The 52,500-nt window shown below is 44.7% G+C and overlaps 1 protein-coding gene across 2 annotated transcripts; it reads left to right on the forward strand.

Moving 5' to 3' along the window:
• Positions 1–4,790: 4,790 nt before the first annotated feature.
• ELL2 (elongation factor for RNA polymerase II 2) lies at positions 4,791–43,835 on the forward strand. 2 transcript variants are annotated; one of them, XM_030468916.1, is made up of 12 exons: positions 4,791–4,955; positions 15,451–15,498; positions 24,480–24,601; positions 28,096–28,259; positions 30,800–31,059; positions 33,659–33,783; positions 33,923–34,013; positions 35,371–35,884; positions 38,097–38,163; positions 40,459–40,630; positions 41,645–41,689; positions 41,830–43,835. In XM_030468916.1, exons 1-12 carry the CDS (start codon positions 4,827–4,829, stop codon positions 41,974–41,976), a joined length of 1,884 nt encoding a protein of 627 aa, XP_030324776.1. In that variant the 5' UTR covers positions 4,791–4,826; the 3' UTR covers positions 41,977–43,835. The 2 variants fall into 2 exon arrangements, with proteins under 2 accessions (XP_030324776.1, XP_030324777.1); XM_030468917.1 differs by lacking the exon at positions 28,096–28,259 and having other exon boundaries at positions 4,913–4,955.
• Positions 43,836–52,500: the final 8,665 nt, after the last annotated feature.

Consider the following 52,500-nt stretch of genomic DNA (forward strand, 5'->3'; position numbering starts at 1 on the left):
AGAGTATTTGGAAACTGCACAAATGCTAATGGTCGTCTGAGCGTGGAACTTGCACTCTAAAAAAAAATGAAAAACAAAAAAGAAAGGGGAAAAAAAAAAACAAACCCAAGCAAAACAAGACAAGCCTCTTCCCATTTCTACCTGTACTGGTGGAAGATACTGTTTCACTTATCACTTGCCACTGAAGAAGTTTGTGTCAATATTTCTTAATTCATTTCTGCAAGATAAGCTTAAGCAATTTCCAGTGAAAGAAACCTCTGTCACCAGCCTGAAGCTGTCCACTCATAAAGCATCACCAGCCTAAGTAGCTCAGCACGCAGTCACAGCTTTAATTAAAAAGGTGTAACCTCACACGTTGGCAACACCACGGGTCCTTCCCTTCATGTGCAAGGCCTAAAGACCCAAAAATCCACATCCAGGAGAAGGCAGGGCTGCTGCCTGCCCTGCAAAGCACACAGGGTTATCTTCTAGGGGCTGCTTTTGTGGCCTCACTCTGTAAAACCCAAGGCTGAGCTGCAACACCAGCACCAGCCTGGCCAGCAGCCCACTCGGGGGTTCTGGTGAGTTTGTATCCCTGCTCAACTTCCATCCTGCTCACACAAGAGCTGGACCAGATCCTAAGCCAGCTGAATGACCAGAAATGTTTCACTTCCTACTAAAGATCATTGACACTGCGTGTCCTGACACGGGGAGGCTGACAGCAGGCAGAAATCCTGCAGGTGGGTGAAGCCAGGGTGAACTTGGGCTTTGCTTTCTGCAGTTGCTGGAGGTGTTTGTTTTCCCACTACCAACCTTTGGCTTCTCTCCCTGGAGCTCCTGGCTGTGTCTCTTGGAGGAGGGGTTCTCACTGCTGTTCCTGGGGTGCTGGCATGGGGAAATTCTGCTGCCTTCCTCATGCAGTCTGTCTCTGGGAGCTTAAAGGCTTTGAGGCAAAAGCCTCGAAGTTGGGAGATGAAGGAGGCTGCTCTGCTCCCAGGGTTTTGTTTTCCTGACACCTGAAAACACAGGGGAAATTATGGTATACACCACACATCCCAGAAATAAATAAATGAATGAATAAATAAATAAATAAATAAATGAAAAAGCCAAACAGCAAAACAAACCCATAAACGGATGGAAAGCAAAGAAACTCCTTAAGGGCTGAGCAATGGCAGAATGTGTTAAGAAAACAGAGAGAGCTCAGAGGAGAATGGAAACATTGACTTACTAAAAGCACTTCAAGGCACTCATCAAAATGTTTTTTACCTTCTACTGCCTTTTTTTTTTATAATTTATTCTTTTTTTTTGTAACAGACCCTGTGTGACCACTTGCTGCAGATGCTGTGACCTGGTGAAACCTTCAAGACCCACGTGCTGAGGTGTAGTGGAGAAATCACTGATGTCTGCTCCCCACACTCTATTGATCACTGAGGTGCCTTTATTTATACAATAAAAGAAATGCACAGAGCTGAGGAGCACTCTTGCAAAGAAACACTCACAGGCAACCTCAACTGCACTACATAGACATATCCATTAATATAACATCTATAGGGTGGCCTAAGCCTTCCCTAAATAAGAAATGACAGAGTATGGGTAGAATTATGCATTATATGTCCAAGAGATTGTTACTATTAGCTTATTTCTTCTGAGATGGTTTAATGGGTTGGTTTGAGCAAGAAGAAAAAAAATCACATAAAAAGGGAAACCAAACAGGTAGATAACAAGAAATGACATGAGGAAAGGGCATTGTGTGAAACTGTGTATAAATATATATCTGTATCTATATGTATGCATACATAAGGGTGTGTGTATATGTATATGTTTATCAGTGTGTGTATCACAAAGATATCTTGGTCTAGGGCAGTGCAGATCAAAGAGCAACTACTAGGGGAGGAAAAGAACTAAACTGTTGGACTTTTACTGAAACAGTAAATTATAATCTGACTGTGGCAGCCAGGAGACCAGGGCATGGCAGATATGGACACGGTTTTGAACATAAAGGCAAGATTTTAATTCGTGGCACAAAAAAACATGCTTTTGGAGATAACAGTAAAGACATAATAAATAGCATGCTTTTATGCCCTGAAACTGAAGAAGTTTTTTTTGAATGTCAAATGACTGAGGTGAAGTGCAAGCAGGCACAAGACAGGGAAAATGAAAGTAGAGCTGGTTTTGAGCTGCCTATAACATATTTTCCATGTATGTAAGAAATCTGAATGGCCACTGGCAGCCAGCAGAACTATCAGCCTGTAATTGTGGTCAGTGTTAAACCAATCACTCCTTCATGTCAGCTCCCTCCTGCAGGACACGTGGGAACCTTGGGATGCTGCTGCCTTGCCTCTTTCTAGGAAATCATGGGGTGAGAAAAGGAGGATTTCATCAAGTAGATGAAATGTGAATGATCGTGCACCTGCACTAATCTCCTGGAGTTAGGAAGGCTGCAGGTTGCTGTTCTGGTTAGTGGACTAACCTGATGAGATGATAAGGAGGACAAGTTTTCTAGAGAAGCACTCAGTGTTCTGTGATTCACACTAAAAAAGCTGCTTCAGCAGCTGATTGCCCAGTGTATTCCTTTTTATCTAAAACAGCAATATGAATAATTTTTAAAAAGCAGAAATCAGTGATAGCAAGGCTGCAGGTCAAGCTACCAAAACCCCCATGAGCTACCAGCACCTCTGATTACAAACTGCTGTGTAGGAATCGTTCAGGGCAGTGTGTATGACTGTGAATTCTTCCAGTGCTGGGATAATTTTTTCAAGTTCCCTTGGCTCCTCCATTTCAGGCCCTGGGGATGCCTACACAGGCTCTGGAGTCCTCCAGGGCAGAATCCATCATCAAAATGACACCTCCTAAACTCCTGCAGACTTTGTCCAGAGGGACACAGATGGGCTGGAGGAGTCAGCTTGGGCAAACTGCATCAAGTTCAACAATGCCAAATGCACCTGGGTCAGGGCAATTCTAAAGACAAATCCCATCTGGGTGTGGAATGTCTGTAGAGACCCCTGAGGAGCAGGAGCTGGGGGTGTTGGGTGAGGAGAAGCTGAGCAGGAGCCATCAAACCCCCCCCTGTCCTGTGCTGCATCCCCAGAGTGTGAGCAGCAGGGCCAGGGAGGGGATTGTCCCCTCTGCTCTGCTCTGGGGAGACCCCCCTGGGGTAAAGCTGTGTCCAGCTCTGGGGTCCCCATCAGCAGAAGGACCCGGAGCTGTTGGAGCCAGTGCAGAGGAGGTGATGGAGGTGCTGGGAGGGCTGGAGCAGCTCTGCTCTGGAGCCAGGCTGAGAGAGTTGGGGGTGTTGAGGCTGGAGAAGAGAAGGAGAAGGGAGAAGGAAAAGGGAGAAGGGAGAAGGAGAAGGGGGAAGGGAGAAGGGGAAGGGAGAAGAGGGAAGGGAGAAGGGAGAAGGGAGAAGGGAGAAGGGAGAAGGGAGAAGGGAGAAGGGAGAAGGGAGAAGGAGAAGGAGAAGGAGAAGGAGAAGGAGAAGGAGAAGGAGAAGGAGAAGGGAGAAGGGAGAAGGGAGAAGGGAGAAGGGAGAAGGAGGAGAAGGGAGAAGGGAGAAGGGAGAAGGGAGAAGGAGAAGGGGAAGGGGAAGGGAGAAGGGGGAAGGGAGAAGGGAGAAGGGAGAAGGAGAAGGAGAAGGAGAAGGAGAAGGAGAAGGAGAAGGAGAAGGAGAAGGAGAAGGAGAAGGAGAAAGAAGGAGAAGGAGAAGGAGAAAGAAGGAGAAGGAGGAGAAGGAGAAGGAGAAGGAGAAGGAGAAGGAGAAGGAGAAGGAGAAGGAGAAGAGAAGGAGAAGGAGAAGGAGAAGGAGAAGGAGAAGGAGAAGGAGAAGGGAGAAGGAAAAGGGAAAAGGAGAAGGGGAAGGGAGAAGGGAGAAGGGGAAGGGAGAAGGAGAAGGGAGATGGAGAAGAAGGGAGAAGGTCTCATGTCACAATCAAATGACTGTAAGAGATGAACAGTGGCTTGATAACAAGACAGGGTAATGAGTGGTTACTGCATTAGCCTTTCACCTTTTAGAGATTTGAATTTACAGAATCCCAGGATGTTTAGGTTGGAAGAGACCTCCAAGCTCATCCAGCCCAACCTTTGACCAACACCATCACCAACCACCAAACCCTGTCCTTAGGGACTGGCTCCAAATGCCTTTTAAATGCCTCCAGGGATGGGGACTCCACCACTCTCCTGGGCCATTCCAATGCCTGACAACCCTCTCACTGACAAAATATTTCCTAACACCCATCCAAAGCTCCCCTGGCACAGCTCCCATCCATTCCCTCTGCTCCTATCCCATCCCTCAGGAGCAGAGGCTTTTTCCCTCCTCCCTCCACCCTCCCTTGAGGCAGTTGCAGAAAGCCATCAGGTCTCCTCTCACCTCCTCTGCTCCAGACCCCTCAGCCCCTCACAGGATTTCTGCTCCCTCATGCTCTTTACTGCCCTTCTCCGCACACTCCCGTGTGTGTGGGGATGGGTCTCACAGCACCCTGCTCTGCTGGGAGGTGTCCCTGCCCGTGCGAGGAGAGGTTTCGGGGTGCAATCCCCCCACATCCCCTCACCCCCATCCCTCCCCTCACCGACCCCGCACTGCCTCCCTCAGACTCCCCTGAAGCCACGCCCCCTCTAACCACGCCCCCTCTAACCACGCCCCCTCTAACCACGCCCCCTCAGACCCGCTCCCCTTCAGACCCGCTCCCCCTCTAGCCCTGCTCCCTTCAAGCCCCGCCCCCCGCCCTCAAGCCCCGCCCCCGTCCCCCCTCGGGCCAATGGGCGCGGGGCGGCGTCGCGCGGGGCGGTCGGCGGGATGGCGGCGGGAGGCGGCGGCGGCGGCGGCGGTGGCGGAGGCGGAGGGGGCGCGTAAGATGGCGGAGCTGCAGGAGGGTCGGCGGTACGGCCTGTCCTGCGGGGGACGGCCGCCCAACATCACCGCCATGCACGTCAAGCTGACCGAGACCGCCCTGCGGGCCATGGAGAGCTACCAGGAATACAAAGTGAGCGGCGGGGAGCGGCGGGCTTGGGCTGGGCGTCTCTTAGGTCCCCTTTACGCAGGGTGCGCGGGGCGCCGGGACCCCCTCAACACCCCATTCCTAGATCCTTCACCCCTCCGCTACCTTCCCCCTGGTCCCGGTCCGCAACTGACCCCCGGTTCTCTTTCCCGGGTGTAAGTTGAAGGTTGTTGCGCTTGCTTTCCCCTGCGCGGTGACACTCCGCAAACTTTCCGCGGGGTTTCGGCGAAGCCCTCGGCGGAAAGTCGCCAGTTTACCCTGTTCCGCGTGTTTTTTTTTGCGGTGGGGTGCGGTGTGCGGGGGGTCAGCCCCGTCGGCGGGTGGTGTCGGGGATCCCCCGCGGGGGTTGCGGGAGGCGGGGAACCGGCGCTGCCTCCCCAAAAGTGACTCAGGTATTTGATATCCGCAGCCGCGGTGCCGGCAGCCTTGACAGCTCATTTGGAGTCGTTAATTAATTCAGGACGAACGAGTTCTGCCCTCTCCTAGAACAGGGTTGTGTTCTTTTTGATGGGTTTTGTTCCGGTTCGTTCCGTTTCTCCCCGCAGCCGGTGGGATGCAGGGAGGGATGGGGAAGGCATCCCCTGGGGTGATAATGCCCTTCCAGGAGACTAAACTCCTTTATTTAAGTTTTTTTTCTTTTTTTTTTTTGAGGTGATGGGGGGTGTTTCGTGCTTGAAATTTCATAACGGGGAGCGGGGACCCCCCGGGGTTGCGTGGAGGGGGGTGATGGATGCTGTGGGGTTGCAGTGTTGGGATGCATGGCAAGTTGGAAATCGTGCTGACAGTTTTTATTAGTAATAAAACTGCTGTCTTCACTGCAGGTAAACACGTCTTGGCAGAGGCTTAATTATTTCTGATTTGTGAAACAACTCGGGTAAATGATTTACCTGTGTTGTGTTTTGTTTTTCTGAGCTAGGATCAATTCCTAAAGTTAATGTGATTTTACATGAAAAATAGTTAATACATGCCTAATGACTGACCTCAATATTGCAAACTGAGCAAAGAGCAATTTGTAATCATTCTGATCAGAAAAATAATTGAATTCTTTTCCCTGGTTTACTTTTTCTTCATCTCCCTAACTGTAAATGAGACTTGGACTCTTCCTGCAGGTCCTTCCACAGTCTGGTGCTGCCCGAGTTTGGGTGTGGAAGAATAATGGAATATAAAAGTTTCAAGCTCTGCTGTTCTAGTCTCTGGGGTTTCTGGGTTTGAAAAGGCTCAGCTTTTATACTTTTCAGCCTAATCAAACACCTCCAACTTTAACTCGGGTAGATGAGAACTCCATGGGCACTGATAAAGAAGTGGTCTTCTGACCTGTCCTTGGAGATGCTTTTTGTTTTCTTTTATTAATCTTTGGCAGAATATCAGCATCTGGGGGGGGAGGGAGGGAGAGAGAAGAAACTCCCTCCTGTTCTGTGGCCTCTGTTTTAAGTAACTCCAGCTGTGATCTGCTAGCATCTGTCCCGTGCTGCAGGTGGGCAGGGGTGATGTTCTGTAGCTCATGATTCCTTCCTTCCCTCTGCCTTAATGCACAGCTCCTCTGCTGACCCATTCCGGTTCTGGCTGTGCAGCTGAAAAATTTGCACTTAAAATTGTTTAAAAGGCTTAAAACTGTTAGTTGGGAAGACCTGGGTAAGGCAGTAAAGGGGATGGAAGGAAGGTAACCTGCAGTTCTGCTGCTGCCTCTCTCCTATGCTGGGGATCTTACCTGTTACGTGGCAGCAGTTACATGGCAGAAAGCATGCAGAGGTGAGAAATCAAGGATAACTCCCTGCTTACCCCATCACCTCTAGCACCTAGGCAGCAGGTAATCAGACTCTGTATCCTTAATTGCTTGATATTCACCTTTAAATAGCCTGCATAAAGAAGGAAGCTCTTGCTCCTTGTTGACTCTGCTAAGGATTTTCCTGGCTGGCATGACAATTAAGACTCAAAAGACTCTTGAACTCTTAAGGTAAAAAGATCTAATTCCATCTCCACCTTCAGAAATACAGAGCAGAGGCTGTTTCCCTTCAGTTAACTTCTGCATCTCGGTACTGTTAAGGGAAATCCTGATTGCACACAGTTTCCATGATGCTGGGAAAAGTGCCCTCCATCATCATGGTCTGGGGTCTGCTGGATTTAGATGGTGGAGGACATTCTTCTTGCCTAGATTTCCTTTGACAACATCAAGAGCATGCTTTAAGGTCCTTGAGCACCATTCATGGGAGTATTAATTTAAAGCATGGCTAATTGTTTTGTTGGGGTTTTTTTTTTATAATTTCTGTTTAGGAGGGAGTACTACTCAGGCTTTAGTTGCTTCAGTGCCCTGTGTTGTTCTCAGAGGTCAGAGTTGCAGGAGAGAGCAGCAAAAAGTGACAAGATGACTTCCCCTGGTGCAGCATCTGCATCCCATGGGTGGGCAGGGTGTCCCATGTCCTGATCCAAAAGCAAGGCTAAGCAGAGACATTCCTGCTGGTGGGATGCTGCTCCACGGATTCAGCTGCTCTGGGATCTGGCTGCTGCTGGACATGGCTTTGCTGACCCTGGTACATCACCTCCCTTTCCCTTCTGGAATTGCCCCCCTGGGACTTTTTTTGAACCCACTTACTTGGCTGAGGTGTTCTTGTGTTTCTTTTACAGTGGGATAGTGCTGGGTGGAGAAGCATAGGAGCTCAGGTGGAGGGAGGGCACTGGGGATAAGTGGTGGGAGCAGAACCTCCCTTTTTCAGTGGCACCTCACTGATAAGATTAGCTCAAGTTATAGCATGCAGCTCCACCCTCTGTGCAGAAAACAGCCCAGCAGAAAAAGAAAAAACACTTTTTTGATAGCTGAACCCATAACACTGCCATTCTATGTGGTCCTTGGAAGCCATATAAAGAGAACAGGGTAAGCAGAAGGGGAGTAATTTTACCTGGACCATGTAGACCTTCCCATCTGGCTTGGCTGCAGTATATAATTCCACTCTCTCTGGTGGTGGCCTGACCTAATCTGCTGACCACCCTGCAGCAGGTCAGGGGATATTGTATGGAAAAGTGTCTGCAGGGCTGCCTCCAACTGATCTGGTCTTTTTGCAGAATTAATGTCCATCTACAGCCACTTTTCAGCTGTGCTTCTCCAGGTAAAAGCAGCTGGAGGGGTGTATTTTATTTTGCATGCTGTTAAAGGTCCTGGCCTGCAAAGTCTGAGCTTTTCAAACCAAAGGGTAGCTGTGACTCTCAGGAATCTGTTTTGTATTTACAGTTTTACTCTTCAAACAGCCATTGGGGTGTTCCAGCTGAAGAGCTGCTGAGTCAGTAAGCTTCTGAAATGCAATCTTTGCCTGATGTTCCCCTCCTCTAAGCAACTAAAATGGAGCTGTAGGGTTCTGCAACATTTCATTTACCAGGGTCAGATTTTTCCATGGCTTCTGTCTGCCTCAGTTGGCCAGGATTTGGGCTGAGAGTTGGCAAACTCATTTGTTTTTAAGGTTTGTCCTTTTAGGGGAGCTCTGGTGATGTCTTGATGGAAGGAGGATGTGCTTCTGCTCACAGATGGGGCAAAAATCTGTAAGTTTTCTTTTTTTCTTTTTTTCTTTTTTTTCTTTTTTCTTTTTTTTTCTTTTTTTTTTTGCTTATGAGCTCTAAAGTGGACACCTTGCTAGGCTTTAAGCTTGCAAGGCACTACAGCTCTGCTGGATTTAGATTAAGTTGCACATGGGTGGGCACCTGTGGTGGGGAGATGCTCCGTGAGGTGAGCTGTTGGGGTGTTAATGTGAGTCTTGGCTGGAGGAGGGACTAAAGGTGATGACACAAAAAAGAGAAATGCAGGCTGGAGTTCACTGGGAGTGATGGAGAAGACTGGAAGTAAGAACTGGAGTTTTGGGTGGGCTGTGTTGGGTTGGGTATCACCCCAACCTGTCTCCAAGGGAAGGGAGTGGGGTGAGGTGAGAAAGCAGGGAGGAAAATCGTGGTTGGAAGTGGTGCAGGGAAGAGGCTGAAAATGATCCAAGGGCAGGAGGATGCAGGAGAGCCTGGTTCAGAGTGTGGTTCCTGCAGGGCACTTCCAGAGCCTGAGCAGAGCTGGGAGAGGCCAAGTCTTTCCCTCCTGCCTTTGGCAGAGAAATGAAAATCTGCCACTAGCCTGTTTGCCACCAATGTCAAGGCTGCAGGAGAGTGATTTTCAGCCTGTGACAAAGAAGGGATGTGCCTGTGTGACATCTTCCAGTCCAGGTACATGGAGGGAGAGCTGATGTTAAGCTGTGAGTGTATTTCAGTTTGGTTTCTTGAAAAATAAAGATTGCATGTATCCTTTATGTATGAAGTAGCTGATAATGCAGAGTTAAGCGATACAAGGAAGACAAGTATTCATTATAAATAAATTTTCCACAATGGCTGTTGATTGCAAGCTCTTTTTAAGCTCTTTCCCCATGGCACCAAGGCTTGGGTGATGTCACTCTGCTTGTTTTTCTGTTGTTGCTGACTTCTGGGTCTGATGTCAAACAGAACTGTTGGGGGGAGAAGGGGAGATGATAATCCCTGCAGTTTCTCTGGGGTGTCTGGGTGGCAGCTGTAGTGATGCCAGTGGCATTGATGCCTTCCCTTCCCACAGAATTCCTGGGTTGTCTAACACACAGGAGTGCCCTGGATAAATTAGAGGTCTGGTATGGTGTGAGTAAGATGTGCATCCTGTTTCAGGTGTCAAGAAGGTTGTGGCTGATGAGACATGGGACTGCAACAAAAGCTTAGGGCAGTTAAACCACTGTTAAAGGTGATGAACTGGTGCCATCCTGGATGGTCCAGGATGACTTAGAGGGTCCTTTGTCTGCTCCCTGCATGAGGGATCACTGGAGACACAACTGACTTGTATGTCCAGGGTGAAATTATTTTCAGATGGTTTCAACTGATCTGAGCTTTCACCACTTCTGAAGAGGAAAGTGCTATTCCACTTCTTGCCATTGGAGAGAGTAACCATTTAACTATTTGGGGGGGGAATGTCTTCTTCTAGGTAAGCAAATTGAATGAGGTTATGGAAGAAACCCACAAGTGCTGGAGGGAATCAGTAGGAAAGGAGCCAGACCTTCCTGATCCAGCCACCGTGGGCTGTTGAGCAGCTGATGGCTGTGCTTAGAACACAGCTTTGTTTCCCAGGAAAGCTAAGCAGATCAATGTGCCAGCACCTCCACCACTTCCTCTCTCCCAGATCTGCTGCAGTGTCAGTGCTGTAGCTCCAGGGGATGGGATGAGCTGATGGGATGCTCCAGGGAGGCTCATTTTCCTTCACATCTGCATGCTGCTTCTGACCAGCCATGCCCTGGTGCCTACCAGCAGTCTGGTTTTGGCACCAGGTGACAGGGTGCTCCTTTGGGCATCATTCCTCATGTAGGTGGCCACTGCTGTGTGCTGGTTGTGGGTACAGTCAGAGGTGAGAAGGCAAAGTGCAAAAGTGTAAAGGGTTTTGGGGAAAATCACAGCTTGGGACTTTTCACATCTGACATCCCAAAACTACAAGGTAATGCAGGTTATGGTCATCTCCTTCTTTGGTCTTCTATGGTCATCTCCTTTCACCAGTTCCTGCTGGTGAAATGGTACAAGTGCCTCCTGATGGTGAATAGGAGGATAAATACACTGGTCTTATTTGTGAAGGACAGAAATGCAGAATGCCAGGTTGGAAGGGACCTCAAAGATCATCTGGTCCAACCTCTCTAGGTGGGACTACAGTTTGAATGCAATGGCCCAACACCTTCTCAAGCTGAATCTTAAATATGTCCAGTGCTCTGGAATCCACCACTGCCCTGGGGAGGTTTTTCCAATGTTTGACTGTTCTTCCAGTGAAACATTTTCTTCTGGTGTCCAGTTCTTCTCAGGAATAACTCATACCCCTCACCCTCGTGGTAAAAAGGCAATCTCCACCTTCCTGGTAGCCTTCCATCAAATACTGGACCATGGTGGTAAGGGTCCTCTGTCCCTTCTCTTCTCCAAACCCAGTTCCTTCAGCCTTTCCCTGTCCTCTTGGTGTGATGAGGATCACTGTGTCTCTAGGATTTATGTAGTAAGCAGGTGTTGAAACTTTGTGATAAAGATTTTTCCCTGTTTTTTTTCTTCTTACTTTCTGAGTGCTGCCCAGCTCATGTGAAAACGTTTTGTATTAAAACAAGACCAAAGAAAACAAGACCTAAACAAACAAAAAACCCCAAGCAAGCCAGCAACAAAGGAGTGTCACTCCAAAACTAATCAGGATGGATCCACCAAAGGGGCTGAATTCCTCTTGTCTCTCCATATCCACCTGTGAAGATGTCCCTGCCACTCCACAACGTGGGTTTTCTCAGTGTATTGTGCATGCAGACATCAGAGCTTGTGACCTGAACTTGGGTTCCTTGGGGCAGCATGGTGTGACAGATGTGTCTGCAGCCATTCACTGAGCTTTGGGAGTGCAGGTAGTCTTTCCTTACAAATGTGTTTTTTTCTTCTCTTTGATTGAAGAAAATACAATATAATACATATAATTTTATATAATATTAATCTAGTCTCAATTACACATTACATACTATGGAGTTGTCATAATATATAGCATAAAATAGAATTCCTCAGCACAAGTTGTGCTGGTCCATGGCCATGCTCTGGGTTGGCTTTTTTGGGCTCAGTGGGTGGCTCTAAGGCCTGAGGCAGGGGACAGAAGCTGTGAAAAGAGAAGGGAAGGGGAAGTCTTAGGGTGGCCTTGTTAGAGAGCCTTGCCTTGCTCTGTCCTCCTCCTACATAATGCAGAGCTCTTTAAAAATTACCAAAGCATATGAAATATTTTTACTATACATCACAATCTCTAATGTGCTGATACAAAGGCATCTTCTGTGCACTCTTGACTCAACGTGCCTGAAAGACAGTAGATAATTGGCTTCATGTACAAGGGTGGTGCCTTATAAATATCTGAGTTATTTGCAGTGTGCCATGTGTGTACACACATCTTGGGTCTTGCCAGCAGATGCAGTTCTCTGCTCAGACTTAATATTAAAGTAAAATTCTGGACCTGGAGAAGAAAGCCAGCCAGTTCTTGAGCTTTTGCACCCCAAATTAGAGATTTAAGACCTGACTGTCACAGATCCTCTAGGTATATTTTTTTTCCCTTATCTTGAGCAAAATCTTCATATGCAAATCAAGGGTAATTACCTAAATGAAGTGTGCCTGGAGCTTTTTTGTAGCTTGGTTTTCAGCTGAGCTGAGGGATGATTATTGCTACTCCTTAGTGAAGTGACGCTTTAGCTTGCTTGGGGTTCTCAGTTTTTCTGGGATTGCTTCTTTGGATCTGTAAGGTGGGACTCTGGAGTTTATGTTCCAGGTGTGGGATTGTATGGGTTTCTAGTTTGCACCATTCCAGACATTTTTGGCTGAACTGGCCAAATGTGCAGAGGTGGGGTCTGGCTTAAGTGGTGGCTCTTCAAGGTGGAAGTTAAAACCCTCTCTGATTTCCCAGCTGTCACGCCTGGAGCCTTGTGTTTCACTTAACATATTCAGCAGTGGTCTGGAGAAGGTATTGAGATGTAAAAGCTTGGAGGTGGTGTTCTTTGATTATTCAGGTGATCAGAAAGTGATGCTGAGGAGCTCCAAGAAGACCTTGGATTGGTGGCAAAAAGAGGTGGCATATGAGCTTTTCACCGCAGGTAAAGTAATGTGTAGGGGAAGAGTAATCTGCATGAGATCAAACTTGAAATGGGCATTTCCAGACACAGGGTGAGACGTCTCAGAGTTGGTCTTTCCAGTCCTCAGAAAGCATTCCTCATTGTCCATCAGCAGCCAGAACATCTAGCAGAGCATCTGGGAGAGTGGTCCAGGTGGTGATGGAGAGGGTCCCTTTGGAGCTATGTAAAGCTCCTGGGCACCAGCCAGAGGCAGCTGATGGAACCAGCAGGTAAAAGTAAAGCAGGAGGGGCTGTTCCCCAGCTGGATGGTGGATTTCAGCACCTTCCTGTTGTAGCAGACCAAGGGGCAAGGCAGTGTTGGCATGTTCAGAGAGGAACAAGACTCAATTAGTGGACAGCAAGTATGTAAATGGATGCAGAACAAGGTTAATGAGAGATGTGCCCTATAACTGTAATTTTGGATAAATGGAAGGGGTTGTCCAGGTTGAGGCCTCATCCCTGGGGATGTTCAGGGTGAGGTTTGAGGATACTCTGAGCACCCTGATCTAATGAGGGGGTTGGACTGGATGACCCTGAGAAGTCCCTTCCAATCCACATCATTCCATGATTCTGTGATTGTGTGATTCCATGGTTCTGTGATGCTCTTAATGAGGGTGTGAGGTGGGGAATGAGCACAGGGAAGCAGTGGGACTGTGTTCTCCTGCAGAGAGCTGCTCCTCCAAAACTTCCACACTCTTCCCTGACAGAAAAGAAAGGCAGAAGCAGTGGGTGATCCTGGGGGTGCGGAGGGAAAGGGGGGTTTGAAGAAGTGCTTCCTGCATCCCTGCTGCAGCCCAGGCTCGCTCTGGTGGTTCTTCAGAGCAGTTGGATCATTGGACATGGAAGGGAAAGAAGATTTTGCTGAAGAGCCAAGGTCCTCTGCTCCCTACTGCAGCAACCTGCCACCCCAGACCTGCCAGGGGGTAGGTGAGACTTTCTGCTTGATGCCCTGATGAGCTCAGGGTTTTTTCTTAATGGTTCTTCACACCGAAGCAGGGAAGATGGCTGGTTATGCCAGCAAGGTTTCTCCTGCTCAAAAACCAAATTTTTTTTTTTTTTTTTCTGTGCTGGATAAGCAGATGGGGACATTTCTGGTGTCCAGCCCAGGTCACTTCTAAAACTGTTCTGTCTTTAGGTTTGTGGCAGCAGGGTATTTCAGGATTTCAGGCTGTACCTCATGTTGGTTGCTGCTTAGCTTGAGAGAGTGTATGAGCCTCTGATTGTGGAAAAACAAGCATGGTCATTTGTGGAGATCCCAGATGGGAACTCTGTGGGAGCCCTCCGTGGGATTCTGTGGGGTTGGGTGATGCTGAGCACCAGGTGAGGCTCAGGTTGGTCCTGCACTCTTGCTGACACCCTCCTGAGCGTGTTCATCTCTCTGCCCATCCCAGCACAGGGAGTGTTCTGCTGGGTGAGAGGGATTTTATTGCAAAAGGGCAAGAGGAGTGCAAGGGAGGGAGGAGGAACCTATGGCTGGAGGGAGGAGAGGACAGGCTGGACCTAATTCATCTTTCCAGTGTTGCTGAGTCCTGCATGCTCCCACATGGCACCTACATTTTAAGTGCACGAGCACTGTTGCTGGAATAAAGTCTGTATTCATTTAGGATTTCATCCTTTGGTGCAACTTGTTCAGTGTGTTTGCAGTGGGCTGGCAAACTCCCTGTGGACAAAGGGAAGCAAATGGAGCTAGTCAGCATAGCTGCCCGATGTTCTTGTGTCCAGCAGCATAATTTCAGGGCTCAGTAAAGCTGAGCAAGGTCAGCATTGCTGCTAAAATAGGATATTCTTACCAGTGGGGTCCTGCTGGCACTGGTGGCATTGTCCTTTGGGCTGTGCCGAGAAGCAGATCTGACCAGAAGCCAGAGAGAAAAGTAGTTTCCAACTAACAAGCTCCTTGATTTTATTTTATTTTTAAATTATTCCCACCCCTCCATACACTTGCCAGTCCCCATGGGCTGTGGTGTCAGCAGGGAAGCAGTGCAGGACCCATCCTCCCAGGTCAGGAACAGCCTGCACTTGTTGCTGTGGAGCAGTGGAGACAAGGAGCAGTTGGCTTTTGTTGGTTTTGGCCATATTGCCTTTTTTCCTGGCAGGTACATAGGTGGTGAAGCAAGGACTGTTTGTGGGAACTCAGAAGCTTCTTTTTTTTTATTTTTATTTCTATTCTTGGAGCCATTGTACAAAATCTCTTTTTATCTCTAAGGTTGGAAAGGACCTCAAGGATCATCTGTTCCAGCCTTTATAGCTAGGAACATGGTTTAGATGTGATGGCCCAAAACCTTGTCAAGCTGTGTCTCACATGTGTCCAGTGTTCTGGAATCCACCACTTCCCTGGGGAGATACTCCCATGTCTGACTGCTCTCAGAAAGGAAAATTTTCTTCTGGTGTCCAAGTGGCATCTTCCAAGGAGTCACTTGTACCCATCCCATCACCCACTGTCTGCTCCTGGGGACTCCTTGTAAACAGGGAGTCTCCATCCATCTTCCTGGTAGCCACCCCTGGAATGCTGGAATCATGGAATTCCACCTGATACCCACAACTCAGGTAACTGTAATAATGGTGCCCATCAGTAGCCTCCTCAGGAACCAAACCAGTCCCAACCTACAACCAACCAGGACATCAGGGCAGGGATTGGGATGGGGACAGCACATTGTTTTGGACTCCTGCATTTCTGTGGTACTTTGGGATGGGGAGAAGTTTGTGTTTCCCTTTCAGCTTCTGGCATGGGCACAAGGAGCCCTCGGGTTTGCTGTGGGCACATCTGCCTTCTTTCTCTCTGCACCAACTTCTGCTGGATCATGGCAGTTTGTACTTTTCCTCACATTCTAATTATTTTCTTTCTCTTGTAGAATCATGTGTCTTCTCAACCTTCAATTCAGTTTCAAGGCTCCCAAGGGGTGAGTATTTTGTACTCTTGTTACTTTGGAAATCCAGTGACAGTTTTCACTTATTAAACTTATTAATAACTTATTTCACTTGTTAAAGAAAATATACAAATGCTACAGACTTAATGCCAGACAACTAATGCCAGACTAATGCTACTTAATGCCAGACAACTTTCATTGTTTATTTAATTAAGAGTTGTAGCTGAAAGTGTAAGAGAACCATCCTTTTTTGTCTTGCTTTTATCAGCTTTTAGACAGAATTTTGAAAGCATCAGGAGCAACTCCTAAATTGTGAACTGGACAGTGCAAATTTAATGTGTTAAAATGTTACAGTGGGGTTGGTTTGAAGGTATGAAGCAGAGATGCAGTTTTGGGGAGTGGGTTTTTTTTTTTTTTAAACCGCAGATGGTTCTTGAACCTATTTTGAAGCCCCAGGAAAAAAAGAGTATTTCAGGAAGATACAAGGCAATGTGGCCTCCTAAAGGCCCCAGCTCCTCCTAAGCAATGAATCCCTGGTGGAAATTGGGGAACTGAAGCTAGTATTACGTATTGGGGGCGACCTCTAAGTAGAACAATTTAAGATCTGGGGTTTAAAGTCTTAATTTTTATGTTTTTTATGTATCTGTGTGGTGCCTGTGTAGTGATGGGGTGCTGGGAAGGGACGACAGGGATACTGCCACCCGTAGATGTGGGAACACAGTCCTGGTCCACTGGTGCTTTTTTTGCTGTTTTGTTAAGAAAAACCTTTCTTCTTGTAGCTTATATGCAACTATACTGGCAAACATTTAAATTTATGCTGGCAAAAGAACTTCCTTGCCAGAATAAATAACCACCTTAGTCAGGGTAGTCAGGCAGAGCATCTGTACCAGGAGAGAGTGGCAGGGAGCACAGATGGGTCTGAGTTCCTGGTGCCATCACGACCAATCTGGCTGGTAAATAATGCAGCAAAAGGGACCAGATAGCCTGGCTGATGGGCTTCCTGACCTGCACGTGGTGAGGGATGGAGCAGGAGCCAAGTTCAAAATAAGCTCTCGGAGTATTAATAATTAACCCAGCTGTTGGTGTGAGGTTCTGAAAGTGGAAGAAAACTTACCAGCATGATCTGTCCACCCTGTTCCCTCTCCTCCTCTGCAGGGGCTCACTGATGCTTTCTCCCATGTTCTCTTGTAGCAGCTTTGAAGCAATCATTTGCAGGGCTGGAGATGTGAGTAGGCTGAGGGAGAGTGAAAAATCCAGGGGGTTGTCAAGAGCTGTCAAAATACAGAGGTCACAAGACTGCTGAAGAGCCACATGTTAACTTACACTGTTGTTTTTCCTGTTTTCTCTTTAAAAGTGAATCAAAGTATGTTCTTTCTCATGATGGGACTCAAGAGGAAGGTCTGCTCCTGTGCCAGTAATCTCTTACGATGCTTTCTGGATCTGTCCATAATTAAGGAAATGCAAAGTAAGGAATTTATTGCAGGAGATTCATAGATCCTGAGTCCCTGCAGTAGGGAAAGAAATGCTAAGGGCATTAAGGCAGGTGGGCAGTATTAGCAGGGCATTTACCAGTGTACATGGAGCACTCCCTCTGCAGCACAGGCAATAGCTGAGGATAGAATATAGCCTTATGAAAAAGGGTGCTTTCTTTGCTTGTTTTTATTTAAATATTCCGTTTCTGTTTACATACAGCTGAGTCCCAGTTCTGTGGGTGATGGGAAGGGCTGGGGTGGAGAAATACAAGGCAGCTTTCTGGCTTGGGGTGGTTGAAAGTTGTGTTGTATGGGAGAATTAAGGAGAGGAACCTTCACTAGAAGAGGCAAGGAAGGAGCTTTTATTTCATTTGTATGTTTAACAAGAAGCTGAGCTTGGTGTCAAAAAGGTTCTACAGTCACATTGCCAAAAAAAACAAAAAAGCAAGCTTAATTCTGTGTGTGTGTGTATTGCACAGTGGAGTTGTTGCTCTGAAGGGATCTGAAAATTGTTGTAGGTACAGAAGGCCCAGCAGCAAATCCAGTGATGCAGTAAGATGATTTGTGTCCAATACCAGCAGAAATCACCTGTGCTTGCTGCACAGGTAGGTGCTAAGTTCCAGAACCTTGCTGGAAGAGTTTGCACAAAGCACAGCCAAGATATCTGTGATTTGCTAAGATACCTGTGATTTAAAAACCAACTTTTGCACCACAGCTGAAGTCAGGCCCTGAGAGGGAGAACTTTGGGAGCATCCTCCTCCCAAATGGTCCAGATGATCATGTCTGCTGGTGGCTGAGATAGCTGGAGGACACTGGGGCTGCAGAACCATTTTTAAGAAACACTTGGTGATTAAAGGTTTTAGAGTACATCTGGGCAGCCTGAAGAGTGTAGCTGCTGTGCTGTGCTAGGAGCAGGAAGCCCTAAGGAATCTGAATAATGGGAATTGACTTGTGAGGCAGCAGGGGCAGGTTTAGAGGGAAAAACTAAAATTGTGTTTACAGCCCAGTGTGCTTCTGCATGGAGAATGCTTCAGACAGCCAAGCTCTCCTGCTGTGACCTCCCTCCTGTGTTTCTAACTTTCTCAGACTTGAAAACACCTTTTCTGTTGCCTCAGCTCAGTGGTCAGGGCAAACCACAACCCAGAGATGAGAACTGGTTTCTATCACTCCCCACCACTCTCCCAGGGGACGATAAAAGGAAGAGAAAGGAAAAAAAAAAAAGAAAGAAAAAAAAAAAAAGGTTGGGAGTTAGGACTAGAACCAGTGAACCAGTTTAGTAGAATGGGGAAGGGGTAGTGATGTGTGTGATAAGGAACCCAGCACTGGTGATCACAGATGTGAGTGTCCAAGGGTCCAGAGCTCTTCTCAGCACCCAGGGGATTTGGAGCAGGACAAAGAGCAGAAGCCTCTCTCCAAAAACCATCAAGGGGGAAATGCCCAAGAAAGGGCAAAATTTCCCACTCCCCTTACTTTTATAGGGCATGGCAAGAGGTGGGAAGGAACCCTGACCCCTTCTGTGTCCTGGCCTTGGGTTCTTCAGGGTCCTGAACACCTTCTCTCTGTATCCTCCAGTTGATACCATGAAATAAGCTTGGCCCCCCATCAATCTGTTACACTTACAGAGAGAAAAAAATGGTGGCATTCCCATCTCCTGCTGCCATGCATGTGCCTCCACCATCCCACCTTCCCCCAAGAGCACCCAAAACCCAACTGATGATGAAGATGGAAACTGAAGGAAAGTCCCTTAGGGTTATCCATGTGTGTACAGGTCAGCATGAGTAAATTCACTAAGATGTATGAATTTGAAATAGTTTATGAATAGTAAAATATTTAATTTTTTATTTTTTTTTCCAAGGCAGCCATGTGTGGTCACATTATTTCTGTAGAAAGGCATTTTAATTTAGTTTTTGAAAGGGACATTTCCCATTTATGTGCTGTAGTGTAGACATGGTGGAGGAAGAGGAGGTTTAGTTCTTGAAGGAAACAGTATTTTTGCAGGACTGGTAGTATTAAAATGAAAGCAATAAAAAAAAGATAGGGCTGAAATAGTTTTTGTGGTGCAGTTTTTTGAAGTTTCAAGCTGGAAGAGTAGGTTTCTGGAGCAGTTTTTTCTCCATGAAGGTGCAGGGTGTACATCTGCATCAAGGCAGAGGAAGGAGCAAAGTTTTAACCTCAGGAGAAAGCTTACCTGGGTAGAGGGCACTGAAGCAAAGATCCAAATGATGCCAAGACAGAAATGATCCCTCTTGAGATTTATAAAAGTAGAAGTTAGGTGGAAAACAGCAGGGATGTCCCTGCTGGGCAGATTGATGCTCTTGCCCAGTAGCAGGGGTTTGCCTCTTGGCAAGTAAAGCCTTGCTGTAAAGAAGCTGTGAGTAATCTTCAGCTCAGAAAATGGGTTAATTGGAAATATCTCTTAAAAAAAAATAGTTGGAGCCTAACCTGGAGGGCCCTGCAGCTGTTAATTTTTAAATCATTCAATCCTGTTGTGGGCAGGCTTGGGGCTGGGTGCTGGTGTGGATGCAGACAGGGCAGGAAGCAGACCAGCTGCCAACTGCTTACCCTTAAAAGTAAGGTTTTGGGAGAAAACCACTGGTGAGATGGTAAGGTTGGAATGATTCTGAGAGGAGACAAAGGAGTGGGAGGATTTGAGTGCATCTGCTCAGCAGAGGCACCTAAAAATTGGGTGCTTATGTCAGCCTGATGAGATGATGCTGTACCATGGAAGGGAAAGAGGAGAGAGTAGATGCAGTCAGAGACTAAGTGACTCAGGTTTGGAGAGCAAATTAAGTCTGGCCTGATTTGAGGGCCCTGTAACACAGGGTATCACCAGAGACAATCACAGAATTGACTGAAGATGACCATGTCCAACCCATCAACCCAGGGGGCAAGGAAAAAGTCATCCCACTAGAGAGCATGTCCTGAGGTACCTCATCTACAAAGCTTTTGAACCTCCAGGGATGGTGACCCTACCACCTCCCTGGGCAGCCCATCCCAACACCTAACCACTCTCTCAGTAAAGAAATTCTTCCTTATATCTGTTCTAAACCTCCCTGGTGCAGCTTCAGACCATTTCCTCTGCTCCTGTCACTGCTCACTTGAGAGAAGAGCCCAGCACCCACCTCCCTGCATCCTCCTTTCTCATCCTCTTCTCCAAACCATTCCCATTTCCCTCAGCCTCTCCTTGTAGAATGAGGTCAGTTTGGTGAAGCAGGACCTGTTGTTTTCCTGAACCCATGCTGTCTGTGCCTGAGTCTGTCCTGGCAAAGAGGAGGACTGAACTGACAAAAAGTTATGACCCAGAGAAAATTGAGTGAGTCGGCACAGGAGAAAATTGTAGAAGCTGTTTATTGAGCTAATGGAAGGGATGAAAGTCAAGGGTCTGAGTAGTTCCATTAGATATTCTCTATTAGAGAGTGCATTATGTAGTGAGAACCTGCAAGCCAGTTGGAGGATGCAGAGTTTCCAAGTGGCACTGTGGAACAGGCTGCAGAGGGTCAGGAGTGCTTGACACTCATCCTAAAGTGCTCCATCCTGGATGGTGGTGGTGATGGTGGGAACAGGTCACTGCTGTGGGTTTTCCAGGAAAATTCCCATTGCAGAGGGGAGAGAGGCAGGGACAGCGTGCCTCTGTGTGCTGCAGTTTTCCCCCAGGTTTCACAGCTGCTTGATCTGAGCTTGAGTTCATCTGAGTTTAAGCCTTGAGTTCTTCTGTCACTTCAGGGTTGAGACTCACTTTCACTCAGAAGTGCTCTCTCCATCCTTTTGCTTCCAAACAACACGCAGTAAGAACACTTACACCATTTTATCCTGAAGTCTCAGATTTCTGAAGCATAAAAGCTGTCATGTGCACTGCTGCACTTACAGACACTTCTCTCTGCCCTCTGGTGCTAAAAAAACCACTTCTTGGTTTCTGCTTTTGCTACTGATGCTCTAGGAAAGGAGAGCACTTCTGCTAATGCTCTTGCTGTCCATTTGCTGCAGAGATGTTGTTCATGAAGATGGTATAGAGGAAAACTTTTTTTTTTGTTGTTAAGAGAGCTTTCTGTGATTTTCTATATGTTACAAATTTCTGTAGTTTTCCATAACTTTCTGCAAGGTATCCTGCAGTGTGGGACTGGCACAGTATGGGAAGCAGCAGGTTGCTGCTGCTTAGGTTGACTTCACACCTCGTCAGGTTACACTGGCACTGTGAAGAGTCTCAGCTAATAGTCCTGTCCTAAAAAAGGTTACATCAGTGATGGAGATACAGGTACTTGAAAATTAGCCTATCCTTCAATACATAACTCAGGTGAAACATCTGCCACGGGGTGAAGATTCTGGGTGTTGATTAAATTTGTCTCTGAATCATATGCAAGGATAGGTGATAATGTTTTCTTTGTTAGCCTAGAGCAGAGGCTGAAAGAAGATTTCTTGCAGCTGCCATCCATTAGGATCTTCTTGGCCACTCCTGTCTTTTCAGCATGGATCTAGAAAATAGGGGTTTTGCATCTCCATCAATATAAAGCAATGTCTTTGACATTAAGAGTAAGACTTCCTGCATGCTTCTGTTAAAGTAATGCAAATTCTTTATGCTAAAGAACCAATTACTGAATTCCCAGAACTGGAAAATAACTGCAATAGCTTCTGACACAACCTTTTTCACAAGTCACCTTTGACAAACTCCACTAAATACGAGGTAGTTTTGTTAAAGTATTTTTTTTCCTTAACCAGGAAAGAAGGATGGCAATGGCACAGATGGTAAAGCAGTGTCAGAAGGCATCTATGGAGAGGCAATATAGGAGGAAAGAATTTGAAACAAAGCTGTTCCCTGCTGGGGAGATGTCTTCACCTGTCTATGACTTAGCTGGACCTTAGCTTGGTTTTTTGCCCCTGCAGGGAGATGTTCAGATACTGTGTTCACATCTGTGTTCAGATGTTCAGGAACTGTGTTCAGATACACGTTTTTTCAAGGTTGCCTCTTCTGCTGCCTGGGCACAACCAGCCTGGTGTCCAAAGTCTGGTGACTTTTTGGATGAGGTGTGCAAACATGCATCTTCTCTTCAGGGTCTTTGCTGGTCAGAAATCCCCCCTTGCTGCTAGACAGTACAGCAAATTTCTTTTTGATGTATTGCATTCCACGAGCCAGCCAGGATGCTGGTGATACCTGGGAGAATCAAAAGCAGCTTCTGGAACACGTGTGCTGACCATGGTCTTGCAATGCTGCTTCCTGAGGCAAGGAAATGTTTATTTTCTCTTTTATTTTTATGGAATAATCTGTTTGCAGTAATAAAGGCTTCTCAGCCTTCTTCTCTGCAAGTTTCACCCAAATAGGAAAACCAGACTTTTTGCCACTGCTTACCCAAGGCTGAAGGCAGTATCTTAATTCTGGTTTAAGCCACAGATCCCTGAACTGCCTATTGAGCTTCTTAGAAAACCTAATAATATAAATTTACCATGCAAAAAAAGGCTTATTTACTGAAGCTGCTGAATCTATAAACTGCTTCAAAGGCTTATTTTGTCTTGCAGGATCCAGAAAGTGGTGGTAAATATGTCAAAAGCAGTAAAACTTGGTTTTAAGTGTTGGAGATGACAGTAGTTCTTGCAAACCTGTGTTGTCATTAAGATTTTCCTGTTGAAGCATTGTTTTCTCCGGGTTGCTGAAGATGTGTTTATGTCTTAGGAATACTTATTAAACTGCACGTTGCTGAGCAAGAGCCTCGTGCTTTAAGCTCTTCCCTCTGTAAGAGAAGTTTACTTGGTTTTCAGGGCATAAGGTTGTCTTTGCACAGAAGTGTGCACTTTATCCCTGCCAGCTTTGTAGTACTTTCAGATTGAATAATCATTCTTCCATCAATCTCATTAACATCTGGGCTTTCAATTCTGAATCATAATAACGTAGGTAATAGGCTGATTAAATTGCATTTAATGTAACTTAAAGTTCTTTTCGTTGGAGCTCATTTGAAATTCATTAAAGTGAGTTATCTGATTTATCTTATTAAATAACTTTTCTTCTTCAAGGGACAGTTTGTAGCTTTTGTGTGGGTACTCTGAACAGGTTGAAAAGGTTCACAGAAATGAAAGGCTCAGCCTGGTGTATTCCTCAGTTATTATGAAATAATAAAACTTTGGAACTGAGGATAGAGAGGTAAGTTTTTGTTCTCAGATTAGTTGCACTGCCACTTCTATGCTAGAAGATTTTAGATGTGTTTCCCCCAAGTTCTTGCTGCATCTTCACCCACTTTATTGCATGCCAAGGGCTGGTCATCTACTCCTTGCAAAGTTTGACAAAAATATGTTGTAAAAACATAGGAATGAAACGAAATTGCTAGACCTTTTAATCACCCATTAAAAGAAACAGGTAACGTACCTGATTTATTTCTGTTCTTACATAAAATACACAGATTGCTCTTTTAAGCCTGCTGGTATATTAAAAAAAACGTGGTGCTCAGGTGAGTTGCCTTTCTGCTCCACTCTCCCAGTCACTGTCCCTGGCAGCTGGTTCTGATGTATAAATATGAGTGGTAATGGAGTTGTTTTGCAGTAGCTCCTTGTGCAAATGACATTGACATTTATGAAGACTGGCCAATCTCACCAGCAAAATTACTGAGAGGAAGATTTCTCAGAGAATGGGAATATTGCTTTTACATATCTTTCTTTGTCGTATTTAATGATCCATTAAAAACTGGAGCAAATTTCAGAAGAACAGCTTTTTACGTTTACTGCAGGTTAGTTCTGCCTGCAGAGGAAGGTAGCTGGGTGGCAGCAGGTTTTTGTTTTTCCAGTCTTTTTTTTTTTTTGTATAGCAGCACACTGAGAAATTTTGTGTATTCCATCATAAGCATCAGTTTAATGACTTCTCATATTTACATTTTTCAGCTCCAGCAGAACGCAGCACGTTCTGTACTAAATTATTGGTTCAGCCAAAGAAATCAAGTTTTGTTACTTATGACTAAAGTTGTGAAAAGCTATTTACGTCTCGCATTTATGCAAATAATTGCATCCAGAGCTGAGTGAAATGAGACGGGTTTCAGCACCCATGGGTGTCGAAATTAATCTTGTATAGCTTGAGACATTTTGCTGTTCTAATTTGGGTGTTCCTGTTGATGTTTTTTTTCCTTCTGGGAGCTGACTCCCATCTCCCAGTAAATCCCAGCGTTGGGGCAGCGTCCGACGGTACCGGTTGCTCCCGTCTGTTCTCTGGCTGAGCTTCCCTCTGCTTGGTTGTACCCAAGCACTTGCATTTGAAGTGAGGCACGTGGATACTAATTCCACTAAATGGGGAAGGATGACTTACCCCTTGAACTCTGCTGAATTAGAGGCTGAGCCACTCCAGCTGCCCCGCTGCTACGTGACGGACGCGCCTCCAGCGCTGCCTCCAGAGGGAGAATTCCCCCCCCCCCCAAAAAAAAGCCTTTCAAGTTACACCACTGGAATCACAGCAAAGCCTCTAAAATACATTTTCTCATTTAAAGCTGTGGCCCTAGTTAGTCAGAAGCAAAGAAGCCTACGTTGAAGTTTTTACATGATTTTTTTTTTCTCTTTTCTTTCCTTTTCTTTCAGCTGCTGAAAATTCCCAAAGTTGGTCAGCCAGATGAAATGCATGAGTATAACTTCTTCTTGTCAAGTGTTGGCAAAGATAACCCTCAGGGAAGCTTTGAATGTGTCCAGCAAGTGGCCTCAACGTAAGTTTTACTTAGCATCTGTAATGGCAAATTTAAGTAAGATTCTGTGGCTTTGAGCATATTGCAAAAACTTTTAACAGAAGCTTGCTCCTAGTGATGAGCTGCAGGAGAAAATTAATTCCCAGCAACACCATGATTCCTGGCTAATTATAAATGCTTGCTTTTACACGGAATTCTTTTTTTTTTTGGGGGGGGGGGGTGGCTTGCTCTTTAAAAAAAGTAACCTTTTGAGCACTTTCCCACCAATCAGTGCTATTTTTAAAAGCATTTGCAATTCAGCATCATCCAAGCTAAGCCAGATCCATTCTACAACCATATGTAAATATGATTATGGCTGGCAGCACACTAGCATGCTGGCCACGATGGGTAGTTGTTTGACTTGAAAAAACCACATAAAGCAGTGACCTTACCATAATTGCATGACCATGGTGTTTCAGAAGCCAAATATAATACAGCAGTGCCTTGTCCTGGTGCTGTGAGTCAAAGTGAACACTGTTGACGTCTACCACAAAGGCAAGAAAAGACTGAGCTTTTACATCAGTTTCTAGAATACTACATCCAGCATAGTATTGATGTGGTCCAGTGGTGTTGAGTGACTGTGTGTCACATTTAATTAGCTGGGACATGGCAGGCAGAGTTTGTGTATTGATCTGGGAAGCTGGCAGCAAGCAGGGACACCAACACGTCTCCCGAAGGCACTGCTCAGGGTCTTGGTGACAGGAGAGTTTCTGCCCTCAGATTCAAAAAAGAAGATTTCTCTAGGTTTGGGGAGCAGAGTGAAAATGAGCTGATTTAGCATCACCCTGCTCCATCAGCATCCCCATCCTTCTCTTTCTTTGCCCTCCTACTACAGTCCAGCTTTTCAGTGAACCTGGCTGGTGGGACTGGGAACAAGCTGCAGCGTTTAGTGGCATACCTGGAGCAGTGTGGGGCTTCGGGGGTATTTTTGGATTAAACTCTCTCTGAAAGGGGACACAGAGCTGCCAAGCCTGGCACTGAACAAGCAGCAGAACTAGATGCTTAGGGGTGAAAGGTGCTGCCTCTCCTAAGCATCTTCTCTGGGAAGGAACACCTTCAGTTAAATGAAATGGGATTCGTTTCATAAGAAGAAATTTAAACCTGCTTTTTCTCTGAATAACATGCCTAGGTGGTTTTGATGGGGTTTCAATAAACTGTTTCAAAATTTAATCCAGGCTGGCTTGCACAGGGTCCTTTATAGACAGCTCATGCTCTGTGCACAGTGTGTGCAAATACACCAACTTCTGTGGTGTTTACACACAGAGTCATTTTAGGAAAAAAAAAAATCTGAAAGGACTTCTGCGGGGGATCTAGGCTAATTCTGTGCTCAAAGCAGGTCTAGCTTCCAGGCTGGCTCAGATTCTGAAAATGCCCAACCCCAGGAGGGGGATTACAGTGTCTTGGTCATTGCTTGGCTGCTTCTGTGGTGAAAAAAATGCATAAAGACAGCAATGTTCAACTAAATGGTCAACAGATTAAAGCTGTGCTTTGTGGGGGCAAGAACTGTTTTGTTTTGGGTTTTTTTGTTGTTGTAAATGGGCTAATTTCAGAGCAAAGAATCAGTATGTTGCTCTGGGCTGTGTCCAAAACTGTAGCTGTTTCATCTTGAAGTATTAGTGGCTTGGTCCAGCTTTGGGGTTTTCAGGAACAGTGTACCAAGTTGAGATGTCAGAGCCTTCACCTTTCCTCTTGGAGTCTTGGTGGGGAGTTTTAGGTGGTTAAAGTGTTCTGGGTTACTGAAAGCTGTTTCCCTTTCTCTGGCCAGAGCTGTTTCAGTGATGGGTCCCACATAACATCCCACTCTTAATGAAGAGTGGCAGTCATAGAATCATAGGATGGTTTGGGTTGGAAGGGACCTCCATCATCTACATCCAACACCCCCTGCCATGGTCAGGGACACCTCCCACCAGCCCAGGTTGCTCCAAGCCCCATCCAACCTGGTCTGGAACATTTCCAGGGATGGTTTGGTCAATCTAAATGAAGTGGCTGTCAGTCAGTTGAGCTGGGTGCAGGAGAATGTTTGGACTGGGCCAGGACCAAGCTTCTTCAGAAACACCTGAACCCCCGTGCCTGGTCTGATGCTCTCAGGGAGACCTCACTGTCCTTGTCTTCATGTGGGATTTGCTCTAAGACTCTCCTCTTGAAAAGGAATCATTGGATTGTTTTGGTTGGAAGACCTTTGATTTCATTGAGTCCAACCCTTCCCCATCCCCACCCCATGTCCCTCATCCCCACATCCCCAGGGCTCTGAAACCCCTCCAGGGATGATGGGGACTCCAGCCCTGCCCTGGGCAGCCTGGGCCAGGCCCTGACAACCCTTTCCAGGCAGAAATTCTTCCCCAGCTCCAACCTAAACCTCCCCTGGCACAACTTGAGTTGTGCCAAAAGTTCCTCTTGTCCCATCCCTTGTTCCTTGGGAGAAGAGCCCAACCCCCCCTGGCTCCAACCTCCTCTCAGGGGGTTGCAGAGAGCCACAAGGTCTCCCCTCAGCATCCTCTGATCCAGGATCAGCACCCACAGCTCCCTCAGGTGCTCCTCACAACTCCTCCAGACCCATCTCCATCTTCTCCAGACCCTTCTCCATCTTCTCCAGACCCTTCTCCATCTTCTCCAGACCCTTCTCCATCTTCTCCAGACCCTTCTCCATCTTCTCCAGACCCTTCTCCATCTTCTCCAGACCCTTCTCCTTACTCTCCAAACCTTCTCCTTACTCTCCAAACCTTCTCCTTACTCTCCAAACCTTCTCCTTACTCTCCAAATCTTCCTCCTTACTCTCCAAACCTTCCTCCTTCCTCTCCATCCCTTCTCTTTGCTCTCCAGCCCCTTCCCCAGCTCCATTCCCTTCTCTGCACACTCTCCATCCCCTCAGTGTCCTTCTGCTCCTGAGGACCCCAGAACTGACCCCAGGATTGGGGGTGCAGCCTCCCCAGTGCCCAGCACATGGGGACCATCCCTGCCCTGCTCCTGCTGCCCACCCCAGTGCTGGTCCCAGCCAGGATGCTGGTGGCCACCTTGGCCACCTGGGCACCCCTGGCTCATGTTCACCCCCAGCTCCTTTTCCTCCAGGCACTTTCCATCTGCTCTGCCCCAAGGCTGGAGCATTGCCTGGGCTTGGGGTGACCCCAGGGCAGGACTTCACCCCCAGAACCCACAGGGAATGGTGAGATGGGAGATGGGAAACCAGTGGGAAGCCTCTGTGGCAGGACCTGCTTGGCATGAGGGTGCCAACTGCCTGAGTTGTCAGTTGTCCAGAACAGTCCCCAGCATTGCCTCTGAAGGACAGGTATGTCAGGAAGTTGTAATTACCCTGATGGTTAAAACTGGCACAGTTTGGATGTGCAGGGACAACTGGAAACACATTTACACCCTGCCCAGCTGCTGGAGCTGGAAAGCGTTTTCCTTCCCTGAGCCGGCTACAGCCAAACTTCTAAACCTGAACTAGTGTTTGGCCTCAACCTTTTTCAATGTTTTTATAGTTCTGGAGCCTCGCAACTCAGTTGTCTGGGACTTGTACAGAACAAAATTACAGTTTGTCCAACAAGTGAATCGTATCAGACGACCAGAGAGCGCATGGCCCAGGCAGAAGAGGAGTCGCGTAATCGAAGTGCAAAGGTTATTAAACCTGGTGGAGCATCTTTAGGTATGTTGTTTTTAGGTTGTGTTTCATTTTCTACTAGACATCTCCTAAGTTTTCAGATGCAGTAATTCATCTTTTTCCAGCCTGTCCTTGGGAAAGTTGTTGTGTTCAGAGGTGTAGGTACCTTGTCCTCGGGGCACAGATTTTCAGTGTCCTGTTGGTGAACTGAGACATTAACCTTCTTTTTTTTGCCCAGAAATCCTGCCAGTCATTCCCTGAGTGGCTGAAATTTTAGCCATTGGTGTGAGGGTTTTTACCACCCTGTGCACTTCTCTGGTTTAGTAGCTGAATTATTTGTTTCATGACTTTTGAGTACCTAAATACCGTGCTGAACCATTAGCCTTAATTTGTGATCTAAAAAAGATGGTGTTTCACACGTGAATCTGTAAACTTAATTATGAAAAACTATGATTTTTCAGACTTCCTAATACAGATAAGATTTTATGTCTCAGTCATTAATACGTAGGTGTTACCACGAGACCATGTTTGTTTGGTTAAGAAGGTTGGAAAAGTTATTGGTTAGAAAAGTTATGGTAATGTTGGCATCTTCCCATATTTATTCACAAGGGAGGAAGGGTTTGGATGATGTATTTCTTCACTAAACTGTTCTGGGTACCATTTCCCTGAGGAGCCTGGAGCTGGCTGCAGGTCAGTGCCAGGGGAGCATCCTCCTGGGTCAGACATGCTCTCCCCTGCCTTTGGCTGAAGTTCTCTCCAGCATGGACATCCTGGCAGTGATGGTCCAACACTCTGCTCTGCCTCAGTTTCCTGCAGGGCACCTCCTGCCAGCATCACCACAGGTTTTTTATGGAGCTACAGAATTAATTGTGTGTGGCCCTGAAACCCAGAGCTGGGCAGGGGGATAGCAGGAGCTGGGACTTGGGGTCATGTAAAGTGCCTTGAAATGGAATCCTGAGAGGAGCTGCTTCCACCAGTTTCAAATCTGCTTGGGAAAGTTTTGTTTCACATGTGAATGATCTGCCTGATCCTTGTTAGTTGTTTAAATTTAACTTAAGTCAACACTAAAGAGATGTCATCTGAAGGTGGGCAGTAGCAAAGTTGTGTTTTTTGGTGGTTCTTGTGATTTAGTGGAGCTCAGGTAGTGGCTGGTAGGGCAGAAGGTTGATTTTGCAGCACCTTTGATGCAGCACAAGTCAGGAGCTGTTATTGATGATCATAATGCTTGGCCATCTCTTGGGTTAATTTTTTTTATTTTTATTTTTTTCTTTCAGTGATTTGGAGGCATGAGTTTAGGGAGGTGTGTTGTTTGAACGCTGCTTACACCATCTGGTTTGCTTGTCTTCTTTGGGTTTAACTTGTCAAAACGTTTGTCATAGGTTCAGTAAACAACTGGCAAGTGGGACCTGTTCTGAAAACACAACGTTTGTCCCAGTAAGGTTTGCTCTTGAAAATCAGGAGGGCAAAGTCCAGGGAACATGCAGGGTAGGAAGGTGACAAGGGTTTGGCCTCCAGTGCAAAATGGAAAGGAGATTTTGCTGTTCCTGTGGTTGGGGAGCACCTCTGGTGGGAGAAAAGGAGCCCCAGGTTTGGTCACCAGGACCCATTAGGTCTCCCTCCTGTGCCAAACGTGAGTTGTTGCTGTTGGGAAAATGCCAGTTTTCTATCCCACCCTCTGCTGGATTGCAAGCAATACTTAACTGCAGTATTCTGTAATACTGGGATAAATCCTCCTTTTCTCTCCAACAGCAAATGCTATTTAGTGCTATTTAAAAGCACAGAATGGGTCAGTTTTGAGTGTTTTCCTGGAAAACTAATATCTTGATTGGGTGGCCTTGTTTTTAAGTTCTGGCTGAATCACTGCCAAACACCTGTTTCAGCTGAGGAGGATGTCTTTCTGTAGGGTTTGATCCAAAGTGCTCTGCAGGATGTGTTTTAAAACTCCTCTGGCCTTGGTCCCACGATTTTTTGGTGTATTGTTTCCGACAAACTCGGGCTTATTTAACATGAGGGAGTAATTTCAGTTTAAAATACGGTGTAATGGTAACTCAGGTGATTAACACCAAGTGTTTGCAGCTTCTTTAAGCACTGGTGGAATTGATTGTAGGGAGTTATGTGGCATTAATGAGGAATCTTTTCATGATGTGGAACACCTTAGCCATGCACTTCAGAGTACTCTGAAAAAAATGCCTGATTTGGGGTATTTGGTGCTTGAGCTTATAAACTGGGAAAATAATAAAAGCATCCTATCTGTATGCAGTCTTGCTACAGGTATCACTCATTTAGCAGCTTTTTAATTTTTTTTTTTCATTAGTCCTTTTTTAGTGCCTAGCTTGATGCATCTTTACCACCTGCATATGCTTACAGGTACTGAAGTGCTAACTAAACTCAGCTTTTAGAGTTTGTCCAGCTTAGGGCATCCTTTTGAAACAACTTTCTTGTCTCCCCTCAACCCTCCCCATGTCACTTTTTGCTTTGTTTTGTGTGCTTTGGGTCGGTGTGTTTTTTTGTTTGGTTTTGTCTTTGGGTTGGTTTGTTCGGCTGTTTTTTTTTTTGGTTTGTTTGGTATTTTTCCCTTACTTTAGGAAAAAGACCACAGGTCAGAAGAGCACCACAGAGCATTCCAGATGTTGTGCCTGAGAGGAAGAGATCCACACCCATGAACCCTGCAAACACCATTAGGAGGACTCAGGCACAGAATGCTGTTGCTCAGAGGCCATACAGGGACAGAGTGATTCACCTGCTGGCACTGAGGAGCTACAAGAAACCAGAGTTGCTTGCACGTTTGCAGAGAGATGGTGTCAACCAAAAGGACAAGAATTCCCTGGGAATTATTCTTCAGCAGGTGAGAAGGTCGTGGGGTTTGTTTGGTTGTTTCCCCTCCTGCTGTTCTTTCAGTCATAACATAGGGGTCTTATTCTGTGTTTAAATAATAGAAAGTAGTGAATATTTTTATATATATATACATATATATAAAATATATATATAATATATATAAATAATAGAAAATAGTCAACAAGCTATGTGATGCTCCTTGTTTACTTTTTCCCACCAGCTTCATACAGGTGCCCTGTGCTGCAAGTCAATATGAGCAAAGCAAAACAAAGACAAAAACTGTGGGGTGTTTTTGTTTCACTAGACTGGCAGGCAATACTTAACTTTTTTTCTGGCTTTGTTGCTCTGAATGTTGCTTTTTTCCCTCTCCTGCTTATTTGAGAGAAGCTGGCCATGTGTTCTCTGGATTGTGTGAAATAGTTTCTCATGGGACTTAGTATTTCATGTGATGAGAAATTCTCTTTATGAAGAGAGAAGTTTGGTAACCACACAGGTTATTAGTTGGTACCTGGTACCTCTAAGTGGTACTTGGCTTCTCTTGGCACATGGAATATTGCAATCCTGGGGAAGGTGTTTCAGCCCAAACATGTATTAAAAAGGTAATGGTCCAATTTTTTTTAAGTCAGTGTCTTTTCCAGTGCTCCTTTGAGTTCATTTCCTCTTGTATTTCCTTAGCATGTCCATCAAAATTATTGGTAAGCCTATATGTGACAGGAGAGACCTGTGTGTTTGTGAGCCTTACATTAATTTTATGCTCTAACAGTGCAGAGAAGGCTTCTTAAAGCATGGTGATATGAGTTATGGATGTATTAATATGTAAAGCAGGGATGTTTCCTGATTATCTAGGGAAAAAACTCTTGTGGAGCCTATAAAAGTGAGTAAAGATCTGTGTTTATACAGCAGAATTTTAAAAACTCATTGCTTGGCTATGTGAAGTGTCTTTGTGGGGTTTTTTTTCACCCTGAAGTCATTCAGAGTTTAACAAAAGCCATGTTCTTACATCTGAATTGAAGATAGCAATTTATACTTCCAGTTGGTCATAAAATTCCAAGAGCAAGCATCTCTAGATCGTAAAAGGTACAAAATTTTCCCCTTGCCCCATTATACTTTTTAATATTTGAGATGATTTTGTTGATCCGCTTTTATGTCTGCAAGGCTCTGCTTTCCATTCAGAAATTAAAATGTTGGCAGCACTGCACCCTGAAAAGCTGTTCTCATGTTTTAATTCATAAATAGGTGTTTTTCTGGTACAAATCCAAATTCATCAGCTTGACCTTGCTCAGGTCTCATCTGTGCAGGCTGGCCTCTCCTGGAATAGAGCTTTAATTCTCTTTTTCAACACGTCAGTCTTTCTGGACATCTTTGTCACTCCTAATTCTTTAAGTTGAGGACAAAGGCACACGTACACAGACAGAAATTAGCAGTATGTATCATCATATTTTGGGGGAAAAAACAGCTGTAAATATGAAAAGTGGTGTTGGTGGTGTGTTATTCAGCATTTTGGATCAGGTCAGGTTGACTTGAGGTTTCCTCTGAAACTCTGAACAGAAATCTAAGATAGTTGTCTGAATTCTCAGTGTTTACTAGCTCATTTTAACTTTTTGGGTACGTTTTGCATGTTTTTGGGGGGAAGGCAGAACCCCCCCACACAGATGACCTTCTCATTACAATGTTTTTTTGTAATGAAGCAGATGCCTGAAAAATAAAGAGTGCATCTGTGCACCTCTCCTTAAGAGTTTTGTTTTAGCACTAAGTCTTGTTTTCAGAATAAACTTGTTAGGTATTGGTACAAGGTTTGTTGTTTTTTTTCTTTCCCAGTGGGTATAATTTCAATATGGCTTCAAACTAATGGGGTAGATGAGTAATTTTAATTTAATTTTATTGATTAATAATTCATCTTTGTAGGAAAATGAGTTTAGTGCCAGCTAGGCTGCCAGGAAAAAGGTTTTTCAGTAGGAAGCTGTATTTTCTTCTGGGCATTTCTGTTTACCAAGACAAATGACAACACACTGTGGTGGGTAAGGTGGTGATGGAAAATGTGCATTGTTCCAGGCACAGCCTGTTCCCTGCCATGTGGAAAAGAAAAGAACAGCAGGTGTCTTCCTGAGGTTGAGCAACTCTGGATTGGTATGAGGAAATAAGTGTTATTAGAAAAAAAAAACCAAAAAAAACAAACCCAAACAACAACAAAACAAAAAAAAAAAAAAAGAGAGAGAGAGGGAAATAAAATAAAAAATATGCCTCTCAATGTTATTTCATGCAGTGAAGATGTCAAGTTTTGGCATAGTTTGCCTTTGATTCCCAATGCTGTATTAAAGGCAAAAAAACCCCCAAAACATCCCAGAACAGGTGTTGCAGAGAGAGGTTTTTCATAGAGCACCCTCCACACATGCTTGCAGCAGTTTGGGATTTTCTTACATCCATGTTTTTACCTCCCGGGTTGACCACACTCGTGCTTGTTCCATGAGAGATACTTTGGGCTAAAAAACATGGAAAACTGGTGTGTGATTTGCTTCTCAGGTATGACTTGGCTTTGCAGTACCAATCTTATTTTTGTAGTTTGCACTCCGGTGTAATGAACATTTATTTTCTTGAATGTCTGCCCGTAGGTAGCCAACCTGAACCCAAAGGATAATTCTTACTCTCTGAAGGATTCTTTATTTAAAGAAATTCAAAAACAGTGGCCTGGATACACTGAAGTAGATAAACAGTCATTGGAGTTAATTCTTTCTAGGTAAGTTCAGTCTTTAGGGGAAGGAAAATAGCCATTTTTAAAACTTTTTCTGGGACATAAATGTGCCTGCCCTATAATGAAAGAACTATGACATGGGCACTTTTGCCTGGTAACCTGACATGTTGGGTCATCCTTACAGAAAACTGTCTTCATCTCAGAATGCCAACAGCACCAGCCGTTTGGAATGCTCTGCAGCTTCTGATAAAGATGCTCCATCAAACACTGCTCAGGTATTTTGGTTGTTTTGGGGTTTTTTTTTGCCATTGTTTAGAGTGTTTTAAGATCTCGTGTTGGTGTAAAATCTGTGATGTAAAGAACTAACATTGTCTTTAACACATGGAAAACTGAAAGAATTTTTTTCTAGTTGGTTTATTTTATCCTTTCCAAAGAGGATTGCCCTCTTAAAGACTTCAAAAAAGGTATGGTCACATAGCTGAAGGGCTGCTATGTTTGGTGTTCCCTATTTCAGAATATTTATTAAAATCTTTAGAGCAGTAAACAATCCCTTTCTAATTTCCTAAATACACCTGGATCTCATGTTTTAACTGTCAACACATTGGCCCAGACTCCATCTCTAGGAGACTGACCTTGCAGAAACCCAAACTTCTCTGTGGAGTTTCAGCTTGCCTGCTGACCTTCTTGGTTACTCCTTACTGGTGCAAAACCCTGAACTTTTGTGGTTAAATACTTAAAATATTTTGTGTTGCCTGGGGGTGGTTTTACTGTGGTGTGCAAAGGCCATGTGTATAGTTTTGTTGTGTGATTGCATGAGTTCAAGGTTCTTTGTTCTGTGGTGGTTGTGATACACAAAATATGCACAAACATCCTCGTTCAAAGCTTAGAAAAGCCTAGAATAAGGACAAATGAAGGAAGATTTGGATACTTTCTGTGTCTACACCTGCATTTCAGTTTGTGCATGGAACAGCAGTGAGACAGGGAGCATGGGAAGTCTTCCACCACTGAGATATTTGTTTTAACAGAAGAGGGGGGAGGCAAACTCCTGTTTTCCATAACTTTCTCCCAGTTGCAGGTCCTTAGACCTTAGAGAAGTTGGTACCTAAACACCCACCTGAGCTCCTCGTGGGGGTGAAGCCTTTGGTAGAGCTGCTGCAGGGAGCATCTCTCTCTCTCTCTCTCCCCCAAAACCTTTTAGCTGTATTTCTTTTTTTTTTAAGAGAAACTTGCTAAATTGGAAGATTAGGAACTAGCAATGGAATAGATCTTGGAATTACAGCATGTCAGGTTGGAAGGGACCTCAGGGATCATCTGGTCCCACCCTTTAATTCTATTGCTGTGAGATGTCCCAGCACCCTGTTCAATGGAGACTTAAAACTTTGAAAATTAGGGAATCCACCCCTTCCCTTGGACACCATTCCCATGTCTGACTGTCCTCAGGGTAGAAAATTGTCCTTTTGTGTTAAAACCACATATTGACTGCAGTACTGCTTGTTTGACATCTTTTTTTTAGGTGAGAAAGATGTGGTTTTTGGCAGCTGCCCGTTTAGCAGCGCTCATGCTTTTGGAACAGGACCGAATTCTGATGATGTAAAACTATCCTTTTCATTGTCATTATTATTATTATTGCAGAAAAGACCTCTGAACCCCGTGTTCACTGATCCTCTGATGAACAAGAGGCAGAGGATCTCTCACATGGCCAACCAAATCCACCATCTGCTCCGTGGCCCCTTTGCTGCCCCTCGCCCGCCCGCCGCAGCCGCCCGCCCGCCGCCTCCTCCTCCACCCCATCACCCCACACCCCTTCCCTCCTCCAGCCTCCAGCCTTCCAGCTCCCCCAGGACCCCCGAGGGGAAGGGGATGCAAGAGGTGCCTCAGTGTAGCCTCACCCAAAACCAGAGGAGCAGCTCCCAGGACCGGAATCCAACAGGCACCTCCCGGACTGCGCTGAGGATCCCGACGCCCAACGTGGGGAAGGGGAAATCTCCCAAGCTCATGGGCAACCAACAGCCCAAGAAGGTGAAGGAGCATAAGGAGGAGAAAAACAAACCACAGGACACTTCAAGTGTAAGCGAGGAGGAGAAAAGCCTCAGAAAAGAAGAAATTGACAAGCTGAATAAAGCCTCCCCTTCGGAGTCGTCTGAAGGTATTAATAATACACTGCTCTTCCTATTGTGTGGGCAGGTCCATGGGATGGAAACACAAATGGTCTGTTTTTTCGCTTACAGTGTATTAATTAAGTGTAATTAATTGCAGTGCCATGATCTCCATTCCATTGTCATGAAGAATCCTTTCTTTCCCCTGCCATTGTTGTACATTCTAATGCTTAAAAATAAAAACAAACAGGAAAATGCAAAACAAACAAAACTAGCAAAAGAACCTCAAATAAAGAAAAAAAAAAGAAGCTGGGCTTGTTCTGCTGGAACCTCAGCTAAAATTAGGTTTTATCTTAAAGAATTCTCACCTTGTAGAAAAAAAATCATTACATTGAAGAAGTTTTAGATTGATTACTTTGGGGCAGAAACCAGTTATTAGGAAGAGCTAGATACTAGAGAAACAAAAGGAATGGATTTTTTTTTATTTGTTTTTCTTGATTTCCATCACTGTGGTTCACCAAACACTGCCTGTCCATGGCAAGTCTGAAGCACACAGAAACAGGCACGTGGGTTCCTGTCATTCTGGTTTAACTGTGCTGTGAGCTCCTCTCCATCTGAGCTGTGCTTTGAGATGGTCTCACCTCTACCCTGGACACCCTGCACAGTGCCCACAGGGCTTGGGGTTGCTTTGAAAATACCTGTGTTTGAATCTTTAAAGCAGGTGAGCATCTTCCTCCAGAAGGCAGGAACAAGGTTCTGAGTAGTTCATGGGATCACAGAATAATCTTGAGTTGGTCGGGGCCCATCAGGTCCTGACTCCAAGCTAGGGAAGGGAAGATCTGAATTACAAATTAGTTCTTAAATTAAAGCCTCCAAATAGACTGTGCCATGCCAACAAATGCTTCTGAGTTCTTGGAAATGAAATGCCTGCAGCAAAGCTGTTCACAGAAGTGGTATTGCAGGCACTGTTGACTGTGAACATGGTTATTTGTGTTTCTCTCAAGTTTTGCTACCAGTTCTGCACTTCTTATCATACACTTGCTGTATCACACAGTAATTTTTGTATTAAAAGCACAGGAATCAAGTAGTACCTTGCATGACAGCTCTTTTAGCTCTTTTCTTCCCCCGTTACTTAAACCCCGGAGAGCTTAGAGGTTGTCAAGAATGGCTGAGTCTCAGCAGAAACTGTGTTTAAACAGTGGTGAAGTATGATAATCATGAATATAGATGATTGTGTGCTTGTTAAGCTCACCACAAAACCCAAATGAAAAGCAGGGGGAGATTACCAAGGTACTGAGTGTTTCTCCCTGCCCCAGCTTGCTTTTCCTTCACTCTTGCCTCTCCTTTTTCTTTATCAGAAAGATAGGGGGGCTCTTGAAATGCTCCCTCAGAACAGGATTAGAGATTAATCGTGCCTTGCTTTCATAACCCCATTTACAAGAGCAAAAGAGCAGTTTACAAGTGCAAATAACTCCCAGACCCAGTAGTGCCACGTTAATGAATTGGAGCAGATCTTTGTTGCAGGTTACTGAGACCTCAACACCAGTGACCTGGCATAGGAGAGGGGCTGGAATTAAATATAACTGGGTACCTGTAATTGGCAGGGATAAACACATGGCATGAAAAGAATTGCATAAAAACATGGCATGGAAAGAACTTCAGCTCACTCTGTTTCTCACTGGATGTTGATATATTTTATATATATAATATATACATATATAATACATACGTATATATATATATACATATACACACACACACATATGTTTGTGTTTGTGTAGATATTTATATATAAATATATATTTAGATATATATTTTATATATATCTACACAATACTTATATACTGTGTAGATATATATATACACATTTATATATATATGTATATATATTTATATATGTATTTATATATGTGTGTGTGTATCAAGCTGCCTCCTTTTGTGCCCCTGCATCTCTTGCTGCACGACTTGAATTTATTTCTCTGCAGAAAATTCACATCATGTCTTCAAATAATTAAAAGTTGACCTTGGGTTAATGTTGGGGTAGCACAGAACCTGTGGCATAAAGTATTAGTGCCCTCCTGCCACAGCCCAGTGCTGCCTGCTGTGGAGAAGGTCATTTGAGCCCTATAATTAAGTTAGAATCTCTGTAAAAGTCATCTGCAGGGAGAAGAAGGCTTTTGTCGGGTCCATCGGGTTGGTATTGTTTGTTTTTATTAAAAACCTGTCTTTTTTCAAGTGTCTTTTTAACTTTGTTTTCTGCAGGAGCCAAAAAGCCCTGCACTGCCTCCAAAGAGTCTCCTTCATCAGAGGAACAACCAGACTACTTAACGTAAGTAAAGTGACAATTATTTAAGTTGAAAATTTACCAAAACATAGTAATTAATTCAGAGTTTCATTAAGTAGTTCAGCTGCCTTATTTGAGCACCTGCAGATCTTCAACTCTGAGTTTGTCCCTCGATTCTGGCAGGGGAAAAGAAATGGTAGAAATATTTTTTTTTTTAACATAGGTTGGGAGAAGATCATTTAATTTAATTCTTCTTCAAGAATACAGTTAAAAAAACCAGTTATGAGCATATAGTGTTTCCAGAGGTGAGGCCATGCAGGAGGGAAGCAAAAGTCTAAATGATGAAATATATAAATATGAACAACTTCTGTGTGTTTTCTCTGCTTAGTGTGTCTAAGCCAGAGAGGTGGGAAGGTGGCAAGAGTTTAAAGCAGACTTAAAAGCCCAGATTTACAAAACTTCACTATAATTTAACAGGAGTTAACCATCAAAGTTAAATTTGAAGCTTTGATATGAAATGGCCACCGAGTTGCTTGAAGCTACAGCAGAACATCCAGTTTCACATGGAGCTGCAGACCAAAGAGCAGGAGGAAACAGAAAAACTCCAGTTCAGATTTTAACCTTTTGCTGCCTGATTTTGGCCACAAACCGTGATAAAAATGTGAATATCAACAAGGACTGACACGTTGTAGTCTGTAGGGTTGCAGAAGGGCTTCCCACCACCTTTCATTTTTAGCTCCTCACACATCAGATCAACATTCCCAGCTGTTAAAATTAACCTAGTACATAAAAAAACCAAAAAAAAAAATTAATCTGTGACAAGCATTAAAGATGTTCGTATAAAATAGAATAGCTCTAATAGCAGAATGATTTGGTTGTCTAAATACTTCTTTTAGAATACTAAAATCTTTCTTTCAGGAGGATTTTTCTTTTCTTTGATGTATTAGGCTGAGAGCCCAAACCAGCATTAAATTCCCAGCTTCTTCTGGGTGAAAAACAGACAGATTGATCTTTTCACTGTCTGCTTCCCAGTCAGCTGTGGGCAGTGATGCCAAGGAGCAAGATACAGAGATTTATAATGTAATCTAATATGAAACTTGGATGCCAAAAGCTATAATTGAGAGTTAAAAACCATCTAAACAAGCAAAATAAAATATACATAATAATAATTAAAAGAAAGCTTTCATGCGAGGTTTAGGTGAAGTTAAATTGTGACTGGGGGTAGAAACTTTAGGGAGAAATTCTCTGTGAAAGGAGCAAGTTCTGGAACAATCTCTCAAATAATCTGCTGGCCATGGTTTCCTGGAAAAAAAAAATCAGGTCGTGCTGTTTCAGACATCTGCCTGATTATTGCAAAAAGTCTGAAATCTGAGAGCACCTGGATCTGATGCAATTTAAAGGACTTTGCTAGTTTATTCCATCCTCCTGGTGCTGTCTCTAAGTGATGCATGGTTCATGAGTGTAACCACAGCTTCAGCATAAAGATGTTTTTTTTTTTTCCATCTTGACGTAAAAATGAGGCTGGAGGAGCAGGAGATGGAGCAAAATCTAGAAAAACATCAGAGATGCACCTTTCTCCTCACTTCTCCTCTCATTTCTCCCCTCCTCACACACTTGTTGTCTGGGTTGCTGCAGACACTGAGCTCCCTGAATTTTCACTGCTTGTTAAAATTAATCTAAGTGGGGGTTTTAATGATTTGTCCTCATGTGGAGGTCAAACCCTCCGTGCAGATCGGGGGGAGAGGGAAATGAAGACCTTGTTAGTGGCATCAGTGGGTTTGAGTGTTATGCAGGTTTTGCCCTCCTGAGGCTTTTATTTAGTTTCAGTTCTTCTCCCCAGCCCATTTTTGCTCAGAGTTGCAGCTGCCTTCGTGGAATGCTCAAAAACAGGACTGGCATTCACTAAAATAATCAAATTTTGTCATTAAAGATGCTTTTGCTGTTAGATAGGCACAAACCTACCCAAAACCCTAAACTGCATCCAACCCCATAAACACAGTCCCTTCCATAAGCTGTTATGAATATTGATTTTCAGCAGTAAATATCAGTTTATCTGTTCATTCAGCAGAGAGTATCTAGTAGTTTCTCTGCTGATGTCTTTATTGGTACTTCTTTTGAAGGATTGCTGGTGTTTTCTAAGTATGCTACTGGGGTTTTTTTGTGCAGCTTCTGAATAAAAACTCTAAAACACCAGCCAACTGCTGTCCTGCCCCAAAAAAACCAGAAGTAGATTTCTATAAAAACATTCCCTGAGAACAGGTATTTCCTGGTAGTTCAGTGGCTTAGAGCTGAGGTGCTTGACATGCCCTGGGTGTGAAATTTCTGGTGTTTTTTCCCCAGAAAATACATCCCCATCTCCCTGTGGGAGCAGCGCCAGCGCTACAAGGACGATTTCAATGCGGAGTATGATGAGTACAGGAGCCTGCATGCTCGGATAGAGAGTGTCAACAGGAGGTTCATGGAGCTGGATCAGCAGAGGAAGCTGGTTTCACCAGGGTCCAAAGAATATCAGGTACAAAAAAAGAAAAAAAAAAAAAGAGAGAAAAAGGATAAACCCGTGGAGGTGGTGCCTCATCTTCCTCTGATCCCTTGGGGAAGTCCACAGTGTCAGTCCAGGCAGGCTCTTTGGTGTCTGGGATTATAATAATTTATAACTTATTATAATAATTTATAACTTATTATAATAATTTATAACTTATAATAATTATTTATGTCTATAATAATCTATGAAATTATACCAGTGTGGTTTTAAAGCACTTCATCAGGTCTGGTGTGTCCTGGGTGGCATGGCTGGGATGCCCAGCAATGGGATGACCACCCCAGCAGGACCAGGGGATGCCAGCTCTGGAACCACTGCCCAACATCCCAAAGCTTTCCACACACTCAGACCAACCTACAGCCACCACTTGCTCATCCTCCAGCTGGCTGGTCCCAGAGGTGTTCAGAACCTGATGTTGTGGCTTTCCAACCTGGACTCTCCTGCTTTGGACACACAAATTCCCCATGTTCAGTGTCAGAATTCTTTAATTCTTGTGTGCACGCTGAGGGTTTTTGGTTGGCTTTCGTTTAGTTTTTGGGCAGATTGAAAATGTGTTTGTATTTTAATGATTTGATTTTAATGGTTTGTAATTTAATGTATTTTAAAATCCCCTCTTCTGCTGATTCCCCAGTCAGGCAGACAAAGGGAAACCCTGCAGAAATTTCCTACAAGATTCGATTTTTTTGAAGCTTGACAAAACCCTGCAAAAAACTGTTCATCTGTCAGACTCCACTTGTTTGAGCTGCCTGTGAGCAGCTTCTCAAAGGGAATCTTCAAACACATCCTCATTTTTTTGCCTATTTGCAGGTTGAATTGTAGACACTGTCTGGTATCAGGGCTCAGGATTTTTTTTGCACTGCAGGAAGGTGGTGGAAAAGAGTGGAACCGAGTGTATTTTTAGGATCTTACATAAGCTTGAATTTTCTGGAAGCAGGGTGTTTTTCATACTGTCTAAATGGAAATTTGTTTTTTTTTTTTTTCTTGAAGATGCTTCAGGAGGAAGTCTTAGAAGAGTACAGAAAGGTTAAAGAGGTATGTGTGGCACCAGTTTGTGGGAGGCAGTGATCACCAAGATTGCCTCGAGGCTGCTTTTAATTAAAGGAGGTGAAATACTGCATTCTACAGAAAACCTTTAGTGCCCTGGTTTTATTTCTGTCCTTTTATCTTTACAGTCCAACCCCAGCTACCATGAAGAGAAATGCAGATGTGAATATCTCCACGGCAAGCTGTCTCACATTAAGAAGCTGATAGTGGAGTTTGACGAAGAGCAAGGAGAGCCCTGGCACTGGAATTCTGCTCCCACCACGACGTGTGAATGAACTGAAGCTTTATTTATTGAAAAAAAAAATCAGCATTGGTTGCTCTAAGGTCCTAAGAATTAGTATCAGACCTTTGGATTACAGAAGTTTCAGTATTAGCAGACCTAAGTTATCAACTTTTGTTGTCACTGATGTTGTTCATATGCGTATTTGAAGCTGCTTTTTCTGGTCCCTTCTTTTCTTCAAAACTTATATTTGTCCATTGAAATAATTTTACCAGTAGATGCTGGGTACCCAGTTACCTCTACAGTGAAATCGTGCACATTTTAAGAAAAAAAAAAAACTTGTAGCAAACTTGAAATGCCTTTGGATAAATATAAGGCTGTTTTCTGACCTTTCTTGTTAATGCAGACTCTTTGCCTTAAGTGGTAGAAGGTTTAGAAATTTGCACAAAAGACAAAAAAAACCACAAAAAAAAAACCACAAAAAAAAAAAAAAAAAAAAAAAACCACCAAAAAAAAACCACCAAAAAAAAAAAAAATCACTTTGTTTTGGAGGGTTCAAGAGAGAGGTGTACGAGCTGTGTACAGCCCAATTTATTATAACAGAAACTCACCCCTGCAACTTAAACCCCCCACTGCAGTGGTTGCCTTAAGGTGTTTGCTTGTGTATTTTGTGTAGTTAAATTGTTAGCTACACCCCTTCCCACTCTGCTGGAGCTCCTGGGAAGGATGCTATGGGGACTACGTGGCCTACCAGTGTCTGGAAGTGTGTGGTTGTGCTCTGTGTACGTGTGTGTGTGTCAGGATGTGTGCCTGGTGAGCATCTCTGATGGGGATAAAAACAAACAAAACAATAAAGCTGCTACTCTGAAGTAGGCCAAACGCTCAGGTTAAAACAACTGATGAGTGTTGCTCTTGGGCTTATTTTTAATTTTGTTTTTTTCTTTCTTTTTTTTTTTTTTTTTTTTTTCCTTAAAAAATTGCTACTTCTATTGTGGAAGGTGAGAGCATTTCCATTTCAATAGTTTGTCAGCTTTAATAATATTGGGGAAATTGATAACTTTGCAAAGATGAGACATATAGTTTTCAGGCAAGATTATTAAAACTAAACATGTAGGTGAACTATTTATATACTGCTATAAAGTATTTTTGAAGAGAGATATGCAAAGAAGCTATTGCCTCTATGTAATGTATATTTAAAGATTTGTTTTTTCTCCTGGATGCCAGGAAAAGGACAAAGAACAGATGTATTTAACTATAAAAAAATACTGTGATCACAAGACAGCACAAACTTTCATTTCATGCAGGTTTTTTTCGTTTGTTTTGGTGTAAACCATTGCTTCACTTTATCATGTGAAAACACAGGTTATTAGGTCAAAATTGAGCAAAATCTTTGTGTGTCTTACTGTGTTTCTCTTTACAAAATGCTGCCAGTTGAAAAGGGAAGCATTATGTTTACAAAACTGACTTTGGAACTTTTGCCAAAATCGTGGTAGTTTAGACTTTATCTCCAGCACCACATCAAAACTGTTGGTGTAACCCCTGTAAACCAGAAAAAAAAAATAAAAAAAAAGTCCAGCTGCCAGAAAAAAACGTGCATTAAGGTTAATGGGGAGCAATTTTAATATTTTTGCCTTAAATTTGTGGGTTCCAAGGGGATGATCACTGTGGAGGTGGAGCAGCAGGCACCACGCCTCCCTCCCTGCTGCATGGCAGCAGTTTTTGTGGGGATTACTTGAGCCCAAGTTGACTTTTGGGTCCTTTTGGGTCAATACTGTTGGTTTTTCCAACCCCTCCATTTCCAGCAGCCAAGGGAAGAGCTGCCCTGAAGGGCTGAGCTGGGTCCTGAGCAGGTGGTGATGCTCCAGTTCTGCTGGAGAGCTTGGCTTTCCACCTCTGGAAGCAAAAGAAAAAAAACCAAAACCACAACACAAAACCACAGAAAACTTTTCAGATCAAAACAATGTGAAGCTCCTGACGTCAGGGACCCGTTTTGGCAGCTTTTTATCTCAAACCACATGCCATTCTCTGACGTTGGCAGCTGTGGTGGGACACACAATGCTGCTACACCCACCCTGGTGTCTTGCCATCATCCCTGGTGCAATCACTGTGTAACTGAGACCCAGTGCAGTTCATTAACAACCAACCCCCCCCCCCCAAATCCCTCCTCACCATTCCCCCTGTCTCTGTCTGCATTTTCTGGTTTACAGGCTCTGTGTGTGTTGCAGCTGGAGCTTGGATGTCATCACCACCAGACCTGACAGAGCTGTTGTACAAAACCCTTCACTTGGTGGTTTTGCCTCCTTGCTTGGGGCATCTCTTGCATCTGCACCCAGCAGCCTACGTTGCCAAACAGAGCTGCAAAATCTGCATATCTCCTGTTACCCCCCCCTGGTGCTGATGTTCCTGCTCAGCAAATGTCAAGAGCTTGTTGAAAGAGAGCCCCTGACTCTGGTTTTTTTTCTTTTTTTTTTTCTTTTTTTTTTTTTTTTCTTTTTTTTTTTTTTTTTTTTTTTTTTTTCTTTTTTTTTTCTTTTTTTGCCTTTCCTGTAAATCTGGCCTGCTCACTCCATTGAACACCTGGGCTGAGGTTACACTGCTACAAAGCCTGAGATAATGATTGATGTAGAGAAGGGCAACTCTGTACCATCTGTACCATCTCCTTTGTGGAAACTCTGGCTGTCATGACAGTTTTTAAAAACAAAAAAAAAAAAAAAAACAAACAAAAAAAAAAACAAAAAAAAAAAAAAAAAAAAGAAATAAAAAAAAGAAAAGAAAAAAAAAAAAAAAAACCCACACAAAAAAAAACCCAACCATGGCCAAAAGGGAGGCAATAGCATTTTCCAGTTGGCTGAAAAACACATGGGTCAGGAGGACTGGTTTCCAGTCTTGATGGGATTTGAGGGAGAAGAGCTGTGCCCAAAGTAATTATTTTTTGTAAATTGTAGATAAGCTTTAAGGTATCCCGTGGAGCAGCTCACTTGACTGCTTTTTTAAGTCTTCATTTCACCTTGTCCATTAGAAAAAAAAACAATTTCAAATCTTTTAGGAAGTGCTCTGTAAAACATTTTAAATAAGTGTTGGAAGCAAGTTACATCAGCAGGTTTTAAACAGAAATTGGTGTTAAAGTGTTGCTATTGTAACCTTGCTCGTTTTTTAGCTTTTTAAGATATTAAACTTGCAACCAGTCTTTCTAGGTGTGTTTAGTGTTGGTCCGTGCAAAGACCTGTGGCTTCTTGGAAGTGTTGTTATTTCCAGAACTTTGCTGTCATCTCTTTCTGTACCTGATGTGGGAAGGATATGAAATGGATGAAGCAATTTGGGCAGCATTTGGGAACATGAAGGCTTTGAAATCGGGACTGTGAATCACCCTTTCTGAGTTGGGGAGTATTTCACAACTTCTCCAACTTTAATTCTGTACAAACTGTTCCAAGACACTCTGTACCTGAAACGGCCCTCGGGGCACTTTGTTCACCAACACTTGAGCTGTTGTTGCCCCTCTGTTATCCACCAAACTGTGTTCAATAAAATGTTAACTTTGCAGTCCTGAGATTCTGGGTCTGTCTTGGCCTGGGGATGAGGGGTGAAGCTCCAGGGGTATCTCCTCTGTGGGTCGTCCTATAAACTTCTCCCTTCTTTTTATCTCCAGCTCATCCTGCCTCTTCAGCTGCCCTTTCCTACACTGGCAGATGATCCCTGTTCCTTCTCCTAGGGGGCTGAGACCAATTCCATGGAAACCTTAAGGTTGGAAAAGGCCTCTAAGATCACCAAGTCCAACAGTCAGCACCACCAGCCAGCTGAACCATCTCTTGAAATACAGCATCCATGTGTTTGAAACCCTTCCAGGGATGATGGAGATTCCATCCCTGCCCTGGGCAGCCTGGGTCAGGCCCTGGCAGCCATCCCCACATCCCTTCCCACAGTAAATCACCTGTGGCAGCACTTTTTTTTTTTTTTTTTTTTTCTTTTGTCACAACATGGTAAAAAAATCACCAGGTAAAAGAAGATGAGTGAGTTCTCACGGACCTGCAATGGTGGCAGCAAAGATAAGACAAAAACAGTCATAACAATTTCCTTGCCCTCCAAAACTGCTGAAAAAGCCCAACAGAGGATGAAAAATGTAGAAATCAAAAATGGTCATAAAGCTCCTCCAGCCCAGGGCTGTGCTAGGAACCACCACAGGCTGAGTGCAGGACAGGGAATGGGAAACCTGTGGTGACTTTGCAGGTCAGGAGAGAAAGGTCAAGACAAGTGGTGGAAGAGAAGCAAGAGGGAGGTGGTCTGGAAGTGTTTCCCTGAGGTTCTGCCAGCAGATCAGCACCATGGGATGGCCATGGTGGCCTCTTTCTCCTCATGGGATCATCAAATGCCAGGTTGGAAGGGACCTGAAGGGTCCAACCCTTCCAGTGGTTGTTGATGTGATGATGTTGCCTCACACTTGTCAGGGCAGGGCTGGAGTCCCCATCATCCCTGGAGAGGCTCCCAACCCCTGGAGATGTGGGGATGAGGAACATGGGGTGGTGCTGGCCTGGGCAGGGATGGATTTGGTGACTTAATAGATCTTTTCCAACCTCAATGATTCTGTGCCCCAGCCTCATGCACCCAGAGGTCACCCAGCTGTGTGGGACATCAGAGGTGCCTTCCAGAAATTTGTCATTTTATCTCCAGGTCCCCCAAACCACTGTTCATAAAGAGGTGTTTCTGCTCACTGTGTCAGAGCCCATCTCAAATAACCCATTTTCCAACAAGTGATGGTGCCTGCACCTCAGTTCTCCTGCTGCTCTGCTCAGCCACTTCTTCCATCACCACCACCCATCCAGAGCATACCCAAGGGAAGGTGCTTTTGGTTTGGGTTCTTTTTTGCTGCTTAGGGTTGTTCCCCTCCTTTTTTCACCCCACCCTGCCCCCCCTGCAGATCAATAAATTGTGCTAGCAACAGTAAAAATTTTAAAAATAAAATTAAATGAAAAAATAAGTAAATCAGACAACGGGCCCTTGTTTTTCTTAAGTGTTTTATTCCAGGTGCTGCTAAGAGGAACAATAAAATAGGGGCAACAATTCCCACACAAATAATACTGGAGTCTCACATGATTCACAGAGGATGTGTGGATGGTCCCTTGCTGCCAGCACCGACCTCCTGGTGACCATGCTCATCAGGAGGAGCTTGAGATAAAAGCTGAGAAGCACTTGGGGAAAACAGGCAGGAAAAACCCTCTGCTCCTTTCTGAGATGGGAGCCCTGAGGCTCCCCAAGGCTCCTCCCTCTGTGGAAACCTAGGGTGGGGATGAAGCTACGGCCAGGACAATCCTGTCTTGGTGGAAAAATCCTTGTTAACTAAATCAGCCAAGAAAGCCTCAAACCTTGACATGGGGGATGCTGAGAAGTGACCATGTGTGGGTTTGGCACAGGGGGCTTTGCACCCTGGTGGTCCCCTTGGCCAGGCAGGGGTCTGGGTGCTTGTGGGCTAAAAAGAGTTTATTTGGGTTTCCTGTTACCATTATTGTTGTTATTGTTGCTGTTGTGAAGGTGAAGGTGATGACGATGACAACGATTCTTTGGGTTTTCTCTTATCACCATCATAATTATTGTTATGATGATGATGAGCATGATGATGAAGACTCTTACTCCTGCTCTTCCATGTTGCCCCTGACACCCAGCACCTTTCCTGCTGATAAGCATTTTTTCCTAAGCCAATGCCACCCTCAGAGGTTTCTCTGTCCCCACCAACCCAGGCAGGGCCTGAAGGGATTTTTCAGGCAGGTTTCTCCCCATTTCCATCAAGGGCCATCAGGGGTGAGAAATCACCTCCTGGACAAGGTGTGTGAGGCGCAGGAGTCACCAGGGTGTGAGCACCATGGGAAGCAGCTGGGAGATCATATTTAAATTTGTCCAGCTAATCATGGGAAACCTGAAATTTGATTTTTCCCCTTTCATTAGCATCTCAAAAAAAAAAAAAAAAACCAAACAAAAAAAGCTGAGGTGGGTCAGAGAACCTCTCCATGTCCTCCAGGGTTTTTGCAGAGCTGATGATGAAGCCTCAGCCACTGCAGAGCAGGAACTCCTGGAAGGGATGAACCATGAGGGGTGGCTCTGGAGAGGCAGGAGCTGGGAGCCACTGGAAAGCCAGGAGTGGGCAGGCTGGGGTGACCTGATGCAGAGCAAACACCCTGGTTTTGTTTCTTCTTTCTTCTGTTTCTTCTCCAGTTTTGGGGGGAAAGGAGAAGGCACTGTGACCCACAGACCTCCCAAGCATCTCTGGGCTCGATGCCTCTTCCAGATCTCTGCTCTCCCCTTTGCTTCCAAGCTGATGGAAGCTGGAACAGGAGCCAGGGACCATTCCAGGCTGGATGGAGCCTTGAGCAACCTGGGCAGGTGGGAGATGTCCCTGCCCATGTAGGGGGTTGGAGCTTGGAGCTCTTTCAGGTCCCTTCCAACCGAAACCATTCCATGGTTTATATGGAAACACTCTTCCCCACCAAAGAAGGCAAATTTCACTAATTCTGGTGAGCACAAACCTGACTTTTCCCAGCTCATTTTACCTCATGTGTTGGAGGAAGAAAATAACAACTTCCCTTCCCTTCTGGCCTCAGCTGTGCCCATCACTGTGAACTTCACACAAGTTGGGAGGAGGAGGGGTCCCCACCAGCCAACTCAGGGGTTGTCTGTTCAGTCCAACACAGAGAGGGCTTCACCATGAGTTGTGAAATGAATCTGCATACAAAAAATGTAAAAAAACCAACCCAAAACCAGCAAAGGTTGACTTGGAGGAAGGCTGAAGAACAGTGCAGCTCAGTCACAAGAGGAGTTCAAGGGAGATCAGAGCACTGACCCACCCCATTCCCACCTCTCACACCAACACCAACTGCTCCTGCCTTCCTCACCCCACCACTGACAAGAACCAGCACATTCACTCCTAGAATCCAGGAGTTTTGTTTTTTCCATCTGCAGGATTGAATACTTTTCCAGGTCAGGGTGCCAGGCTGCCCCAAACATCTATATCCCTGTTCTCCACCAGGAATTAGTTAAGCACTGACTATCAAGAGGCTCAAATCCTCCCCAGGTGTCCTGAAGTTCAGCCTCTTCCTACCTGCTGGCAAGATCAGTCCTGTGGACAGACCTTGCAGGATGTGGGGTCTGTGGCTGAGCCATGAGCTCTATAAAACCACCTCTGATCCCCACCAGATCTGCAGAGCACCCCAAGGAGAGGGGGAGAGAGAGGCAAAAGAAAAGAGAGAAGGTTCTGGGGAGACCTCAGAGCACCTTCCAGTGCCTGAAGGGGCTCCAGGAAAGCTGGGGAGGGACTTGGGACAAGGGCCTGGAGGGATGGGACCCTGCGATGGGGAAGGGTTTGGAGCTGGGAGAGGGGAGATGGAGAGGAGAAATCCTTTGGGGTGAGGGTGCTGAGCCCCAGGTTGCCCCCAGAAGCTGTGGCTGCCCCATCCCTGGCAGTGCTGAAGGTTGGATGGGGCTTGGAGCACCCTGGGCTGGGGAGGGGTCCCTGGATTGTCCCCTTGGGACTGGATGAGCTTTAAGGTCCCCTCCAACCCAAACCCTTCCATGATTCCTTGCTGATTAAGTGGAGGAGCATTAATTATGGTTGCCTCATCCCTGGAAGCTTTCATGGACGCCTTGGATGGGGCTTGGAGCACCCTGGGCTGTGGGAGGGGTCCCTGAGCATGGCAGGGGAGTTGGGAATGGGTGAGCTTTAAGGTCCCTTCCAACCCAAACCAGTCTGGGATTCCACAGAGTGGCCACTGCAGCCTCCTGCCCAAGCCACCATCTCCTGTCTCATCATCTCACAGCAACTCACCTGAGCTGCCCTCTTCTTTTGTTGTTGTTGTCAAGGATTATGTGGCAGGGATAAATTCAGGATTTTCCTATTTTTCTTAATAAGCTGTGTGGGACAGGAGATGCCAGGGGCTGTGCAGAACCCACTGCAGAACATCCTGCTGGGAGAGCAGGGAACAGATCCAGGCCTGCAGTAACCAGCTCTGTGATGGGAAAGGGATTTAGGGGAAGCTCACAGAGCAGATGCTGACTGCTCAGGCTGGTGAGGGTTTGGGTGGCTCAGACTGGCACTGGAGTAACACTGCCTTAAAAAAAAAACCCAAAACGTTAAAGTTTAAACACTGTTTAAAGTTGATAAATACAGAAAATAAAACTTGAGAATTCTTCTTGCTTTTTATCTCTTATCTTTTTCCTTCTCCCTGCTTAAATAAAAGTTTCCATTCCTCTTATCTTTTTCCCCCTTCCCTTCCCCTCTTTCTCCTTCCCTTTCCTCCCCCTCTCCCTCTCCCTCTTTCTCTCCCCTCCCCATTTTTATTTTTTTTTTAACTACTGTGGAATGAAAAGTTTTTGATTTTCTTATAAAGCTTGAAAATTACTTGATTTTCATTAAACATTAAAACAACCCTAAAGGATTTTTCTGATCAGGCAGATGGTTTTCAGACCCCATCCCAGGGCAGAGCTGGGAGGAGGCAGGAGACAAAAGCCAAGAACTTCATTGCTGGAAAGTTTCAGTTCCTTTACCTCTGGGCAGAACAGCAATCTTGCACTTCATCCAGTCCTTGATAAATTTAAGCTGACTTGGGCAGATTCCTGCAGATTCCTGCTTTCACAGGGCATCCTAACCTTCCCCCAGGCAAAGGGCAGCCCTTCAGGATGAGAACCTCTCTTTGGTGGCAAAAAGGACATTTCTGAAGCTGCTTCAGACTGGAGGAAAAACTTAAACACCTAACACCAAGGTTTACAGCTCCAGCCATTCAGAGTAAAATAAAAAAATAATAATAAATTAATTCCAGCACGATGCTCCAATCTTGTCAGGAAATGGGTAAATAATCACATGAGGCCGAGGAGAGGAAGACATTGCTATCATTATTGTTGTAATTATTATTATTTTGTATAAAAAGTTTACATACCCCATCTGAAAACATGTACATTTAGTCAGGGTGTGTTAGGAAAAGAAAACCAGGCAGGAGTTCCAGCACATGCCTAACAAAACAGCTTCTCCCCCTCCCCAGAGCTCATCTCAAATCAAATACACCAAGACCTGAAGGATGTTTTGTGGGAAAATCTGTTTTTTGGTGCAGTCTGTAACACCTACTGCTAGCTTGGGGCAGCAGGTATGGGTACAGCAGGAATTATGCTGTATGTGCAATTCATTATTGAGGAAAAATTCCTTTCCAAGGGGGAATTTTGAGAGCCAGCTCTAGCCAAGGACTCAGGAAGTTTGTTGTTGGTGGTGGTGGTGGTTTTGTTTTTCATATCTATACCACAGCAATTTTTAATTTATACCCTACAAAGTTATTCATCAGTCTCAGACTCAGTGGTGCCCCAGTTCCTGATTACCCATGACTGACAGGGAAATTCTCCACTAAAAAAAAAACCCCACAACTCACCAAGCACCACCAGCAACTTTCTGTCACCTTTCTGAATGCCAGCTTTAAACAGCTTTAAGGTAAATACATTTCCATAGAAAACCATCCTGAAGAACAGCAATAAAAACAGACTTAGAAGTAAGAATTCTTCTAAGAACTGGGATCTACCAAATGCTGCAAGGGGAGCACATCTGCAGCTGGTGCATTTTGGGGATACTCAGTCAAATGTTTAAGAGTTGTAAGCATTCATCTGTGAATAAATAGCATTTCCACACTGCCTGGCTTCTCTGTGTAAAACCCCTGTTTTCTGCTGACTAAAAGATGTAATACCAAAATATTTCTCTTGGTTGGATGCAGAGATTTGTATTCACATTAAGACTCCTCTTAAATGCCTACAGAACATTTACAGAAAGACAATATTGTTATTTATATAATAATAACATTTCTTATTTGTTGCCCAGCCTTAAATTACTGGAACCAACCAACTTCTAGCAGAAAAAAAGATGGGAAAGCTTTCAAAGCATTAAAAATGTAGGGCTCTGTGCAATGCAGACAAACATCCACACAACTTGTGTGTCAGTTTTGTACAAGCAGTGAGCATGAGGCATACATAACCCACATCTTGGAGAGCTGAGCTGGCTGCTGGCAGCAGCACATCCATGGCCCAGCCAAGCTCTGCTGCAGCTCTACACTCATTTTTCTTCACCACTTCATGCTTGAAATAAAAACTCTGAAGCTTAAAATCCTATCTACCCAGCAAATCTATGCTTCACATTTTTAATTTCTACTGTAAAAACAGGAAATAACCTTTTTTTCCTCTCTCTTTCAAGCTCACTACCCACTTCTTTCTACTGATTTTTGCCTTTAATACATTCAATTCTCATTAATTCTGACAAAGCAGTGTGAAATGCTCTGTGTTTCAGACTCCTCATACACCAGGTGAAGACCCCTCCTGTGCTCCAGAGCTTCAGGACCTCCAGATGAGGAGTTAAAAATGATTTATTATTCTTACATAAGACTAACCCAGGAGTTCTGAGCCTCCAGCAGCCAGCTGAGTCATAAGCTTTGCTGGGCTTTTTTTTTTTCCTTCTCTGTGTCCAAAAATAGAAAATATCCCCTCAACCTCCACAATATATCACCAGGGGGAACACAGAACAAAAACCTGCAAGTCTAGCATGGAACTTAAAAAGAACAACTGACCTATA

The sequence above is a fragment of the Calypte anna genome, unplaced genomic scaffold (assembly GCF_003957555.1).
Source record: "Calypte anna isolate BGI_N300 unplaced genomic scaffold, bCalAnn1_v1.p scaffold_8_arrow_ctg1, whole genome shotgun sequence".
In the NCBI taxonomy this organism is placed as follows: Eukaryota; Metazoa; Chordata; class Aves; order Apodiformes; family Trochilidae; genus Calypte; species Calypte anna.

Excerpts from the sequence above, each read along its gene's own strand:
- ELL2 (XM_030468916.1), top strand. The coding sequence starts at position 4,827 with ATGGCGGAGCTGCAGGAGGGTCGGCGGTACGGCCTGTCCTGCGGGGGA. Across the intron at positions 38,164-40,458 it reads GAACAACCAGACTACTTAAC|AAAATACATCCCCATCTCCC; the intron begins GTAAGTAAAGTG and ends TTTTTTCCCCAG. Across the intron at positions 40,631-41,644 it reads CAGGGTCCAAAGAATATCAG|ATGCTTCAGGAGGAAGTCTT; the intron begins GTACAAAAAAAG and ends TTTTTCTTGAAG.